The 72,089-nt window shown below is 38.8% G+C and overlaps 3 protein-coding genes across 3 annotated transcripts; 2 read left to right on the top strand and 1 right to left on the bottom strand.

Moving 5' to 3' along the window:
• Positions 1 to 31,160: 31,160 nt before the first annotated feature.
• Positions 31,161 to 33,191, bottom strand: LOC140857241 (uncharacterized). The gene is made up of 4 exons (XM_073256005.1): positions 32,323 to 33,191; positions 32,143 to 32,244; positions 31,762 to 31,849; positions 31,161 to 31,679 (listed from the first exon to the last, which is right to left on the bottom strand). Exons 1-4 carry the CDS (start codon positions 33,189 to 33,191, stop codon positions 31,161 to 31,163), a joined length of 1,578 nt encoding a protein of 525 aa, XP_073112106.1.
• Positions 33,192 to 38,632: 5,441 nt separating this feature from the next.
• LOC140850905 (trans-resveratrol di-O-methyltransferase-like) lies at positions 38,633 to 41,331 on the top strand. Its single transcript, XM_073256004.1, has 3 exons — positions 38,633 to 38,911; positions 39,007 to 39,842; positions 40,889 to 41,331. Exons 1-3 carry the CDS (start codon positions 38,633 to 38,635, stop codon positions 41,190 to 41,192), a joined length of 1,419 nt encoding a protein of 472 aa, XP_073112105.1. The 3' UTR covers positions 41,193 to 41,331.
• A 14,417-nt stretch (positions 41,332 to 55,748) lies between these two features.
• Positions 55,749 to 58,984, top strand: LOC105044117 (trans-resveratrol di-O-methyltransferase). Its single transcript, XM_019850039.3, is given in 2 exon segments — positions 55,749 to 56,549; positions 58,445 to 58,984. Coding segments are annotated over 2 exon segments (1,089 nt in total). The 5' UTR covers positions 55,749 to 55,763; the 3' UTR covers positions 58,748 to 58,984.
• The last annotated feature ends 13,105 nt before the right edge of the window (positions 58,985 to 72,089 follow it).

Raw genomic sequence — 72,089 nt, 5'->3', positions numbered from 1 at the left:
ATATTTATTTTATTATAAAGCGATATATTTTTTAGGTAAAAAAAGAGGCAATTCATTAGAATTTGTAAATTATTGATCTGATTTAGGAGAAAGAAGATTTTTTTCGATTCGTTTAATTCAAATCTCACCAAGAAGTAGGTAGAAGAAGAGGAGAATTTTCAAATCTCTAGATTACTCATCCTCCTCAATAGATCCAATTCTAATCTCCCAAAGCTAGAGATAGCTTCGCAATAAGAGTTGTTGGCATTTGCACTTATACTGAAGGTACTGCCAATCTGTAAATGATCTCGATGAGTTGGTAATCTTCTTCCCTAATTATATGAGATGTCCCTTTATCTCACCATATCGAAAAAGAGCTATTAGCTATACTCACTGTGGGCCTTTGATGTACTTGAAGTATGGATATTCTTCTTATTACTTGTATTGCTTGTATGTTTAGACTGTGTACAAAAAGCCCCCATAGATATAGAGGACCATTGCTCTGATACTAACTTGTCCAATCAGAGAGAATTCTCATAAAGAAAAAGACAGAAGAAGATAAGTTTCTAAAATAAGGATCAAGGCTCTTTTTTTTTATTATTATTTTTATTCACTAAAAAATAATGTACATATCCTCTGTTTATAATAAGGAGATCCGTCCTTATACAAATAGGATGAACTCTTCTTTTAGTTCTAATGAGATAACTTTAACTAAAATAGATGTATCTAGAAAAAATAATTTTTAGAAAAAAATTAAAACTCTTCAAGAGGTAGATCTCAACTTTTGTAATAATTATTTTTTATTATTTTACTAAATTCTTCTTAGATTGAAAGCTATGGTCAGTCAAAATTTAAACTGAAAAATTTTTTTTCAAGTTGACTAACCTGTTTTGTGGTCCAAATAAAAAAATTTCAGCTTGATCGGTGGGGCACTGTCCTTTCAGCGAAACGACACTACATCTTTTAGACAATATTATGTACTAAAAGTTGAAATTCTTTTAGATAATGTTAATTTGATCGAATTATGTGTAATAAAAAAAAATATTTTAACTATGAAATGATAGGTTGAAATCAATCACATACGTTTCAATATGAGAAACTAACATAGACCTACACTAAGAAAAATGCCAGTGACAATATCCAACATCTTTATTCTTTTCCCTATCAGAAAAATTCAAGCTTTTCCTGGAACCCTATAAATGATAAGTTGAAATACTATGTACTTCACATTAAAAAAAAAAAAAGAAATATACAAGCCTTTTATTGTCTAAAGTAAATTTATTATATTTAGTTAAATGAGTATTATAAGATATCATTTGATATTAATAATACAAATAACTAATTAATCAACGGGATCCTACTCAAATTACTACATATTTATTTTATTATAAGTAATATATATTTTATGTAAAAAAAGGATAATTCCTCAGAATTTGTGAATTATGGTGACATAGAGCTATGTGGTGATAGGGGCGGCTCATATTGGCTTAGCATGCAAAATGACAAATCAAGAAAAGTCTCTTTAGGTAAATCCGAGGTCACAGGTCGCTGGGATGTCGGCAAAGTGAAATTAACGTTTCATTGCATAATAATTAAAGTTTCATTGTACAGAAAAACATCTTGTCATGTGGACGGAGGAAATTGGTGAAAGTCATGGAATTATTGTACGTGATACATGAAAGTCATGCAGAAGGATGCCGTGGCCTCAACCGCTGACCTCAGCGGCATGAAGGAGCAGGCCAAATAGGCGTTCGGACTAGTGATTTAGATCGCTACATTTTGGCAGCTTTTGCGGGAGTAATTTCAATAAAAAAGATAAATCGTTACCACATGGAAAATAAAAATACGGTATAGTTCACGGCCAAGTATTTTTCAAGGTGATGCGAATAATAAAATATATAATTTTTAAAAAAATATTTGATTCGTAATTAATACCAGAATAATGATGAAGATCGAAATGTCTTTTGATATTGAAATCGAAATAATCAAATTTTTTAAAATATTTAATTTATAATTAAAATTAAAATAAAAATAAAAATAAAAAAAATAAATTTATAAAAAAAATAAAGATTGAATTCTATATAAATTGTTTCATTTTCATTTTACTTCGAAATTAAAATTAAAATAAAATTTCTTTCAACCAAATAATTGAAATGAAAGTCATCCATTCTGATTTTGATTCTAGATCTCTATTCCTCCCAATTAAACACCGTCTTAAGATTTTGACATTCTTCTTATCTTATCATCTAATTTGTAATAAGTGCCGCTAAAATTTAAAAACTTTTCTGAATAAAGACCTATTTATATTAGGAGCAAAATAGCAATTAGCATTCCATAAGAGACTCAGGTCCGGAAAATTAAATATGCTTGAGCACGGCCCATGATGGACTGCATCTGCGGAGGTGCTGCACACCTTGGGAGATCCATGCTCATCATCTACCACATCTCTCTCCTCCTGAAACCTCAAGCCCATGTATGGAGAGTGCGGGACCAAATGTTTCCGTAATGTTGGACCAAAGGTTCCTCAACCCATGGTATCACTTCAGTAGTTGGCTCAAGCAAGATCAGCTGCCGGCCACTCCCTTTGACGTAGCACATGGAAAGGGTATTTGAGAGGCGACCAGCCAAAGCTCGGGCTCCAACAGCTTGGTGAATGAGGGGATGGCAAGTGATGCTACGTCTGCTGCCAAACTGATTGTCGAGGCGTGCGGTAAGATCTTCTGAGGCCTAAGATTACTGGTGGAAGTTGATTTTCAAGGCTTAAGATTGCTGAGGCCTAAGATTGTTGGTGGAAGTTCAAAGTTCTATTTAAGGATAGCATTTTCCTCCGTCACCCCCATCATGCTCGGAGAATCTCAAATTTTTAGAGAGGATAATATTTGTCTTTTGAGAGGGATGTCTCTATACATTCAATCAAGTCTTCTCGAATAGAAATACAAGATGAAGATACAACTAAATCTTAGTTATTTAAAAATTTTTAATTTTTTTTAATTGATAATTTTTTTCGAAGAGATATAGCTCTTCGAAAGTGAATATTAGTTTTCGAGATATCATCTCTTTTTGAAATCATCTAGTCTCCTCGATCATCTCAACAAAGTCTATAAATAGGCTCTAGATCTAACTATATTAAAAATAATTTTGGAAGCATCATTCTCTTGTTTCTTCTCTCTTGTGCTTTGTTTGGGACTTTTCTTTTTGAGACAGACCTCGCTCTTCCTCCTTATTCCTTTTCCACTATTTTTTCTTATTTAGACATTTGAAGAAAGGAGGAGAAGGAAGAGGGTGTATAGTTCGTGATTAGAATCAGAATCAGAATCAGAATGGATTAGAATAGGAATCAAAATGATCAAATACTTTAAGAGACATGGTTTGTAATCAAAATGACCAATTTCTACTCTCCCATAAATTGGGTGTTAGGGATTGGTTTGTGATCGGAATCTGAATGGGACTTCTTCCAATCAAATTATTTGAGTTTTTAGGCTAAATGAATTCAGGTCATAAATAGGTCGATCTGTTTAAACTGTTTAATATTTAGATTGAATTTGAATTTCAGATGTCGGACCTATTGAACATGTTTAATATTCAGAAAGAATTGAGCCAGATAACTTGTTTAACTCGTTTAATCCATTTAACCCATTTAAGATCTATTTAACTTGTTTAAAAATTTAATTAATCTATTCCTAATCTATTAATTAATTTGATCTGTTGAATCTGTTTAATCCATTTAATTTATTAAAAATTTATTTAATATATTCAATATATTTAATTTAATTTAATTTATTTAATAAATAAATTAGATTAAAATTTAAAATTTTTATCTATTTAATATATAGATTAAATTTTAATTGATAATTTTTTTTTATCTGATCTATATCGATTCGATCCGTATCTAATTTAACCTGGTCTAATGCTATCTCAATCCCCGCAGGACTTCAAGCAGCAACGGAGGGAAACATTGGAGCCCCTTGGATTTATAATTTTCAACGGGACCTTGGATGTGGAAGGATCCCGTTGGAAGATCTCTCATGCTATTGCACCAGGGTGGATTGCAGGGTAGTACGATCCTCTCTCCCCAACACAACGAAGAAAAGAAAGCTCGGAGGTGAACAGTGACAAGTGAGAAAGCCGACAAAACGCGGTACTCGCGTGTTAATTGCCGGCCCAATATTTTGTTTTGGGACGGACGAGCACGTGATGAGGTACGAGTATGCGCGACAGGTGGAGCCCTGTACAATGATGGAATGAAATCAATGTTCCATGGTGGGCTGCGAAGTAGAGCTATTAACGTGTTTTCTCATTTGCGTGATGAGTGGGCAAAATCATTCCCAAAACTAAAACATATCATTACATTTAATTAAATACTAACAAAGTGATGCAAAGGTGACCCATCAATACATTGCACAGAAAAATATCATTAAATACTAACACGGGTGATGCTAAGGTGCCCAATCAATACATTGCACAAGAATTTGGCCAAAGTGATGGAATTGGTGTTACACCAGTCAGTCATGTAGAAGGATGCCGTGGCCTTAACCGCTGACGCAGCAGCGAAAAGGAGCAAGCAAAATACACGTGCAGCTGAAGCACTACGGGTAAGGTGGCGTGTTATCCACCGTAGGATTTAGCTTTAGTCCATTTGGACCTGATCCAAGTAATAATTATACGCTTTTGTGAGAGTTTCATGAATTAAATAAAATCACAGTCGCATGAAAAATCAGAATATCCGAGAGCAAGATGTGTTGCGGCTAATCCTCCCGTCGTCCGATCATCGATGCGCGCACCTGCAAAAAAAAGTTTTCACGGATCGGAGATGCCTCCGACGGAGACCCTCCGACGGTCAAGTCAGAGAGGAGACTAGGCAACAGTGAAAAATCAGGAGCTCAGCGAGAGAGAGAAAGAGAGCTCAAGAGCTTAGAGGCACTTCTGAGAGCTTGAGAAAGCTTGCTCGAAACTAAGAACTTACCAATACTGTTGCCTTACCCCATTTTATAGTAGAACACGGTATGGTCCCGCCATTAATGATGCAGACAACTGGAGAGTTGTCAAATCATCGAGGGCTGTCAAGTCACTGGGATTAATCCATGTCCTTGGCAGGATAATGCCCTAGGGCGGCCACACTGCATGTCCTTGACAGGACAACTGCCCATAGCGGTCGTACGGCATTTGGGTGGGCTGGCCGACTATATATCGGTATTCGGCTGCCGGGACGTCGGATGATGATCCGGAGATACCGTCGGCTGGTCTGGTACCTTGCGGAAGTCGGACATCGACTGCAACCCCCGGCAGTAAGTCGGTGATTTGGGCTCGGCCGCTTGGCCGATCGGGAACAGTATGGGTCTGTTCGGCCGACATACCTTCGGTCGGATATTATCGACAACCATTGTCAGCAGTCATCGTCGGAGTCATCGGTCGGTCTGGTTGGTAGAGTCGGGCGTCGGTCAGACTGGTCCGAGGGTAAGTCGGTGTACAGGGGTCGGTCGGTACAACTCAACAGTTGCCCCCCCCCACTCCTGAGTCGGATGTCGTGTTGGCCAGCGTTTTCACGTGGGCAACGGCTTCGGACGAAAGGAGTGATTATCCATCACGTCATGCTCCGACTCTGACGACCGTACCAATGAACGATCCGAGATCAGACGTCTCATTGGGAACGCGAACTGCTGTCTCCTTGGAAACATGAATCGCCGTCTCCTTGGGAATGCGAACTGCTGTCTCCTTGGGAACATAAACCGCCGTCGGTTAATAAATCCCGAGACGTGGTTTTTTCCGCCACATGTCAGGGGGCTATTGGGCCAGAACTGTTCATGCAGATGGAGGCGACGTGGCTCGATCTCGGGATAGGTGCGTCGAACCGTCGGACCGAGGAAGGACCCAAGTGCTACCACGTGTCGGCATCTGAGAAGCCCTCGTTCGGCATGCTTTCACCTCGACCGTTGAAGGGCCTTATATATATGCGGCCACTTACATCCAAAACTTCACTTTTTGCTGCAAATCCATTCTTGGCGCTGAGGCCTTGTCGAATTGTTCCCCAGTTTCAGGTAGTTGTCTCCGTGCTCTCCCTTTGAAAACTCTTCTCGAAGTTTTGCCTGTTCTTGTCTTCTTGCACCCTTTCTCCTCTGCCATTTTTTTTTTGTTCTCCTTTTTGGGGCTAGCGTTATGGCTAGAACCTCTCCTCGAGGAAATCAGTCGGAGAACCCGACCGACGATTCTCGGTCGACCCCGGAGGTGAAGATTTTTTCACTTTCGGGGGCAAACATCGAACGGCTCAGGGAGCAGTACAATATCTCGGAGCAGTTCGAGCTCTTCGCTTCTGGGGCTGAGGGTCGGGTTAACAACCCGCCTCCGGACTAGGTGGCCTTTTATGTCGAGGACCTTCGGGTAGGTCTTCATTTTTCGATTCTGGAGTTCGTCCGGAACGTCTTGGATTACTACGGGCTTTACCCGTCGCAACTGGCGTCGAACTCAGTCCGATTGATAATCAGTTTTGCTATGTTGTGTTGGTTTTTGTCGATCTTTCCTCGTATTTCTCTCTTCTGGGCATTTTTCGTCCTCCGACCCCACCCGAAAGTCGGAGGGTGGTGGTTCTTCAATCTCCGGAAGGGTCTTTCGTTCATCACCGATCTTTCATTGTCGATCCACGAGTGGAAGAACCAATTTTTCTTTGCTTCCTCTTCGCTACCTTGGGGGTTTCCTTCCCGCTGGGGCGACCCTCAGACTCAACCGAACGAAAACAGTCAGGTGGAGGCTGGAGACTGAGAGGACTTTCACTGACTGAAGGATGTGTCGGTGCTAAAGCAGAGAGAGCTCATCACCGAGCAGGCTCTGTACGATGCCGGCCTGAGTTCGGTTCCCTGTTTAGGTATAGTTCGGTCTGTCGATCATTCTTTTATCCTTTTTATTTATCTTTGGACTTGTGTTGATCCTTTATTGAAATTGCAGGCATGCCGCCCAGAGTGAGGCTGACAGATGCCGACATTCGGCAACATACGGCGAGGAAGAGACCGACGCCCGATGTCGGACCCTCGCGGCCTCCCAAGAGGCCTCAGATATCATCATCGACCGACATTGCGACGGTGGCAGCGTAGCCCGACACTGAACGTGTGTCGGGCTACGAGCGGGTCATCGCCCTGTCGGTGCCGGCGGTGCCACCCGAAGCGCTGTCCGAGGAAGGGGCTGCTGAGGGGGCAGCCGAAGGAGCGTCAGCTCCCCCACCCACGGAAGAGGTTCGGGCCGAAGCACGTAAGCCCGAACGATATGCAGCGGCTCCCGTCGCACCCTCGGGAGGGACTCAGTCGAGTTCTAGCTTCCCATCTCTCTCCGACTTCCGGGCCTGGGCGACCGAACGAGGGAAGGCCCCGATGGCACCAGCCGACGACACCAGGTCGGCGGGCCATGCCGCATCATCCGACGTTCAGCTTCTCGAAGGAGCGTCGGCCCTACCCAACCATAATTTGGCTAGGAGGTTGTGCCAGGCAACCATTCTCCCGACCGACCGGGAGATCATGAAGTGTCGGTCGATGACCGACATGCTTTCTTCCTTTTATCCGACTATGATCCAGGTGAGCTCCTCTTCTTCTTCTTTCCTCTTCATTATTATTTTCTATCAGTTTAGTTTTCTGACAACCGGCCTTCTACCTGCAGCTAATCTACAATATGTACGAGCTGGAGGCCGGGTATCGGAGGTTCGGCGATGTCCGGACGGTCTAGAGGAACAGGGCCGAGATCGCCGAGGCTGAGAAGGCGACGCTGGTCAACCAGCTGAAGTTGTTGGTCGATCGCGAGGCTAGGCTCGAGGAGGAGATCTTCCAACTGACCAACGGCCTAGTCGCCTCAGAGGCTGAACTTCAGTCGGCTCGCGAGCAGGTTCGGTGCAAGACCCGCTCCGTTCATCGACTGCGGTGCGAGCGGGACGGCTGCATCAGGGAGCTCGAGGTCGAGCACGAGCAACTTCGGTTCAGCCTGGAGAACCTGGCTAAGGCCGAGGAGAACTTGTCCTCCGCTCAAGCCGACGCCAACATAGTGAAGGCAAAGACAGAGTCAGCCAAGGAGGCGCTGAGCCGGACAGTGGAGGACTTCCGTAGCTCGGACGAGTATCGGGTGGAGCTCCTTGAGAGCGGCTTTGCCTCCTATCGGGTGGGGTACGAGGACGTCCGGAATGCGATTCAGAGTCTGCACCCGGAGCTCGATCTGAGCGGCATCGTCCCTTCAGGGTCGGAGGACCAGGCCGCAGAGGAGGAGGCCGACCCACAGCCGACGGGATGAGTTGCCGAAGGTGAGGCGGCTGCAACCCCCGGTCCCTCCCCGACCCGAGCGGGCATGCCGGTGGCTCCCGAACTCTATCCGGTGCAAGAAGTCGACTCTGATGAATAGTCAGAGTATCTGCTCCGTTATCTTTGTATTTTTTGTTTCTGCTTTGTCTTTGATATTTGTAATCGGGTTTCGTCCCAATTTTGTAGCCGGGCTTCGACCCAATTTTGTAAGTCATTTCAACTTAACAAAATCAAAGACTTTTCACATTTTTCTGACGCACGGTATAAAGTGTTTAATTTGCCGAGCCATCCCCGAGTGTATAGGTCGTAGCTCCGACACACCTCGTTAGGACGTTCGGTAGGGTCTAGCATAGCAGATCGAAGTAGTCAGTAGCATGCGCCGTGCCAAGGATAGTGCAAGCCCCGATCGCAGACGGGCATCCCGATCGTCATACAGATAGCGTGGGATCCGATGGTCGAGTGCCGCATCGATTGTAGGTCGAGTGTCTGCCGCCCGGACCTTGGTCGGGCATGTTCATTAGGTCGAGTGTCGGCCAATCACCGAACGTAGCTCATCGGCACGATCATTCTGTGGAGTCTGATAGTCGAGTGGTGTCCGACATATTCAGATAGGATAATGATGATAAGTCGAATATCCGTTATCCGACCTTTGGTCGGACGTGCACGTCGGGACGTATGATAAACGGTGGCAAGTCAAATATCCTCCGACCTGTCATGACCAAGTCGGTTCGTCGCAAGTCGAATATCCATTGCCCAGACCTTGGTCGGGCGGGTACGTCATGGCGTATGATAAATGATGGCAAGTTGAATATCCTTCGACCGGTCGTAACCAAGTCGGCATGTTGTAAGTTGAATATCCGTTGCCCGGACCTTGGTCGGGTGGGTATGTTATGGCATATGATAAATGGTGGTAAGTCGAATATCCTTCGACCAATCGTAACCAAGTCGGCATGTCACGAGCGCGACTGCGGTCGTCCTGGCATTTTGCCCTTCTTAGTCAAAGCTAAGTGGGCAAGTTAGCCAGCTGCATTGGTCAAAGCCCTTTTGCCTTTAGAGGCGAAGGCTGTTGGTTCGGCGATCGAGCCGTAGGCTCAGCGTAGATTCGGCGATCAAGACGTAGATTCGACGATCGAGTCATAGATTCAGCGTGGATTCGTAGATTCGATGATCGGGTCGTAGATTCGATGTGGATTCGTAGATTCGACGATCGGGTCATAGATTTGGTGTGGATTCGTAGATTCGACGATCGGATCATTGATTCGGTGTAGATTCGTAGATTCCCAACGAGACGTTGGGACCAAGTCGGGACATCGAGGCTCATACTTCTAGCAAGGGCCGACCCTCGATGGAGAGCCGAACTTTGTAGACTCCAGAGTTTTGAAATTGTATTGTATTCCGAGCAAGAAAGCCATACAAAATTCATTGGTAATACAATTTCAGGTTGTCAGCATTCCAAGTTCGGGGAATGGCTATCCCTTTCAGGGTTTCAAGTCGATAGGCGTCCGGCCTGCAGGTGTTGCAATCTTGTGGGGTCCTTCCCAGTTTGGGGATAGTTTTTCTTGATTCTGAGGCTTCGAGACTTTTGCCTTCCTCAAAACCAGGTCTCCGGGTCTGAAAGATTTTGGCCTAACTTTAACGTTGTAGTATCGGGCCACTCTTTGTCGGTAGGAAGCCATACGGAGTTGAGCCTCGCATCGGAGCTCGGGTAGGAGGTCCAAGTCAGTTCTCCGACACTCGGAGTTGTCTGATTCACAGTATTGCTCAACTCTAGTCGATGGTAATCCGATCTCTAGTGGGATCATTACCTCTGTCCCATAGGCTAGATTGAAAAGAGATTCTCCGGTCGGGACTCAGGATGCGTTCGGTATGCCCACAGGATCGAGTGTAACTCTTCGACCCAGAGGCCTCTAGCTTTATTCAGTCGAGTCTTCAACCCATGTAGAATGGTCCGGTTGGTTACTTCGACTTCTCTGTTGGACTGTGAATGCCCGACCGAGGTCAGCCTGTGCGTGATGTGAAATCTCGCACAGAACTCTTTGAAATCATTGTTGTCGAACTGTCGCCCGTTGTCGGTGATGATGGTGTGTGGTAGTCCGAACCTAAAGATGATGGACTTCTGGACAAAGTCTTCCATCTTACGCTCGATGATTTGCGCCAGAGGTTCGACCTCCACCCACTTGGTGAAGTAGTCGATTGCGATAACTATAAACTTTCTTTGGCCAGACACCAAAGGAAAAGGGCCGAGTATGTCGATCCCCCATTGGGCGAAGGGCCAGGGGGCGACAATGGCAGTCAGTTGGTTGGCGGGCCGGTGTTGTAAGTTAGCGTACTTCTGATATGGCTCGCACCTCCGAACCAAGTCAGCCGCATCTTTCTTCATGGTGGGCCAGTAGTAACCTTGCCGTAGGACTTTGTAGGCCAAGGATTTGCCCCCCAGATGACTCCCACAGATCCTTTCATGCACCTCCCTGAGTGCATAGTTCACATTCGTCGGTCCCAAGCACCGTAGCAAGGGAAGGGAGAACGACCTTTTGTAGAGTCGTCCGTCCATCATTACATATTGGGTGGCCATCCACCGAAGTCGCTTGGCTTCTGTGGGATTTTCAGTGCTGGTTCTATCAGTCAGATACTGAACGATCGGGTCCATCCAGCTTGGCTCGATCATCAGTTATAGTACCTCCTCAGTCATGTCGATGTTCGGTTGCTCGAGACTCTTCACAAGTGTCCGACCCAAAGTGCCGTAGACAGATGTCGCAAGCCTGGAGAGTGCGTCGGCCCGAGCATTCTCCGACCTGAGAATGTCGGAGATCTCAAAATACTTGAGGTGTGCCGCGAGATCTCTCACCTTCAAAAGATATTTCACCATGGTCGGGTCCCGCACTTCGAATTCGCCTTTGACTTGCCCCATAATCAGCTGGGAGTCGGAGAAGACTCTGAGGCTGTCGATCCCGAGCTCCTTCACCACTCTCAAGCCAGCGAGAAGCACTTCATACTCGGCTTGATTATTGAAAACTTTAAAGTTGAATCGGAGGGTGTACTCGGTAACCACTCCCTCCGAGTTGGTGAGCAGAAACCCGGCCCCGCTCCCTTGGGCATTGGAAGCTCCATCTATATGTAACACCCAGGTTGATCTGGGGTCAAATTCAGAAGTCGCAGCTTCTTTGGAGCTCCCACCTTCTGACATTTGGTCGGCTGTCGGGCATTCCGCAATAAAGTCGGTCAGAACTTGGGCTTTCAAAGCAGGTCGCGGTCGGCACTGGATGTCAAACTCGCTCAGCCTCACCACCCATTTCACCAGTCGTCCTGATGTGTCGGGGCGATGGAGGATCGCCCTTAGGGGTTGGTCGGTGAGGACCACGATGGCATGTGCTTGGAAATACGGATGGAGTCGTTGCACAGATATGAGCAGGGCAAATATCATCTTCTCCGCCCTTGAGTACCGAGTTTCGATCCCGTGGAGTACTTTGCTGGTATAGTATATGGGCTGGTGGGTTCGGCCCTCGTTCTCCCGGACGAGTACCGAACTAACAGTCTCTGGGGCAGTGGCCAAATAAAGGTACAATATTTCTCTGATCTCTGACTTTACAAGCAGGGGCGGAGAAGCCAGATACTTCTTCAAATCTTTAAAGGCTTGCCGGCATTCATTCGGCCAAGAGTTCTGTCTTTCGTTTGCCTTAGGGTTTTGAAGAATAGAGAGCAGATTTTGCTGGCATGCGCTGTGGCACACAGTCGAGCCGACTTGAGGTCTGACCGAGCCAACTCGATTTGGGAATAGAACGATGCATGGATTCTAGTTTCGGCCAGGATTGATTTTGATCTAAGGAGTCTTGAGGCCTTGTTTGGAAGGTCTTCTGGGGGTTAACTCAAGGGCTTAGGCTGGGATTATGTCCAAGGAACGAGAGTATGTGAGACATAGATTAGACATGGTTCGGTGAGTGCTTTCATATATTAAGTTTAGCCAAAGGAAGTTTTTAATTAGGCCTAATGGCTGTGTATAAATATACATAGATTGTATTAGGATTTCATAATGTGATTGAGTGAAAAGAAAAAGGATCTTTTCTCCTTAACTCTCTCTCCCTCTTTGGTTCCAATGCCAAATCCTAGCATCCTTCTCTCTTCTTTGTCGATTGCTGGAGTAACATCCAAGTTTCATGCGAGGTATTTATGATCAGATACGGAGGAGATTGTACCAGAGTTTTTGCTTTAAATTGGTATCAGAGTCCGATTACGTGGAGGAAAGAAGAAGACGTCGAAATCAGTTTTCAGTCTGGATTTCTGTAACACCCAGGTTTCCTTGATTTCTTCCTGTTAGATCTTTGATTGTGGTGATCTCTCAGTTAGGTGGATGGATTTAGACACAAGGAAGGATTGGATGAAGGTGGAAGAGATCTGTTTCAGATCTGATCCGATTTTCAGGCTGTGAGGCATTGTATTGTAGAAGGATTTAGGGTTGGTTGGTTGCTTGAAGGGTGTGATGGCTTCAAACGGATTTAAGATAGAGTTTGAAAAGTTTGATGGCAAGAGAAACTTCACATTATGGTAGCAGCGAGTGAAGAATTTGTTGGTGCAGCAGTAGATCTATAAGATCTTGGTACGAAAAAGATCGAAAAAGATCTCTACTGAGGATTGGAAGGAGTTGGAGGATATTGCCTTCAGCACGATCAGGATGTGCTTGGTAGATCAGGTGTTATCGGAGGTTAGCATGGAGACCACGATGAGAGGTCTTTGGGAGAAGCTAGAGAAGGTGTACATGAAAAAAAATATGACAAATAAACTCTGGCTGAAAAAATAATTATACAGCTTGCAAATGTCTGAAGGAGGCAATCTGATTGGTAAAAACATCCAGAGGTTCAATCAGGTATGTTCTGATTTATTGAATATGGATATGAAGATCGAGAAAGAAGATCGGGCATTGTTGCTGCCGTGCTCACTTCCATCAGTGTATGATAGTCTGATCACAACCTTGGTACACGGCAAGGAGTCCTTGGAGTATGAGGAGGTTGTGGATGCCCTGAGGTCGAACGTGCAATGGGAGAAGATTTGCAAGGGAGAATCTACTTTGGAGGCGTTCGTTGTTCATGAGAGGCGAAAAAGGCCTGGGATGAGAGAGAAATTGAAGGATAAATCAAAGAAGATTCTGAAGTATTCCAGGTGCCACAAGATTGGATATTTCAAGAAGGATTGTTCGTTGCAGAAGAAAGGAGGAGAAGAGAGGGACTCAATCGGGATAGTCACTGAAAGTGAAGGGACGGATGATCTCTTGGTAGTTTTGGAGGAGCCCGTGGGGTGCAGAGGATTCGAGATGGCTTCAGAGAGGTCCATAGAGTGCGGAGGGTCCGAAGGAGCAGCGACGAAGGTCGAGGCGTAGTTGGGACATAGGCAGCTGTAGGGCACGACAAAGACACGATCGGAGACAAGTGGTTATGGAGTCACGGCACGAATGCAGTCAGGAGTCTCGAGACATAGGCTACTGCATGTAGCGGCATAGAGGCAACTGGGAGACGGATAGTTGCGGACCGCAGGACAAATATCGCCGAGATACAGGCGGTGGCATGGGGCTGCAAAACAGGCATGATTGGAGAGAGGCGGCTATGGAGTTGCAGCATAGACACGACCGTGGAGATAGGCGGTCATGGACCACGGCACAGGGACAACTGGGGAGACAGATAGTTGCGGAGCCACAAGCCACTGTTGGAGGCACAGTCGGATATAGGCGGCTGTGGGACAGAGGCACATCTGGACTATAGGCAGTTGCAAGATTTTGGGATCCAAGTGGAGGCTGTGGAGTATCAGAATCGAGAAGGATACCTTGAAGGATGCAAGCTTCGACTTCCTTGATGGCGGAGGCATGCAGGGTGCAGGAACGATGCACAGGGCATGGTCCACAGGAGATCTACTATGGTGGCAGTGGATGTGAACGCGTCAGATGCATGAGCAAGGAGTATTGGAGGACAACAGGATACTGGAGGGTACCAAGAGACAAGGATTGTGCAGACTGACCATGTGGGGGTTTGCCAAGGCTTGAGGCACTAAGGTAGAGATTGTTATGAATGTGTGGTGCTTCCAAGCCTTAGGAGGCCATGAGAGGAGTCACGGCGATGGCTCCGAGAGGCTAGAATCAAGTACGGATCCTAGGGCTAGGACGAGAGAAGTCCTAAGAAGAAGGTCTGCTTCTACAGTGGAAGAGCCGACTCAGATCTAGGTCGAGTCGACTCGGATTGGGTCGAGTCAGCTCAGGATCTTGAAAAAATTGGCTCGGATATGGAATAGAGCGGGTTTCGTTGGCACATGCTGTGGCACACAGTCGAGTCGACTCGAGGTCTAATCGAGCTGACTCGAGCTAGGAACAGAATGGTTGATGTGTCTTAAATTTGCCGCAAGTACACGATGTGCAATGTATCACGTCTGACATGTATGGATCGATCTCATAAGGAATTGAGTTTTAAAGTGTGTTCAAATACTTGCTCAGACGAATTTAAAAAAAAAAAAGGAGAGATTGTTTATTGGATTACTAACTATCAAAACAGTAAATTAATTAATTATAAAGATAAATAATCTAAAAGATCTAGGATTTTTGAATCCATTAGATCAATGAATTAGAGAGCCTTCTTATAGTTTCTCTTATAATGTCCCTTGATTAATGTGTAAAACATGAACAAGCATGGATCATGAAGAGATTTAACTCAACTATAATCCATTAAGCATTTCTCTTTTACCCTAATTAAGAGATTTTTTCTTTCTCTTTTTTCTCTTGTGTTACCCAAGTATGGGCTATGAAGGGATTCTGACCCAACTATAATCCATCAAAGTTTCCACAAGAAAGGAGAAGAAAGGATTTAGAGATTTGTGAGACATCTACCAATCATCCCCTCTTACATCAAATCAAGCATGGACTATCAAGAGATTCTGATCCAATGATAGCCCATCAAGTCTCTTGGCAAGAGAGATGAAGAGAGAAAGATTCTAAAAGTTAAAAGCTCGAAAAGAGAAATTCAAAGGAGAAGACTTCTATTCATGGTCTAGCTTCATCACAAATCTCAGAGGGATTGCTTAGCCAGACATAGTTTGATTTGAAGTCTGAAATAAAACAAAATAAAATCTTATGCTACTTGCTGGAATTTAATTTACGAAAATTAAAAATTATAGAATTAAAAGATACAGAAATTTAAACTACTCTATTGCAGAAATTAAAATTATAAAAGTTGAATAGAATAAAAAAAAACTAGTTTATTACTGAATAAAAATTCTGATATAAAAATTTTTAACTCCTAGGCTATTAACGAGGTTTAGAGTTGAAATAAAAAATAAAATAAAATAAACTCTCTTACAGAACCTGGGTTTTTCCCTCTTCTTGGCTTGGCACCCATCTCTCCCTCCTCTCGTGTGTTGGAAGGGTGAAAGAAAGTGGATCGTGTATTGGAAGCGTGGAAGAAAATGAAAACAAAGTGACTAAAAATATTTAAAAAATGAGTATGCCTGTCTGTCACACAGACTCCTACGAGAATTATGGTGTGAAGAGAGAGATGTTTTAGAGTAAAGATATTGGCCTTTATTTATAGATGTAGGAGGGATGAGGATTTAATGTTTTGCTGATGTGAGACTAATGAAAGGATGCATGATAGACGGTTGAGATTAAATGATAAGGAGATTTGAATGGATGAGATGAAGGGTAACAAAGATAAGGCAAGAGAGAGAGTTGCTGTGCAATCCAACTTCTTCCCTGAAAATTAATTTTCTAAAATTAATTGATTTTTTTGTGTTTTCTCCGCATCTGTTTCCTTCTCCTGCGGCGCTGATATTTCTCTGCGTGCCAGTTCGCATGTGGCGCGTCTCGTGAGCCCGCACCACACCAGCCTTCCCGTAAGCCACCATGATTTACGAACCGATGATCTCTTTCCGCTTGGACCCATCGCGTTTAAATTTTGGAGCCATGTGAATTGTTTCCACTGTTCTGCTTGCTTCCCTCGTAACCTTTCCAAAACAAAACCGCTTGGACCCACGTGACAGCTCTCCAAAATCCAGCTCACACGCACCAGCCCTCTTCCTTTTTAATTGCTTTGAATGCACATGGGCTCCATATACAACATGCTGGTTCTTTTCTCCACGTGAAGCGTCCAAAACAAAAATTCTTTCCCTTGTCATCCACATGAAGACCAAATGGTCCATGATAGTTAATGGATTGATCTGATAAATTTTCAATTTTAATTTTAAATTTATTTTAAATTTATTTTTTATTTCATTTGATTCGTTTAAGCTTATGGGTTGGGTTTTTCATACTGATGTACTTTTTTTTTATAAAATATATAAAAAAATATCAATTTAAAAAAAAATATAATTTGATCTATAAATTAATATTTTTATGGATAAATTTTCACACTTATCACACTTTCCAATTTATTTATTGCTAGTCCCTTAACAATATTATATATATATATATATATATATATATATATATATATATATATATATTTCATTAAGGTCATCATTTACAAAAGTAGATCGAGAATTAAAAGTCAAAGAGTTTAGCAAGTATTACTAACTAAATATTAAGTTTTAGAAGTAAATTTTGTAGTTAGTACAATCAAAAATTTTTTTAGAATACATCTAAAAATCTACAGCACTTATGTTTGTAATAACTAACTTAGCATTTGAGTGCTAGTTTGTAAAGGACAAATGTATCTTCTCTTATCACATTGCTTTAGTTAATTTTCTATACACACTATCAAATAAAGTTCATGAACTAAAGGTAGCATTCATACTACCTTTTTTTCTCTCTCTCTTTTATTTTTTTTATTTTTAGTGCTGAGCATTCTGACCTTTCCTTCACCGTTTGATGTAAATCTCCATACTTGACTTAGGTGCAGAGATTCGGTTACTAAGCTTAGGGCAATCCGCATATGCTCTGTATTTTATATTTTTATTTTAGACAGGTAGCTCTTTCCTCAAATTTAAATTTTTGATTGAAGTATTTGTCAATCATCAATTTTAAGTGATAATTGAATCCTTAGTTGGCTTCACAATCTGCACCTATTTTGCCTTATCAGTATGCATGTGTAATTAGAAGTGCTAATAGCCTTTAGATGATCTAAGTAAGTTGCTAAAAATTTATCCAACTAATTTACTTTTTAACTCACTATGGTCATTAGCAAATACTTTCTAACTCTTATTTTTTTTTTTCTAATCTGTTTCGCTCAAGATTCTATTTTTTGATGCACAGTTTATTCAAAATTTTTATTTATTTTTTTTTAATTTTAAAGATTTTTATGGGGTATATTTTTCAAAAATTTTTCAAAAATATTTTTAGAAGATTTTTTCTCTCCCAACTTAAATATCATTATCTCTAATGAAGGAGAAAAAAAATGCAATACAAGAAAGAAAAAGAAAGATGTCACTTGGTGAATATGTGTTCTATTTTGAAGGTGATTTAGTATGATGTTGGCTTGAAAGTCCAAAGTCTGAAGATGGGTACTTCTGTTTATTCAATAGAAAAGATATTAGTTTTAAGAAATTGGATTGCCTTCCAGAAGCGCTAAGTCTAATGTCTTCAGTCAGACGCTAAAAGAGTATTTATCTTATTTTTGCCTAAATTTTAATATGGGTCGATAATTCTCTACATGATTGGGGCTCTTGCTCAAAGTATTTCCTACGTAGGACCATTATATGACTCATTCCCTTGATAGCTAACAACTCTTCCTCTATAATTAGATCTAGGTATAACTTAACTACTAGTCAGGATTCTAAGGGACCTAGATCTATGTACTCGATGTGCTGAGGAAATATTTCTGGATCTCCTATTATTGCCTCTTCCTTTTTAGGTAAAGGTTCAACCAGTATCATGAGGGGTTCAACTAGTAATTTTGATCTTGGCTGAGTGTAATAGTCACTAAGTTTGGATATCTCATTATTATTATCAGCTTCAGGTATCTCTTCCAGTTTCTCAGACCTGAATGTTCTCAACTGATTGAATTAGTCTTTAAGTTCTAGACCATTTTGGGCTCTAGGGTTAACCTCGAGTTGGCTTGATAATCTATCCTCTTCTAGTTCACTAACCGCTGTAGTTGATTGGCCCAATTGTTTTAATAACTGATCAGCGGTTTGTATGAAATTATTAAGAGTATTTTTAATGTCTAAGGTTGATTGTGTCAAGACTTCTAAATTCTTTTCTAATATGTTGACTCCTTCTTTAGGATCTAAATCTAGTTGATTGTTCAGTGCTTCATTGGGCCTTAGGTAGGGCTGATAAAAAATATGGACTCCTAATGTTGCATCTTGTGACCATGTAAGGTTCATTCATAAATCCTTTATTGAATATACTTTTCTGTGTAAACCCATTTTAAGTTGGATTCACTAAGTAAGGACACTCCTCCACAATATGATCTGGTGCATCGTATCTAGTGCATATGGGTGCTAGCACATGGTTAAATTGGATATATCTTCGAATTCTAAGGCTTCAATTCTACTGATCAAAGTTGTAATTCTAGTGTCTTCAAACTCCCTTATATAAATGTATACATCTTCAATTCTAGTGAATGCAAGATGCATGCCAATCGTTTGAGGGCCAATTATAAAATTGTTAGCTAAGGATCTAATTCTAGACGGTTGGATAGAATCGAATAACACAGGTCATGTAGAATTTTAGATTTTTTAATAGAATTAATTTTTTTCTTAGTGACCTTATAGGCTTGTAGGTTTTAGATTGTGTCTGACAATTATCATTTTGTCCTAGAAGAATTTTTTTAAAATTTATTTTTTTTTTATTTTATATATATGGGAGAAAGAGAGAAGAAGCAAAAGAGTTCTAAAAATAGGATTCCTAAGGGGTCCTAGACCTATGACGATAGATGAGAGTGTTTTAGTTAGGTATAATTTTTTTTTAAAAAAATAAACAAGTTATCAAACAATTTATGACTCTTTGTGGGGTTATCCTAATTCTAGACAGCTTCTAACTGTCAAAGTTGCTTTCAAGCATTCCAAGTTCGAACTTGACTAACCGAATTAATCAAATAAGTGTAAGATTGGTGGGAGGCTCTCCGTGCTTTCGCAACGGACCTAATTAGAGAACCATCTTTCTTTGAAACATGATTTCTGAACCACTTTTCTAGACACCAACAGACTAACCAACTTAAATCTGATCCAACTCTTGGATTTTCTTGTTCTAATGAGCTCAGATGTCCCTAAGACTAGCATCTAATCAATTTTATTTAAGAGTTAGATTATGTAGATGTAAGGAAGTGATTTGTAGGCTAAGAAAAAGTGATCAAATCCCCACCTTATATTATTAATGAGTTTTGCCCTTAAAGTGTTTTATGGATATGCAATGCAACAAAGCAATAAAAAGAACCAAGTTTTTATTAAAAAAATTAATAGCAAATAAATCTAATAAATATGCAAAAGAAAAAAGTTAGAATACGTACCTGACTTTCAGCACTCATCAACTTAATATAAAGCGAGATAAAGGAGACAGATAATAAAAAACTATAGCTAAACTAAAAGCACAAAGAATAAGAATTTAAAACATAATTTAATGATGCCAACTCTTCAGTAATAGTGCCAAAAACTTGATGTGTCTTAAATTTACCGTAAGTGCATGGTGTGCAATGTAGCACGTCCGATGAGTACGGATTGATCCCACGAGGAATTGAATTTTAAAGTGTATTCAAATACTTGCTCTGACGAACTTTAAAGAAAAAGAAGAGAGATTGTTCGTTGGATTACTAACTATCAAAGCAGTAAATTAATTAATTATAAAGATAAATAATCTAAAAGATCTAAGATTTTTGAATCCACTAGACTAATGAATTAGAGAGCCTTCTTATGGTTTCTCTTATAATATCCCTTGATTGAGGTGTAAAATATGATCAAGTATAGATCATGAAGAGATTTAACTTAACTAAGATCCATCAAATATTTTATTTTCATTCTAATTAAGAAACTTTTTTTTTCTCTTTTTTCTCTTGTGTTACCTAAGTATGCGCTATGAAGGAATTCTGATCCAACTATAAGCCATCAAAGTTTTCACAAGAAAAGAGAAGAAAGGATTTAGAGATTTGTAAGCCATCTACCAATCATCCTCTCTTGCATCGAATCAAGTATGGATTACGAAGGGATTCTGTCCCAATGATAGCCTATCAAGTCTCTTGACAAGAGAGATAAAGGGAAAATAACTCTAAAAATTAAAAGCTCGGAAAGAGAAATTCAAAGGAAAGGACTTCTATTCGTAGTCTAGCTTCATCATAAACCCCATAGGGATTGCTTAGCTAGACATAGTTTGGTTTGAAATCCAAAAAAAATAAAATAAAATCTTATGCTACTTGTTAAAATTTAATTTGTAAAAATTAAAAATTACAGAATTAAAAGATGTAAAAATTTAAACTACTCTATTGCAAAAATAAAATTATAGAAATTAAATTGAATAAGAAAAACTAATTTATTGTTGAATAAAAATTTCGATGCAAAAATTTTTTAATCCTAAGTCATTAATGAGGCTTAAAGTTAGAACAGAAAATAAAATAAAATAAACTCTCTTATAGAACCTGGCTTTTTTTCCTCTCTTGACTTGGGGCCAACCTCCTACTGGTTGACTTTCCTTCTCGTGTGTTGAAGAATAGAAGAAAGTGAAAATAAGATGGCTAAAAAGATTTAAAAGGGATATGTCTGTCTATCACATAGATCTCTACAAAAATTATGGTGTAGAAAGAGATATCTTAAAGTGAAGGTATTGGCAGGGAAGAGGATTTATTGTTTTGTTGATGTAGGACTAAAAAGATGCATAATGGATGATTGAGATTAAATGATAAGGAGACCTGGATGGATGAGATGAAGGATAAAAAAAAAAAAAAGATAAGACAAGAGTGAGAGTTGCTGTGCAATCCGACATCTTTTCTAAAAATTAATTTTTTAAAATTAACTGATTTTTTCGCGTTTGCTCTGCCTCCGTTTCCTTCTTCTGCGGCATTGATATTTCTCTGCGTGCGTGCCAGTTCGCATGTAGCGCGTCTCCCGAGCCCGCACCACACCAGGCTTCCTGTGAGCCACCATGATTCATGAACCGATGATCTCTTTTCACTTGGACCCACCGCGTTTAAATTTTGGAGCCACGTGAATTGTTTCCGCTGTGAGCTCCCGTGCCCTCTGCTTGCTTCCCTCTGAACCGCTCCAAAACAAAGCCGCTTGGACCCACGTGACAGCTCTCCAAAACCCAGCTCACACGCACCAGCTCCCTTCCTCTTTAATTGCTTTGAATGTACATGGGCTCGACGCACAACATGCTGGTTCCCTCCTTTAAAATTAAATTTATTTTTTATCTCATTTTTTTTTTTAATCTATGAATTGAGTTCTTCATATTGGTGTATTTTTTTCTATAAAATATATAAAAAAAAATTAATTTTAAAAAAATAAAGATAATTTAATCTATAAATTAACGCTTCTATAGGTAAATTTATACACTTATCAATGATGCATGAGTTTTAATTTCGGCTTAGATTGATTTTGATCCTAAGGATCTTGAGGCCTTGTTTGGAAGATCTTGAGGGGGCTAACTCAAGAGCTTGAGCTAGGATTAAGTCCAAAGAATTAGAGCATATGAGATATGAATTAGACATGGTTCGGTGAGTGTTTTCATGTATTGAGTTTAACCAAAGAAAATTTTTGATTAGGTCTAATAGCTACATATAAATATACATAGGTTGTATTAGGGTTTCATAACATCTTTGAGTGAAAAGAAAAAAGATCTTTTCTCCCTAACTTTTTCTTCCTCTCTGGTTCTAATGCCAAACCCTAGCATCCTTCTCTCTTCTTTATCGATTGCTGGAGTAATATTTAGGTTCCATGCGAGACGTTTATGATCAGGTATGGAGAAGGTCGTGTTGGAGTTTTCGCTTCAATTGGGCTATCGATCTTGGATTTACAGGCCCAGGATTCAGCTGGTGTAACAACCAACATGGGTTTGCTCGAATCTGGGAGAGGATTGATCGAGCACTGGCTTCGGCTGATTGGATCCAGCGCTATCCGGGGTATTCTGTTTAGCACCTATCGAGGATTGCCTCGGATCACTGCCCCATTCTTATCTCGACGGATGGCCTGGATCAACCTAGGGTCCCCTTCCGATTCGAGAAGTTCAGGATCTGTTATCTGAGGTCTTGGGATTTGGTTCGGGAGATATGGAGGATGCCAATTTATGGGGATGCGAGGTACAGAGTGACTTATAGGTTAGAGTTGGCCAGACGCAGACTCCTTTGGTGGAACCATTGGGATGTGGGTGACATATTCTGATGGATTGAGTGGGTCGAGATTGATATTGAGGAGTTGCAGTTAAGCGAGGATTGGGTGGTGGATTATCCGAGCCTGAGTTGGGAGAGTTGCGCAGTAAGTTTGCTGAGCACCACTCTCTTCTGAGGCAGTAGGAGATCTTATGGAGGCAGAAGTCCAAGGTGCAATGGATTCAGGAGGGAGATTGGAACACCAGGTTCTTCTATTAGTCTACCATGATTCGAAGATCCACCAACCACATCAGGCCGCTGCAGAGGAGTGATGGTAGTGTTGTAGATGATAGTAGAGGGATTCGTGTGGAGATCCTTCATTTTTTCAGAGATCGGTGGATGAGGTCGCTGGGTGAGGACTGTCCCATTCTGAGTGCTCAGTCGATAGTCTGCATCTCCACACAGGAGAATGGGATTTTGACCAGATCAGTATCTTCTAAGGAGATGGGTGGGGCCTTTTGGTCTTTTGGAGAAGATAAAGCTCCAGGACCTGATGGCTTTCCTCCTCTCTTCTTCCGTCAGTATTGGATGATCATCCAGGAGGAGGTGGTGGAGGCAATGCAATTGGCCTTCGAATCTAGAGGCATTCCGATGGCATGGAAGCGGATCCTTATTACTCTCATTCTGAAGTGGCCGCATGCTTCGATTTTTGAGTACTTCGAACCCATCAACCTCTGTGCAACTCTCTACAAAGTGTGTGTGAGGGTTCTGGTTGGACGGCTGAAGCCATTGATGCTCATTTAATTAGTCCGGAGGAAGATACTTTTGTTGGGGGTTGGTCCATCACCGACAATATTTTGCTTGTCTAGGAGTTCATGCATGACCTCCAGAGGCTCCATGTCATTGTAGTCTTATGGCCATCAAGCTGGATATGGAGCGGACGTATAATCGGATGAGTTGGACTTTCCTCTAACGGATGCTTTAGGAGCTCAATTTTATGGAGGGGTGGATTTATTGGATCATAGACTGCATCGAGCATCCCAGCTTCACCATCCTTGTTAATGGCACCCCGACGGAGTTCTTTATTTCTTTTGTGGACCTGCGCCAAGGTTGTCCTCTCTCTTCCTACTTATTCATTTTATGTGCTGATGCCTTATCCAGGATGTTGAGAGATATAGTTCAAGATCAGGCCCTTGAGTCATACTGGCCTGCTCCTGGTGTCCATCCGCTATCACACCTTCTTTTTATAGACGACTGCCTCCTCATTGGGTATGCCTCCATCTGAAAAGCGGAGCATTTTGCCTCCATTGTCAGGGCTTACTATCAGATATCGGGGCAGTGGGTCAATATTTAGAAGTCTGCTATCATCTTCAACCTGAGGATGAAGGCCTAGGACAGATCGATGATCAGGCAGATCCTAGGGATTCAGGAGCAGTCAAGGATGCTGACCTATCTTGGGGTTCCGATCATAGGCTGTCATTTACGGCAGGCTGAGTGTAGACCCTTGGAGTAAAGGATTCAGGAGCATCTTCAGGGATGATAGGTCAATGCCCTCTCTTTCATGGATAGGACCACTCTGGTGAGATCAGTGTTAAGCTCTATTTTGATTTATCTCCTGTCCCATACGGTTGTCCTTGTCGCTTGCATTAGAGGGATAGAGCAGTAGTTTCGTAACTTCCTGTGATGCTCTGGCTGTGATTGTCATCGGATCCATTTGCTCTCCTAGGAAGTGGTGTGTCAGCTTATGTCGGACGGTGGCCTGAGGATCCATTCCTTATTGATGAGGAGGTAGGCTTTGATTGCCAGGCATGCAGCCAGATTTCTGATCCAGTTGGATTGCTTGTGGAGTATGGTGATGAGAGTTCACTATGGTGCATAGAGTCATGGGAGTACTATCTAGGCTGCCTGAGGCTGCTCTTTCATCTGGAGAAAAATTTGTGCTCGGGGGCCTGATGTCATGGATTAGATCACGTGCTTGGTTGGTGATGGTCGTTCGATGGAGGTGATCCACGATGTTTGGGTTTTGAGTATTCTTTTATCTTACTGGCTGACACTTATTAGCAACGAGGTGGAGGATCATATGCAGGTGTCTAACCTCATCACTATTGTACTTCCAACTGGAGACCACAGGAGATCACCTGACTTTTAGGAAGCCACTCGTGGAGTGGATCTTTGCCATCCCAATTCCTGTGCACCCTACTCAGGATGCGAGGGTCTGGGGATGCTCCTGCTGCTTGAGGGTTCTCTTGTGAGACTTCTTCCATTGGTACAGATCGACGCCTTTTAAATGGATTGAGGCCACATAGATTTGAAGAGTTGCTGCTCATCCTCGGGTTTGGATTTTTCTCTGGAAGCTTGCCTGGAACTACCTTCCTATTCGGACACTTCTCAAGGAGAGGGGCATGGAGGTTCCGATCGTGTGTCCGAGCTATGGCTTGGAGGATGAGTCCGCGAAGCATGCGGTCCTGCGGTGCTCAAGGATGAGAATCATTTGGAGACAGGTGGGCAGTTACCCATGGGAGATGAGCATTGATCCATGGCTGGTATCTTTCCTTGGTTGATTCATCAGAGTGTACTTAACAAGATGACTATGGTTGGCAGACAGATAGCTTATATTGCTTACAAGATTTATTTGTCTAGAAACAACCTTGTCTTCGATGATAAGGTGATTTCTGCTCGTTGGGTACTGGAGAGAGCAGTCTGCTTAGCACAGGAGTACTACCAGTTTGACATTGTCATTTTGTCCCTTGACATCCCCGATTTTTGGAGCTCCTTGACTGCCTCGACAGCGATCCGTAAGGTTCTATCTATTTCTTGAGAGCCCCCACGCCCCAGGTTTGTTAAGGTTAACTTTTATGGTAGTGTCAGGGATCGAAGAGACGAAGCGGGCTTTGTCATCTGCGGCCCGGACGAGAGACTTTTGGTGGCTGATGGATGTCACCTTTTTGAGGCTTCAATTTCGACGGCAGAGCTTCATGCCACTTGGGCAGGTGTCATCTTTGCTAGGCAGTAGCTTCACGTGGAGAGGATTTTTCTGTTGGGTGACTCTGCTATTGTTATTTCTTGGATTCAGGGAGAAGCCAGATAGTCTGAGGGTCATCTGCTTATCTGAAATATCTGGACCTCTTTTCGCCAAGCTGCTGCAGTGCGAGTCCGGCATGTCTATCAGAAAGCAAACATTGTAGTAGATTGGATGACGGCTTTTGTTGCTGAGCACTCCGATGATTAACTGTGAAGATTGAGTGATGACTGCTCACAGACTTTATAGGATTTTGTGCATCTTAACTTTTTAGGCTGCTTTCGCATCAGTGTGATCGCTCGTTTGTACCAAAAAAAAATTACAACACGTGTAGGAGAAAGCCACATAACTATAATTCTATATTTGGTTAGGATAATGAGATGATGAATTGATGAAGTTAAAAAAATGAATGATTTTTATTTATTATTTGATTTAAAAAATTATAAAAAAGATAGATAAAAAATGAGAGATTATCCATCGATCCTGGATCACTAATTTGTATCTTCGCAAATTTAGAGAATGCAAAGAAAGATGGATAGGCATTGATGGTTGAATTTTTGTATTGACAAAATTATATCTCATTAATTTTTTTTGATAGAACAAATATTTCTTCATTTTTTTATTTATATTATTTATATATATATTTATCTATATATTATTGATAATATATTATTAAATTTAATTATAAATTATTTTTAAATTAATATATAATTTTGATAATTAAAATTAAATAATTAAAATTTTCTTCTATTTTTTTTATTTTTATTTACTATTTTTAATTAACTATTTAAATTAAATTATTAATTAATTAGTTATTTATATAATTAATTAAATAATATTTAATTTATAAAATTATTTATTAAATTAAATTAAATATTTATATAAATATTTATATTATTATATATTATAATGATTATAAATTTATGTAGGGATTCTGTGGTGCCCCATAGCTTTGGAGGTGATCATAGGTGGAACCGATTTGATAGGCACTAGATTCACTATGACGGACACAGTCATAGGCTAGGATAGGAGTGGTTCTAGGGTGGAGATGATTCATAGCTCCACGAGATCGAGGTTCAGATGATGAGGACTTCGAAGAGCTTGGTTGGAGCTCTAGATATCTGAGGATATAAGGTGAAGGAAGGAACCAGAGCCAGAGTTGAACCTACGGAGGAATAGCAGATTCAGAAATTTGGATCGACTCAGACTGAGACTGGATTAACTAAGTTATATATGGGTCGACTCAGTCCCAGTCTGAATCGACTATGTCTCAGAAAAATAGAAGATAGGCTTCTCAAAAAAATTGGTACAGTACACAGGTTAGTCGACTCAGTCCAGTCTGAATTGACTAAGTCCCAGATTAGCCGATGCAGTCTGAGATTGGGTCGATTCAGTGTCGTGGATAGAGCAGCATGAATTTTCTATTTGGATTTTGGATTGAATTTGATTTTAAGGGTCTTAAGGCTTGATTTGAGAGGTCTTAAGGGGCTAATTCATGTATGGGCTAGGATTTAGTCCAAGGGGTTGGGAGCATGCAAGATATAAATGTACATCGGCTTGGGTGAGTACTTTTATGTGGGTTAGCCAGGGAAGTTTTTGTGCCATGGTTTATTAGGGTTTGAGAAACCCTAGGGTATATAAACCTATTATTGTAATAGTTAATGTTGGTGGAATACAATATGGCATTTCTAGCTCCCAAAACCCTCATCTCTCTCCTTTACTTTGGTTGCACGCCATCCTAGGAGGGAAAAACAAATCCTAGCTGCCACCTCCAATGAAGGAAAGAAGGGAACCCTTGGAGCCGTCCCTTTGGTGCTATTTGCCGGTGATTTTCAGATCTTCACATTTTAGAGAAAGTGCACAATAATTTATATATTATTTATTTATTAAATATAAATAAGTATTATAAATTGATAATAAAAATATTTTTATTAAAAAATAGTCTAATAAAAATATTATATAAATATCATTTATTTTTTCTTTCATTCTTCTTATATCAAACAAAAAAAAAATCATTTTTATCACTATAAGAAATTTAGTTTTTTGTGACAAGCAATGTTGTCACTGAAACTTGGAATATTGTTACTGATGAATTTCTCTGACAACAAACTATTGTCACTAGCCGGTCGTAATTGCTTCATCGCTAAAACCATTTATGACAACTTAAATTTTTTGTCACTGAATCATTTCTTTTCTGTGACAATAGAGCTTGTCACTTAATGTACTTTTTGCTGTCACCAATACAATGAAATGGGCATGCCTTGAAGGATCTTGTGACAATAGTAAATCTATTTAGAGTCGAGTTCTCTTATTGCAGAAAAGTCTTACAGAGACAAGAGTTTCACTTGTCACTGAAAATAAAATTTGTGACAACTTAACTTGTCACAGAAACAAATCATTCTTGTCACAATGCAATAACGTAAATTAGTTTTGGGACAATAATGACTCTGTTTAGTGATAAAGTTTCTTGTCACTGAAATAGCTTAAAGTGACAAGAACTTTTGTTGTCATGGAAAATCTCATATGTGACAACTTGTTATTGTCACTAAAATTTAGTGTACCATTCTTTTATGACAATTTATGGCTACAGAAATTCATCTCATTCACAAGCAAACTAAGAATCCAAATACATTTTTCTCAATATTTGCATTTCAGTAGATATCCAAAATAAAAATTACAAGATAGTTCCAGTAGTTCATAAGCACTCCATATGCTATTTAATTGATCAAAACCAACAGTACATGATCCAAGACATCCAAGGAATTTTCAATTTCACTGTTTGGAATTCGACAGGACATCCAAAATTAATTAAAAAAAAACACTGACTAGTACCTATAGTTCATAAGCACCCTACATTCTACTTAACTGATCAAAACTAACAGCCTATGACATCCATATTTTCAAATTGAAGCTAGTTGATGTACTCCCATAATGCCAACAGAAGTAGCTGCCTATATTATTCCTGCATATAAACAAGGTTTGGATTAGTAAATGATTGGCTAGAATAAAGTTTTGAGTAATTAAAGTCTAGCAACCTCTAGATAAGCAACAGATTATCCACTAAAAATTTAAAAAAAAAAATAAGGCAACTTTTTTTGCATATAATTTGTAAATTTATACCTCATATTGAAAAGTTGAGACAACAAGAAAGGTTTTCAATCCATGTTTTCAATGGACTACACAAGAAATGAGCTCAGGCATGTTAGCAATTAAACTTCTAAAATAAAAAATTAAAAAAAAAGAATTGACTATATATTAAGAATCTCAATTCAAAGTTGCCATTCCTAGAATTATAAAAAATTATGGATCTCACGCTCTTAGAATGCAGCACTGTACCTAAGTATACTATAGCTGATTGGTTGTTGTTTATATTCCTCTCTTATAGATCATTGAAAACAAGAAAAAAAAATATCATATTTAACTTTTCTACTTTTTTAAAAGTAAAAAATTCTTACTTGGTCAAAGTTCATGCATTGAGGAAGATGAAGCTCTTGATTGGGAGAAAGTTTCAAAAAAGACAGCAAAGCGAGCTTGGATCATAGCATTAACTTTTTCATTAACTTGTTCCTCCATTTGAGCTTGAATCTCAGCTCTAACCTCATCTTGCAATTGAGCTCGAACATCTTCTCTAATGCTATCCACCAACGATTCCTTAGCTTGTTCGACAGCTCTTTGTACCTCTTCTTGCACATTTTCATTATACCTAACTCTCTTAGATGGTGCCTTCTTTCCAGCACCTTTGCCACGAAAATAACCAGACTTTTGGCCAAGTACTTGCAGTAATATGTCATCACGAGTCATTTGGGATTCATTCTCTTGTGTTTGTTGAACAACCTCCTCAAGTTGTTCCTGTAATAGATTATCAAAGATTAGATGCCAAAATAATGCATAATGAATTTTAAGAACAATAAGAAAAGTTTTTTAACTAACATGGATCTCCTTGGATTTAGGGTCAGACCATACTAATTCTCCTTTATTTTTCTTAGTGTGCTGAATCAACCAAACCTGATCTGGTGGTGCTTTTTCACCTGTTTCTGGGTCCCTCTGAAATGAATCACAAAAAAATAAGTGTTTTATTTAGAAGTTCCTAAAACTATGTTAAATCTTCAATTTATTCTAAAAACTTACAGTTGATTCTTCAACTTCAGCATAAGATCGGGTGCCACATGTATGCTTAGTAACTAGCTTTGCCCTATTTGCTGCATTTCGCTTGCTTACTTTCTACAAACAATTGATATATGCAACTAACATCATCTATAAATCCAAAATGATGATGTATATATTTTAAATATAAATTAAATTTTAATTTGCAAAAACCTGAAAAGCATCAGAGCTGAAGTATGCCATCATATATTTCCAATCTTCTGGAGTAACATCTTCAGAAATATTAGCCAACCTCTCCTCATCAGTTTTAAATTTCTTATATAAATCATGCAAGCGATTTCTCCAACCTCTATAAAGTCGTTGCATGGTGGCCAAGACAAAAGCACATAAACGATATTCATTCCTATCATCTTCCATCTTAAACTTCTCCTAGAAGACACAAACAATGTAAATTGTATGTTAATATATATAAATAGAAATAAACAAGATACTAAAATCAATCATAAATATTTAATTTACCTTTACTTGTAGCCACATTCGCTCACCTACTCTATTTGCCACATCTGGCCAATTTTTTGTAATTAATGGAGCTTGTGTCCTGACAACATAACCACAAAAATTGACAATATCTCTAGCATTTTCTCCTACTGCTCTCAGTATATCATGAGGGATGCTAACTTTCAATGGTCTATTCTTTGTTCTCATATCAACCTTAATACATTTGTAACGCCCACGTACATTCTTACTTGAAACAGTTGCTATAGAAAATAAATTACAATTAGTATAACTAAATTTAAGTAGAATAAATTAAAAGTTTCAGCTATAAATAAAATATTATTATACCAGCAATACTACAATGACTAGAAACTCTTGGTTGAGTTTGAAGTTGCTGTCCATGGGATTGACTTTGTTGCAATTCAAGCAACTGGTCTTGGTGTTCATTTGTCTGCTGGTTTTGTTGGTCCCAAAGTTGTGCCTCTTCTTGTGATTGATTTCGCCGCAGCCTTTCTCGATGAGGTGATGTAACTTCATTTGTTTGAAATCTTATATCAATAACAGGGCGTTGTCCTCGTCCACCAATTCGTGCACCTCTTCCTCTACATCTAACCATTTCTTAATAAAAATAATAAGCAAGCTTTTTAGTAAAAGTTCAACTAATTATCAGCAACATCTACTAAATGCACAAAAAAATATGAATATGCCATCAGAAGATACAAAAATAATATGAACACAATAAAATGATTTAAATTAAAATACCTGTTGGTCATCACATAATGTTTCTTCTTCCAACATGATAAAAAATAAAATTCTAATTACAAATAGGCTAATCATCAGGACTATATTCATCAGAACTGTATTCATCATGGTTGTTTTGATCATCATCTGTTTCGCTTTTAGCTTCTTCTTCTATCTCATCATCATTAATAAAATCATCTAATGTCAGATTCTCTCTATTTGTGTCATTGTTGGGTGAAAAGCTTTGTGGTTGAAGATCATCTCGATGTAGCACTCCTATCAACTCATCATTGTTCATGACTTGGCCATATTAAAAATTTTGTTCTTGTTCCTCTTGTTGGTAGACATCATCTTCGATCAAACTATCATCATCATCATCATCTGCATCATATCTACAGATGGCACATCATAAGCATCATGTGGATAAGTTTTTACCATAACAAGCCAATTGCTATCAACTAAATCTTCTACATAGAACACTTGTTGAGTTTGAGAAGCCAACACAAAAGGCTCATTAGTGTTCAAAGATCCATGGATATTTACGCTTATATATCCATAGTTGTCAACCCTATATCCTCGTCCCAATCGGCCAACATCCCACCAGTAATATTTGAAAAGAACTACTTTTTTATTTCCCACATACAACAATTCAAAAATATCTTCCAACACTCCATAGTATTCTTTATCAGCAGATGTATCATCTCCTTTTACAAGCACTCCACTATTCTGACTTTTTCGCCCAATTGCACGATCTCTTGCATGAAATCTGAATCTATTGACAATGTAAGTTCCATATCTATGAACTATTTTGAACGGTCCAACAGCCAAGCTTAGAAGATCTTCACTTGCTTTGCCTTTAGCTTTAAGCTTTGAAACCTATTTAAGATTAATAAATTAAGCCATTATTAGCATAAATAAAAGTAACTTAAAGTATTTACCTATATTATATGATACCTACACGTTCATAAAACCAATCTGGAAATTCTTTGTGATGTCTAGCCAGGATATTTCTTGAGCTCGCCTCTTCCAATTCTTTTTTATGCTCCCTATGAATGACATAATTAATCAATAATAAAGATGATTGAAGTAGAAATAAAGTTCTTTGAAGATTTTCATAATAACAAGATTTTGTTCTTACTCAATATATGGCTAAACTTCCTCACAGTTTCGAAGAACATATGCTTGAGCTTGTGTAAACTCCTGAGCATTAAGCTCATAAGACTTAAAAGCTCCTTTTGCACAGCCATCTTTGGCAAAGATTGATAGTCCTTGGTATGAAGTAGCTCCATCATCATTTCGTGGGACTCGATTAAATTTTATTTCAACACTATTCAAATACCTAGAACAGAATGTAAGGCATTCATTTGCAAGAAAACCTCTTGCAATTGACCCCTCTGGACGAGCTTTGTTTCGGACATAAGACTTTAATGTTCGCAAATATCTAGATTCAAAAGATATTAATTAAGTCAAAAATAATACAAAAAAAATTATATTTAAGTTTCAAAAAGTTAAGGATTACCTTTCAACTGGATACATCCATCTATATTGGACCGGTCCACCAATTTTAGCCTCGCTTACCAAGTGAATTGGTAAATAAATCATAATATCAAAGAAAGCTGGTGGGAATATTGTTTCAAGTTTACACAGAGTCATAACAATGTCATCCTCCAACTGTTTTAGATCTTGAACTTTTAACGACTTTGAGCATAAGTTTCTAAAGAAGTTACTTAGCTCAATCAATGGCTCACAAACAAACTTAGGCAATAATCCCCGAATGGCAACTGAAAGTATTTGCTGCAAAAGGATATGATGGTCATGGCACTTTAAGCCAGAAATCTTCTTCTCATTTATATTTACACATCTTGATATGTTAGAAGAGAATCCATCAGGGACCCTTAGATTAGATAAAAAATTGCAAAAGGCTATCTTCTCTTGTGGGGATAATGTATAAGTTGCAACTGGCATCTTCAATTTATCATTTTCAATATAAGGATGAAGATTGTGCCTAATGTTCATATCTACAAGGTCAAAACGGCCCTTCAATGTATCTTTTGTCTTTCCTTTTATATCCAGCACAATTCCTAAAATGTTAGAAGAAACGTTTCTCGCAATATGCATCACATCAAGATTATTGCATAATTTCAGATCCTTCCAATAAGGCAATTGAAAGAATATACTCTTCTTCCTCCAATTGTAAATATCGTTAAAATCATCACGCTTACGCTTTTGACCCTTCCCAAAAGTAACTTTTTTTAACTTACGCAGCTGATCCAACACATCATCACCAGTTAGTACCTTAGGTGCATCTCTATATTCACATTTTCCATCAAAAGATCTTTTATTACGTCGCCATGAATGATTTTTGGGTAAGAACCGACGATGCCTCATGTAACAAATCTTACTTCGTATTGAAAGAGAGCAAGTGTCTTTGTGGCAACAACGACAAGCTAGTTTTCCTTTAGTCATCCATCCAGACAAATTACCATATGTGGAAAAATCATTAATAGTCCAAAGGACAATAGCATGTAAGTTGAAATTTTATCGTGTATGAGCATCATATGTCTCTACTCCTATATCCCATAACTCCTTCAACTCTTCAATTAAAGGCTGTAGATACACATCAATGTCATTTTCGGGGCACTTAGGACCTGGAATAAGAAGTGTCATCATAAAATAAAGATCTTTCATACACTGCCATGGAGGTAAATTATATGGAATCAACACAACTGGCCATATACTATGAGGGGTAGACATATTTCCAAATGGTTGGAAGCCATCACTTGCAAGACCAAGCCTAACACTCCGAGGATCTGCAGAAAAGGACTTGTACTTATCATCAAAGGATTTCCAAGCGAATGAGTCAGCTGGATGTCTTAATATGCCATCATTTATCCTTTTCTCCTCATGCCATCTCATGTCCTTTGCAGTGATTTTAGACATATACAACCTCTGGAGTCTTGGTTTCAAAGAAAAATAATGTAAAATCTTGTGAGGGATATTGCATGTTCTACCTTGATATTTCCAGCGGGATAAGTTACATACAGGACATACGATTGCATTGGCATGCTCTCCCCAATATATAACACAATCATTCAAGCATGCATCTATTTTTATATGTTCAAGTTCCAAATCCTGAATAAGCTTCTTAGCTTCATAAAATGAGTTTGGAACTAAGGCACCATTTGGAAGAACTTCCTTAAAAATCTTCAGCAACTTATCCATTGATGTATCACTCCAATTATTTGAATATTTTAAATGGAGTAACTTCACAGCAAAGGATAATTTGGAGACCTTGTCACATCCAGGATATAAATTTTTATCGGCATCTTTAAGCAACCTGTAAAAGGCTGCTGCTTCTGGATTTGGTTCTTATGGTTCATATCCTTCATTCACATCATCTCTTTCAACATCAGTATTTATGAAAGCACATGCATCATGAACCATTCCAATTAAGTCATCATAATCTGTATTTTCTTCCTCATCTAAATTGTCTCTACTATTAGCATTGCATTCCTCTAAATTTTCCTCAATTGTCTCACCATGATAAACCCAATGTTTATAACTTTTCACAATTCCATTTCGGATCAAGTGAGCCCTCACTTCATGTCGGCCCTTAAAGACTGTATTTCTACACTTAGTACAAGGACATCGTATTCTATCACTAACAGTTGGCTGACCAAAAGCAAAGTTAAGAAACGAATGGACTCCATTTATATATTCCATACTTGCTCTGTCATTAAGTTTCATCCAGTTCTTATCTGACATTATGTCCTGCACATTATAATAGATAATAAAATAATATCAACTATAATAAAATGAGTTGTTATGGTAAAACTACAATCAGCAGGTAGCGTAAGAATTAGAAAGATAATTGAACATAGAAAATTGAGGTTCGTAAGATGCTTATTTTAACAATAAATATATAATTTAAAGCCCTATATACAGTAGTTCATATTCATATCATCAATAGAACAGAGCTCCATAAATTGAATTGAAAAATCTCAAAAAAATTATTCTGGCCCCATATGAGAGTTCAGAAAGGTGGAAATTAGCCTACTGCAAGTCTCACACCATGGATTCAGTATCATATTCATATGGATAATATCCATAAGCCAATTCATGAAGGAAATGAAGAGGTATAAATCAAAAGTTTGAGTAGGCCAAAGAGTTCAAACCAAGGGGGAAACGGGATCTAGACAAAAATACACAACCATCCTTGCCATGCTCGATTTTAAACTAGCTAAACGAATTAGCACCCAGTCCTTTCTGTCACTAGCTTGATCTGTTATTTATATTTCTCTTTTCAAAATAAAGGTATCATGAAGAAGTGTTGTGGGTGATGTATGATGGTGAGCGAAAGCTATAAGGGAGAAAGAAGGTCTACAAATAATTTCCTCCATTGATTTTGCTTTGCTTGTAAGCTAAGGGAGCAAGAAAAGTTTACTTCAAAAAAAAACAAAAGGGAACAAGGAGAGTGTGCCAAATCATCATTTGCTTCACTTGTATACAATCATACCTGCAAACATATTATAAATACAGAGGACAACCAAATAAGATTTGTAATCAAGGTTTATGTAACCATTTTTTATGAGGTGTCCATGCTAATAAATCACTTCCCAAAGTAGGTTAGGGAAGGATTTGGGCCCAAATATCTCATAAAACAACCAAGAACCTTTACCAAATAGATAAGTTGGTACCTTTAACTAAATGAAAAAGAAAAAAAAAAGGTACCTCCAATTTGTCCTCACTTTAAAGGACCAGGGGAGGGTTGGCTGTTGAAATTTGCATCACCCGAGTGGTGCCCCATCTTACTTCTAGAGCAATCACAAGGAGAGCAGTACCCATTCTCTCAGATTAATCAAGCAGAAAATTATTAATACAGTTGAACTATTCAATCAATCTAAGCTTTTGTATGGTGACATTCCTCCATCCAATATATATTCTCCTGTATTTATTCAACCCATATCACACGTTGGAAGTCCTCATGCATAAACTTAAAAATAAACAAAAGCAAAGCCTTCAACATATGAAGACACTTTCCCCTCTCCCCTCTTCTTTCTCCCTCATCAGAAAGGCTCGTCTCTCTCCTTACCTCTTCACCATCTCAAAGGCCGGTGAGTTCGGCTGAAGTGCTTCATCCTCCTCTAACCTCTCTAAATATTATATGGGAGGAATTATTATTATTGTGTGTTCTTTTTCTGGGTTAGTTAAGAAGAGGGAGAGATTGCCAAGCACGAGAGAAAACATTAATAGAGGAACCGTTCCCAACATACCTTCTGTAGTTCTACTGAATTTTGGTTCCAAAGCCACATAGTTTGTTCTAGATAGCAGAGCTTCTAAGGGGACTAACCCATCCTGAAAACTGATACTTAGTAGGTGTTACTCTAGCCCATAAGTTATCAGGATGAAGAATCATATCGTCAGCCAATTTATATAAAGAAGCTTGTCTTATAAAAGTGAGAGGTTTAATGCCCAAGACCCAGATTCCTTAGGTAGACCATCTCCCAAACAATATAATGAAGACCCCTTTTATCTGAAGAATGACCCCAAAAGCAACTTTTGAAATCCTTCTCTAACTTAGTAGCAATAGAAACTGGCACCGGGACACAGGTCATTGCATACAAAGAAATAGATGGTAAGACTTATTGAGAGGTAGGAGCGTCCAAAACTAAGGCAGGGGAGTGAGTCAGAACGTTCCGGATGCAAGGCTTGGATGTTCGGACGTTGTGTCCGGGACTCACTGATGCATAGGCGTGAACACGTTCTGGACGTCTGGATCTTACATCTAAGACTCACTGCCTGATGAACAGATTGGTATCATATTCATATTATCATGAGAACACAACTCCATAAACTGATAGTTAGGAGCCAAAAAAAAAAAAAATGGAGCTTGGAAGTCTGACACCATGGATTTAGTATCATATTCGTATTATCATTTGAATAGAACTCTATAAATTGAAAATAAAGAAACCAAAGAAAAATCTTTTCAATCAAAAATCCCCTAACCCTACAAAATATCATGCTTCTACCCAGATTAGCTCTCCAAAACCTTAAGCTCACATCGCTGCAACTCACATAAAATCTCATATCATCAGAACCTCAAAACCCCTCTAATATCCTTAGATGCTCTCCTTCTCCATAGATCTCCAAAAACAGATAACGAAATGAAAAGAAAAAGATGCAAAAACCAAAGGAAAATGATCAATCTATGAGGAAAAAGGGCATACCTTTGATTTTTTCTATCCGTCCTCTGTTTCGTCTATTTTTTTGATGTTTTCCCTGGATTTTTCTCTATTTTTTATGAGGCTTAATCAGGTGGGGAGGCTTGGAGCGGCCAAATGAGGAAGACGAGGGGTTTTGGGCCTCTTTCCCATGAAACCAAGAACAACGCGCGAAGATTGGTTTCTCAGCGGCAGAAAATTTTTCATTAAATGAGCATTAAAAGCACTTGAAACGGGTTAAAAATACGGAACAATCCCGTCACAGGAGTCGACTCATGGGTCGACTCATGTCTGGGGGTTGACTCATGGGTCGATCTCTGTGGAAAAACATCAGAAAATGAGAAGGGAAGCACGGTTCTGTAAAATTGGCCTAAAACCCGCAGAGGTCGACTCATGGATCGACTCATGCCTTGGGGGTCGACTCATGGATCGACTCACAGGGTGTGCCAAGTTTGTGCCATCCAAAAATTCAGCGTGCCAATCATCTCATATGCCATGAGTCGACTCATGGGTCGACTCATATTTTTCAAATATGAATATCTTTCAAAATACAAGTCCAAAAATAATAAAATTTTCACCAATGGATCACAAATCTTTTGTTCTATCATTTGATGCTTTCAAATTAGGGTTTGGTAAAATTATGATTTTGCCCCTGAAGAGTAATAAGTCTTTTTCAAGCGAAAATCAATAGTACCCCTTCAAATGCTTTGTAATCATCAAAATCAATCCAAGGAGCAACAAGAATGGGCATATCTATACAAAAAGACTTTTGGTATTAGAGCCGGGGTTTTGAGTTTTAATTTTTAATATAGTATGACGGCCTCCTCCAAATCCAATCCAATGTGCACCAGAATATTTTCTTCAATGGAGTTATCAATTGGAAGGGTGCCAATTGTGAGTTCTCTCACATCACTACTAATAGGTGTGGGGGTTTCTGGGATTGAGTACTTGTGAAGAAGTGGTAAACATGAAGGAGATGAAACATTTCGTTTCTTCTTCTTCTTCTTCCTCTTCTTTTTTTTTTTTTAGAGGGCAAAGAAAGGGCTTCCAATCAGGGATTTGGTGCTTAATATTTTTTTGTTTCAGTGACGAGTAAATATTGTCATTGAATTTTTTTCTGTGACAAAAAAATATTTTCTGTGATAAATAATTATTGTCACCGATGCCTTTTAGTGACAGAATTTTAATTCTTGTCACGAATAATATTTTATTTTTCTAACTAATATTTTAGTTTTTTGCACTTTTATTTAGTGACAAGTTCTAGTGACAAGAAAAATTTTTTTGTCACCAATAATTAATAATCTATGATAAAAATATTTGTTTGTCACTAAAATAAATCAATTGATGCTAATCAGTGACGAGCATGATTTCTTGTCATAGAATATTTATTTTCAGTGGCAAAAATTTTTTTTACCACAAAATACTTGCCACTATAGATAAGATTTCTTGTAGTGTATCTATCCTTTCATTTTTCATCAAATATATAAAAAAATAGATAAAAAATCCACTTATTTTCTTCATCGTCCATTCTTTCTTCTCTATCTACGCTTCTTTCCATCTGTGCTTCCCATCGTTACATTGGGGTAGATTTTGTGGAAAAATCATCGCATGGATCAGGTCCCAGTGGACTTGGGCGAATCCCGGAGCATATGCGCGGTGGATAACGCGCAGTCAGGAATTGGTGAAACACAAGGGGCAGCGTGGCGTGTTATCCACCATGGGATTTGGCGTAGGCCCCAGGTACTAATTAGACGCCTTTGTGGGAGTTTCACGTTTAAAATAAAATCACAGTTGCATGGAAAACGGAAATACCCGACTACAGGGTGCATCACCAGTTATATATTAAAAGATGATATAGATAATCCAATAGGTGATTTTCAGGTTTCCGTATTCTTCGTTTTTTAATGATCTCACGTGTCCGAAGTGCGCCTAAAATTGCGAAGCTGCCCTCTAAAGACCTATTTATGGTAGCATCAAAATAGCAATTAGCAATCCATAAGAGACTCAGGGCCTGGAAAAAGAGTGCAAGTGTGATGGAATCCTTGGATGGAGAATGTCAATCTTTGGAGCTCCTGAAAGCTCAAGCCCATGCATGGAACCACAAATTTAGCTTCATAAACTCCATGTCCCTCAAGTGTGCCGTGGAGCTCGGCATAGCTGACATCATCCACGCCCATGGCAAGCCAACCTCCCTCCTTGAACTAGCAACCAAACTATCCATACCCCCCACCAGAAACAACGACCTGCGCCGCCTCATGCGCCTCTTGGTGTTCTCGGGATTCTTCGCTCGGGAGCGAGATGGAAACAGTCACGACCACGACGAAGAGCTGTACATCCCCACCACCATGTCTGCTCTCCTTGTCAATCAGAAAGATGTGAACGTCTCGTCCTTCGCTCTCGCAATGCTGGACCAAATGTTCCTACACCCATGGTATCACCTCAGTAGTTGGCTCAAGCAAGATAATCTGCCGGCCACTCCCCTTGAGGCAGCACATGGGAAGGGTGTTTGGGAGGCCACCAGCCAAAGCCCGGCCTTCAACAGCTTGCTGAACGAGGGGATGGCAAGCGACGCTCGGTTCGTGGCCAAAGTGGTTGTGGAGGAGTGCGGCGAGATCTTCCGGGGCCTGAGCTCGCTGGTGGATGTTGGTGGAGGGACGGGCACGATGGCACGTGCCATCGCCGATGACTATCCACACGTGAAGTGCACCGTACTTGACCTCCCTCAGGTGGTAGCGAGCTCGGAAGCGGGCGAGACGGTCCAGCTTGTCGCGGGAGACATGTTTCAGTATGTTCCTCCTGCTGATGCGGTGCTGCTCAAGGTATGCTCCTGCTCTAGTACTTTGTGGTGACTTGATGTACATATAGTAGCTCTGTTTCATGCCACAGTATTTGTTATAAACTAAATTATATATATGCAGTAGTTCATTGAAGATTCAGATCGAGGATTAAAGGACCATTACTTTGATATAGTAGCCACATCATCTGTTATAAAAGAAAAATCTAAAACAATTTATTAAAAGCAGATATTTTTATTAAAGATCTGAATTTTGATATTATCTGCTTGCAAACGTGAATCCCCTCAATTTATCACGTTTGGATTTGATCCTTCATGTTTTCGGGAAAAATTCAATATACAATTTACACTCCTATAAGGGCGTCAGCTCTCTAATCTAAAAATATTTCGGGCATCAGTTTGCATGTTCAAAAAATTTGTAGCTAAGAGAAATTTAAGTTTCCTAAGAAAAATGTAATATTCTTTTAATGGATCTGCTGAAGGTGATTAAAAGAACCGATTGCATGCTAAATCAAGAGTGGCATCATTACCCCACCAAGTGAGTGCTCTTGATTTATGCCAAATAAGACGCACTAATTAGCTTGATTACCCAGAGCAAGCTGGCAGAACTTTTTTTGGCTTGCCGATTAACTATCCCCACTTGCTCCACACTGAAATAAAATACTGGGAAGGTCCTACTACCCATTGCATCCAAAAAAAAAAAAAAAAAAGAAAAAAGAACTATTTTCCACTTGCATCCAAGAGATGTGATGCGGCCGATCCATCGATCGTTAGATTTGTGCACTATTGTGGATGTTGGGCAGGTGAAATGTGTCCTGGTAATAACATAATTATTTGACGCTCAACTACACACGTAGCTTGTTCAGCGCTGAAAGGAAAAAAGGTCGTTTGTTCTCGGCAAACAAGGTCATGGTTTTCTTACGTGGTTACCTAACCCTCAAATTTGAAGCTGACATTGATAGATTGGCACAAAAACAAGAAAAGCATAACAAAAAGTAATCCCATGTGTTTGATAACTTCCAGCCTTACCATATGTACGTCTTACTTCTGATGGTCGATCATTTTTTATTGTGGGTGCTGCATGACTGGAGCGACGAGGACTGCGTGAAGATACTGAAACGATGCAAGGAGGCTGTTCCATCTGAAGAAAAGGGAGGGAAGGTGATTATTATTGAAATGGTAGTCGACTTCGACATTAGATCTCCTGAGTTGGCCGAAACACAGCTGCTCTTTGATATGCACATAATGGTCCAAACCACAGGAAAGCAAAGGAATAAATATGAATGGAGAAACATTTTTATTGATGCAGGTTTTACCAACTACAAAATCACATCAGCATTGGGATTACGATCGATTATCGAGGTTTATCATTGACCGGTGAATAGATAAGGGAAGCCATCTAATGGTGGCCATAAATTGATCAATTTGCTGCTCTCTTCTGGTTTAATCTTAGATCTTCATTATGTAACGTATTAGAAGTCTTATGATGCTCTTATTGGTGGCTTTCCCTAGAATTCCAGCGATGTTTATGTTCGTCTTTATTTAGTTTGGGATATATACGTCATATTAATTAGTTGATTGGCTTTCTAAGAGCAGACATAATAGAAGGTACTTCTTGATTTTCCTTTCTAGAGAGTTAGTTGTGCCTTACGAGCTGGAATCCTTCTGGCCGATATTAGTATGGTCTCATCATATGCCATGGAAAGAAAAAAGAAAATATCTTAACTATGAAATGACAAGCTGAAATCAATCAAGTGCTTTTTTTTTTTTTTTGGTAGAAATCATGCGCATTCATCACTGGAAACTTATTGAGGTCCGTACTAAGAAAAAAAGGCATTGACATATCAGACATTTTTATTCTATTAATCTCTGCCCAGCTATTCTTGTTATCCTAGAGAATCACAAGAGAGAAATCTGTAAGCTGACTACTAATCTTACTGACCTAAACTAATGGCCTAATCACCAAATCCAAAGTGGAATTCTTACTCGCATATACTATTCTCACTTTCTCAGAGTGCTACGGTGTACTCGTTTCCATTCACTCACTACTGCTAAAGACAACAGAAAATGGTGTCTATCAGCAAAGCTCATCTACTGATTAGAGGCTCAAGTTACTTGGGTTTTATTATCATGCATAGAAAAGGGGAAAAAAATTGCCATAGGAATATCTCCATTGAAGAATTAAGCTGTTGAAGATCTGGAGAGAAGACGAAAAGGACAACCGAGAAATATTATACATATTATACATAGGACAAAGCTTTGGCATTTGGCCAAGAAATATTATACATATTTAATTATGTGAAGTGGTCTAGGCCTATTTAAGACTTGGCTATCTCTGGATGGACCCCAAAATTTTTTTTTGAAAAAAAAAAAAAACGAAGCTGGGATTGGGTTGGGGTGGTGCAAGCCGGCCTAGCCCACTCTAAGCTTCCACTAAGGTGCCTATAGTACGGGCTAAGCAATAGATCAAAACATTTCCTGATTCCCCAGATACTAATAGTTAACTTCTATTGTACGTTAATTTTGTAGCTGATCAAGGAGTCTAGTTTGTACAGGAACTAGAACACCATTATACAATACTGTTTGGGTTTTTTTCATTTTTCTCTTAAATAAGAATACGGTTTGATTTGGGCTGTGTTATGGCACAACTGACGTATATGTTCCGGTTTTGATTAGGTGGGATCACCTCATTTCCTATTACGTTAGAGTTTGCAACCCATAGGAGATGTAAGGTAGATATTGCACCAAGCAAGCCGAAGGGTTCAGGTTGCTGAGTTCTATTGTTCTTTTAGGAAGAGAAGAGGGAGGGCTGGACCGCTATCCGCACCAAAATTATCTAGGTTCAAATATTTAAGACATCCTATTCGAGATTTAAATTTAGAACTTCCGGTTACCAAGCATGTGAATGTGACCACTAGGATAAACCCCAATTCACTAATTTCTGTTGATGTGAGAAGCAAACTTGCTCAATGCAACTTGAACCTGGTTGGTTATAATCCATGCCTCTTGTCGACGAGCAATGATACCATGACTCATCTCATGTAGACTGACATGCAGAAGTGAATATACAGAGATGGCATATTGAATGATTTACAGCCAGGTTTAGGAAGCAAGCAGACTTGGTTTAATTCAAAATAAAATAAAAAAAATTCATGTCAATATTTCATATTGTGAGGGCCGACAATAGAAATTTTTCTTGTGAGAAGGTGGTAACTCGAGAAGAGACCCATATTTTTTTTTTTTGTAAAAAAAAAAATTAATGGAGGAAGCAAAATGCTTCCCCCTATTATATCAATATGAACACAATTTACAGAATTGCTGAATTACAATTGTTGGGGTAAATCCTCATCGCCCAACCAACTAACATGCTTCTTCATCTCTCTGTTGACTAAGGGAGCTGCACCGACTAAACTGCTATGACTTAATCTGACTTAGACTAGTGAGCGTCATCTAATCGGCTGTCCATCGCCTACTATCAACGACATCTAGCCGTTTAAGGGCAGCAGACATAATAGAGTCAGCCCCAAGCCGATTAGGTTCGATATGCTGCATACGACGAATGACAAATGGCATGGGCCGGCAATTTACTCAATGTTCAGCCGACTATGCCAATTGATGATGGAGTGCCACCCCTCGACAAGTCCATTCTACCTACTTCAATGGCAAGGGTCTCAGCCTACTAGCTGAGCACCAAAAGTGGCCGCCATGTTATTCTGACAAGCCATGTCGGGCCATATCACTTAGATGCCATACCCAGGCCGGCTGGCTGCGCGCAATGATGTGATGCTATGGATTTATTAATTGCGCCTACGGGATCATTTATTATGTCCCATGCATGGTAGCGTCCGCTGTCACAATCACGTACGCATCAAGAAGAAGGCACGCCCACCTTCATAACCATTTAAGGATGCCCACATGGCATCGCATAGCTAACAGGAGATGATTGACATGATCACCTATCCTCTCATCATCCACATTGCTTTCTCTATAAATAGAGGTAAGTGGGTACCCATCCAGGTATGCAACATAGGCTCCATGCTGAGACTCTGTTCCTCTTTCCATTGAGTTCTATTTCTGACTTGAGTGTTGGAGGATCCTCACTGGAGAAACCTCTGACAGGATTTGTCTTGCAGGTCTCGCTCCCTCCGATAGCCCAGCACTTCACCAAGATCCAGCCGCCCCGATGTCTGTGGAAATCATCGCTAGTGCACACCTCCAGCTCTCGCTCTTGCCATTGACCATTTCTGCTGTGTCCTCTGACAGGTGAGTCCCCTCCTCAGTTTTCTACTGCACAGTAACCAGGCGCATCTACTTGGCTCCAGGCCGACTATCCCATCGGAGATAGGCTGCAACAGATTGGCACGCCAGGTAGGGTAAGAAAAAGTAAACAAAGATTATTCCTCTCAAGAACCTCTATGGCTAAGACGAGGACGCAAAATGCCTCTGCAGGCTCCGCTCGCTTGATGTGCCTCGATGACTCTTGTAGAGCCGAGTGCCTCATGGCCAGTGGTGACAGCAGATCTCCAATAATTTGTTGCCCTTGTGCAGCTAGTGAAGAAGCTGACGGAGGCCATCCATGGTCTCCAGCAGTAGCAGTGGCTGGAGGAGATGGTGCCATACGGCGTGCATTCCCAACATAGTCGTTGGGCCCAATCCCCAACCCGCTGTTCGACTCGACACTCCCGTCAGGTGAGTTCTTGACCCATCTGATGATCACCGCATCTCGACTCTCGATGCGCTCCACGTTCTGACTTTGGTGATCGCCAGTCTCCTTCCCCTTGACGAGCTCCACACCAAGGGAAGAGACTGCGGTCTCCGCCAAAATCTTCTTCTTCTAAAGAAGACTCTATCCTAGGCTATTCGCGAATCCAGATTAGTCTCAGCGATGGTTGGATGAGTACGATCGAAAGATGAGAGAGCTAGATCACCGCATGAATCAGCTCTAGACAAACCATCGGGACCCCATCAATGAGTTCGGCATTAGCAGCAGTCCGTCTTTCTCTCGACGGATCCTTGACGAGTCGATTCTTAGTCGGTTCAAGATATTGTAAATAGAGCCATACGATGGCTCCACTGATCCAGTACTCGACCACCTCGAGAGCTACAAAGCTCTCATGCTCCTCTAAGGAGCATCCGACGTCCTCCTTTACATTGCCTTTTCGATTATCCTCTAGAAGACTGCCCAAACATGGTACTTCGGGCTTAAACCTGGAAGCATCCACTTGTTCGAGCAGTTCAAGCAGCTCTTCGTGGTACATTTCGACACCAACCGGAGGGTGCCATGCACCTCCGACAGCCTCTTCTCCATCCGACAGCAGGATGGAGTCTTTATGTGATTTTATGGCGTGCTTCAATACCGCCACTCTGGAGGTCAAAGATCTCAATGAGTCGATGGCAATTGCCACTATGAAGCGGGGATTGCATAGCTTCAGGTTTACCTACTCTTTGGACAAGATGTTTCTCTAGACTTATGCCAAATTTCTCGAGTACGAATAGAAGTGCATCCACACCGAGGAAGGTGCGATTGACCGGCACCAGTCCGAGGGCAAAGGTTAGAAAAAGAAAATGAAAAAAAAAGGAATCTCTGTGGGAGCCAGTCGAGTCTACACTGAGAAGGAGGCTCCATCTTCTTGACGAAATCTGAAGCCCAAAAGTTTCGGCAACAGGTATGACTCCTACACCTCTCTGACTACTTCTCTTGCGCATGAAGATAGAGGAGAAGAGCTACCTCCAATGATCTCAGCCCATGAAGTCCAGGTCAGTGCTCTGTAATCAAAGACACTACTGTCGGTTCCATCGCGACTATGGCCACTACACCAAACAGTGCATTAAGCTAAAGAATGAGTATGTTGCTGGTCCACCGTTTCATTCCATCGTGAGGCACTCGGCTCCCCGAAGGTCATCGGAAGTGCGTCACGCTACGATGAGCATCGAGCGAAACTAAGGAAAGCATTTTTCGCTCTCATCTTGACCATTATAACTCTTGGAATGATGTTTCTCCCCCCTTCTTGGCCACTATAACTCCTGAAAAGATGTTTCTCCCTCCTTTTATCTTGCTCTGGCTAGTGGTCAATCTGGATATCGACATCGGCCAAACAGCTAACAGTCAAGTCTGGCCATCATGCAGTCTCATCGGATCACATCAAGTCGCATCATCATGAGATTATATGCTAAGCGGTCTCTCGGGCACCGTGATAGGACACTACAAAATTATTAATTAGGCCATATAAGCACGTGAGACCCACCACCACGACCATCGGCATGTCGGACAAAAGCATACCAGCTGACAGGACCATTTAAAGATACCCCCATGCGGCTCCATATGATTGAACGTTGTCGGAATGCTCTCCTGTCTTTTCATCCTTCATCCTGCTCTCTCTATAAATACGGGTAAGAAATGACCCCCAGGAGGTACACACACTCAAATACTCAGAGTTCAAAACTCTGTCTACTCGTTCCTCCATCTGTTGAGCTAAAAACTGACTTGAGCGTCGGAGAGTTCTTGCCGGAGCCATCTCCAGCGAAGGCTTTTCTTGTAGATTTTTTGGCTGCCATCGGACGCCACCGGCCGACCTTTCCATCCAACCCAAGTTGACCTTGCCTCCATTTAATGCACCGTGAGCCCTCGTTCTCATTTTCGTCTCTCTCGACTGTGTCTTCTCTCCGACGAGCAGTCCTTCTCCACTAGCTTCCTGTCGTTCGACACTCAGATGCAACGATCCAACTATCCCATCGAAGACGAGCTGCAACAAAAAATATTTATTTATATTTCAACTATTCATAGGCAAATCAGTTAACATTAATTAATGGTGTCCAAGCCATGCTCAAGAATGTGTAAGAGAAGATGTTTCATTTTTTTCTATCAATTTCTCTAAATCTAATAAATTCATCTATATCCTCGTTAAAAATTACAAAATATTCTTTTCTTAATCAATTGTGAGAAATTGGATATTATTTTTTCTCTAAAAACATCAATTGTTCACAAGATAAAGGCCATGCCCTATATGTTTTTCTTATTTGTTTACTTAACTTCAAAATTTGAGGAACGCATTGATACATGGGGAAAAAAAACAACAAAAAACCGGTCCCATATGTTTGATAATGTTCAATCATCCTCCATGTCTTAGTTCTTATGATTATTATTTGTAGTGGGTGCTACATGATTGGAGTGATGAGGGTTGTGTAAAGATGCTAAAATGATGCAAGAAGACTGTTTCATCTAAAAAAGAATGGGGGAAGGCGATCATTATTGAAATGGTGGTCGATTTGGATATTGGTTTTCCAGAGTTGATTGAAACACGGCTGCTTTTTGACATGTACATTGTTGTGGCCAATCCCCTCGTCGCCTGGTCGCCGGGAACGAACGCCTGCAAAAGAAAGTCCATACTGACCGGAGGTGGCTCCGTCGGGGATCCTCCGATGGTCAAGTCAGAGAGGAGACTAGACAACAGTAAAAAGGAAACAAGGAGCTCAGCGAGAGAGAGAGAGAGGGAGAGAAAGAGGGCTTGAGAGTTTTCGAAGGGACTTCTTTAGCACTGTTGCCTTTTTCGATTTATAGTGGGAGGTGGTATGGCCTCGTGGTATGGCCTCGCCGTTGGTGATATAGACAACTGGAGAGTTGTCAAATCATCGGAGGTTGTCACGTCGTTGACGAGTTGACAGGTCCTAGGAATTAATTTGCGTCCTTGGCAGGACAGCGCCCCAGGTTTTCCGATAGAGGAATGCCTTCTGGCATTCGTACGGCGTTTGCTTGATAGGACTGCAGCCCATGCCGCTCATTCGGCGTCTAGAAGGACCTGTAGAGGTGGGACGTCAGGTATCCAAACCGATGGTTAGTCGGCGGTATCCCACCCGATAGGAAGTCGGTCACGGAGGATCGGCTCTCAGGTAATCAGAGGCGATGTTGACCCGTTAGGCCGATCCACTCTGATCGGGCACGATCGGTAGTCACTGTCGGTGTTGCCCACCGTCGGTCGGACGAAGTCGGTCGGGCCCGTAGTAGAGTCGGAGTTGAGGATGGGTCGACGCTGGTGAGTCGGCAGTAGGGTCGGTCGGTATATCCCAACATACATGATGATCCAAACCATGGAGAAGCAACAGAATGAATGTGAATGGAAAGAAATTTTCACTGATGCAGATTTTACCGGCTACAAAATCATACCAGCATTAGGCCTGCGATCGGTTACCGGGGTTTACTATTGACCAGTAAATAGATAAGAAAAGTCATCTACTGATGGCCATGAATTGATCAGTTTGCTGCTTCCTTCTAGTTTAATTTTGATCTTCCGTATATAACGCATTAGATGTCTTACGGTTGCACGGATCTGACTGTTTGCTTTTGGTTGAATTACCATGATGTTTGTGTTAGTCTTTTTTGAGTTTGTGATTTGTCTGTCGTGTCAAGTTGATTGGTTTTCTCAAAGCTGAAATAATAGAAGGTACTTCTTCACTTGCTGCTCTAGAGATGTTTGCTATGCATTAATGGTTGAAATCCATTAGGACGATACTAATTGGCCTTGTGATGTGCAATTAAAAGGAAAAAAGAAAAAGACATCTATCTTAATAGTGGATTGACAAAATAATTGAAATCAATCATGTGTATTTTATCATGGGAAACTTACAGAGGCCCACACTATGAAAAATACCACCAACATCCAACACCGTTATTCTATTCTCTAGCAGAAAATTTAGGTTTTTTTCTAGAATCTTAGAGATGGTGAGTTGAAATATTATGTATACTTCACATAAAAAAAAATAGACCTTATATTATCTAAAATGAATTTAATATATTTGTTCGAATGAATATTATAAAATATCATTTAATATCTATAATACAATAATTTCTATTATAAAGTAATATTTTTTTTAATGTAAAAAAGGTAATTCATTAGAATTTGTAAATTATAATATCATAGAGCGATGTGGTCATGGATATGACAATTTATGTTGACGTAGTATGCAAAATGACAAATCAAGCAGTCTCTTTGGCTGATTTCGAGGCCTGAGGTCGCTGGGTTTTTTTTTTTTAATTATTTTTTATTTCTAAAAGTACCCCCACCTCCATCTTATTTGCGAAATTACAAACCACGTCGAAATCGCCAGTTCGCGGCCACCTTGGCGCCGATATGATTTTTCTTTTTTTTTTTTCGGCTCAACGGAGGGGAGGGGAGGGGAGCGTGGCCGGAGGGCCAGGGGGTGGCGTCGGGAGAGAAATGCGGTCAGGGGGCTGGGGCGATGTCGGAGGTACGATGGGCAGGGGCCGCAGGAGGGAAGGCATGGATGGACGGTGATGGTGCTGCATGGGTTGGCCGTCAGTAGAGAAAAGACGATCGGAGGGATGGGAGGAAGAGAATGAAGAAATAAAAAAAAAAAAAAATATATATATATATATATATATATAAATATAAATTATAAATAATTTTAAAATTAATAAAAAATAAATATAAATTATATTTTTTAAAAAATATTTTTAAAATTAATAATTTATTATTAATTGAAATCATCACTTGAATATGCGGTTTTATTGAAATCGCTAGTTGGACCGGCGATTTCACTGGAATCGCCATTTGGACCAGTAATTTCAGTAATAATATTTTTAAAATAAAATATTATTTTTAAAAAATAATTTAAAAAATAAATTATTTTTTAAATTATTTTTTAAATTTTTAAAAAAATTATTTATTAAAATTAATAATTTATTATTATTTTAAAAATCTATTTTAAACTCATACAGTTTTGTGCTGAACACCCATAATCCCCCCTCCGATGCCACCCATGTCTCCTCTATGCTCATCTGTATTTTTTAAAATTATTTTTTAAAAAATAATATTTTATTATTATTTAAAAATAATAATATTTTTTTAAAATAATTTATTATTTTTTAAATAATAAATAATAATAAATAAATTATTATTTTAAATAATAATTTTTAAAATAATAATAAAATATTTTATTACTGTGTCAAGATACAGCGGTAATCATGGTTCCGGGTTAACTTTCTTTGTACTTAGTATTTTTGTAACATTTATTGTACTATTTTTTATACACTTGATATTTTTATTCTATTTAATATTATTAAATATTAATTTTATTTTATATTATTTAATTTTAAATGATCAGATATTATGCTTTATGGATATGGATACACATACTCGAATGTGTCTCAGAACATTAGGAGGAAAAAAGTTATGCTAAAAGGACTATAGAAATTATAACATAAAGTTATGCTAAAGTTATTTCAAGTGAGGGACATTTTCTCATTTTCTTTTTATTTTTTACTTCTTTGTTTGGAATATTTTTTTAAAAAAATAATTTGGAATGAGGAAAGTAATTTGAAATGATATTTTTTATTTCAAATAAATTTAAAAATTTTATTTTTTTAAATTAAAAATTATAATTTTTATTTTTTTTATTTTTTAAAATATTTTATTTTTTTATACTATTTTTTTTATTTTTTATTTTTTTTATATATTTTTTAAAAAAAATTAATTTGAAATGAAAAAAGTAATTTGTGATTGATTATTGAGGCTTATCATTGACTAGTGGATAGATAAGGAAAATCATCTATTAGTGGCCATGAATTGATCAGTTTGCTGCTTCCTTCAAGTTTAATCTAAGATTTTCATTATATAACGGACTAGAAGTCTTATGGTGTCCTTATTGATTGCTTTTTGTAGAATTACCATGATGGTTGTATGAGTCTTCGTCGAGTTTGTAAACTATTAGCCGTGTTAAGTTGATTGGTTTTCTCAAAGCTCAAATAATAAAAAGGAACTTCTTTCGCTTGCCTCTCTAAAGATAGTTTGCTGAGCATTAAGAGTTGGAATCCTTTTGGACAATCTTAATTTGCTTTCATTATGTGTAATGAAAAGAAAATAAGAAAAAATATCCTAACTATGAAATAATAAATTAAAATAACTTCGGTGCCTTTCATCACGTGATACTTACAAAAGCTCGCACTAAGAAAAATACCACTGACATCCAACATCTTTGTTCTATTCTCTACTGAGAGAATCCAAGCTTTCCGTAGAACCCTAGAGATGACAAGTTGAAATATTATACACTTCACATTAATAAAAACTTATATAGTCTAAATAAATTTATTATATTTAGTTAAATGATTATTATAAAATGTCATTTAATATTTATAATAGAAATAACTAATTGATCAACATGACCCTACTCAAATTACTACATATTTATTTTATTATGAGGCAATCTTTTTTTATATAAAAATAAAAGGGCGATCCATCCGAATTTGTAAATTATAATTTCATAGAGCTATGTGGTCATGGATGACAACTCATGTTGGCATAGCATGCAGCGGGTACAAGTTAAAAAAACAAATCAAGAAGAGTCTCTTTGGCTAAATCACAAGGTTTCTATACAACTTTTATATAATTATTTATTATTATCTATTTGCATCCTCGCTTACAATGTTGGATTAAAATAATATTATTTTATTCTCATGATCACTTTGATGTCGTTAATATAATAGACTGGCTGTATGATTGCTAACAAGTGTGATATATTTTATTTAATGTGACATGCCTTGAAACATTAAAGCATTCATTAAGCGACACAGCTAGATCCACGGGGTTCGCGAAAATATGTTTGTTAATGTTTAGAGGCTCCAGCAAGAGCTACTGCATTATGTCCTTTAACATAGCACTTTTTGTTTGTTTTTTGTCATCGGTCCATCCGTGACTTTTCTTTTTTTAATTTGAGGGAATCAAGAAGGGAGTAAGATGCTTCCCCAAAAGTATCAATTTTTTTAAAAAAAAAAAAATATAGAAAAAGAAGAAAAGAAGGAGATAGCCGTTCATAGCGGTGTACTCAAGTGGCCGAGTAGCGAAGGAAGAAAACAAAGGTCACAGAAAGATCAAAGAAGAGATGCAGCTCCAAACTTTGCGATGGCTTTCAGTCACCTACTTTGAGCTCTCTCACAGGGCAGGAATGAAGAGCCTTATGGAGGACAGTGATAGATCGAACCATGGTGATGGAGGAAAAGTGATCATCCATTTTAATTTTTTCAAGCCAAATGTATCAAAACGTTGTCAACAAAAGTTGATCCACTCTTTTGAACGATGATCGAACATTCTTCTCCATGTGGTCGACAAAAATGCAGGTTAGTTGGCCAACCATAAATAGTAATCCAAATACCATTTCTCCATCTGCGAGTTGGGTGGCTTAGCATGAGAAGCTTTGCCGTCTCCGGTGCCGCACGCGAAAAATATCGTGCATCACGCGGGGCTATATCATGTTAGAGGAAAAGCCTATACCTATCTAAGCTGCTTTTTTTTTTTTTTTTAAAAAAAAAAAGGAAAGTCAGAGCTTTATTGTATGCAATAGCAAAAGTTAGAACATTCCAATACAAGCAAAAAGAACAGCACAACTCTTACCCAAAAAAAAAAAACACAACACAACGTGATCACCAGTGCCTCGGTATGACCCATGTGAATTCCGTGCACAAGAAGACAGAACACTGCGACATGACGGCTAGATCTCCAAGCATCCGAACTTCTCACTCACCCTACTGCACAGATATTGCTTTTACGTCGCATAAGATGGTGAATCAATCTTAATTTGGCGCGAAAGATATAAACCGAGCGCACGACGCATGGCAACCACCATTTTTACAATTCCATCGGGCCACGAGTAGCAATGGGCTGGCTAGAGCAGCAAATGGACGTCATAGTAGCAGCAACTTAACAATTAGCAATCCATTAAAAGAGAAATTATTAGATAGGATCATTCTAGAGCACATATCTGACATTATAAAATGCGATGCATCTATTGATACTGTCCGTCACATGATGGACGACCATCCAACAACACGTGCAATACATATCGCATAGCTTATGCTTGAGCACCGCTGTCCATCACAAGATAGACGGCATCTACGCCTGCACTGCACACCTTAGGAGATCCATGCTCACCATTTACCACATATTTCTCCTCCTGGAAGCTCAAGCCCATGTATGGAGAGTGTGGGACCAAAAGTTCTCGTAATGCTGGACCAAATGTTCCTCAACCCATGGTATCACTTCGGTGGTTGGCTCAAACAAGATAAGCTGCGGGCCACTCCCTTTGACATAGCACATGGAAAGGGTATCTGAGAGGCTACCAGCCAAAATCAAGGCTCCAACAGCTTGGTGAACGAGGGGATGGCAAGTGATGCTCCGTTTGTTGCCAAACTGATTGTCAAGGAGTGCGGCAAAATCTTCTAAGGCCTAAGGTTGCTGGTGGAAATTGATTAGTTGAGCTGATATGAGCCGTTCAAGGTTTTATTTAAGGGTAGCATTTTCCTCCATCGTCCCCATCATGCTCAGAGAATCTCAAATTTTTAGAGAGAGGATAATATTTATCTTTTGAAATGGATGTCTCCATACATTCAATCAAAGCTTCTTGAATAGAAATGCAGGATGGAGATAGAACTAAGTTTTAGTTAGTTAAAAAATTTTATTATTATTTTTAAATTGACAAACTTTTTTCAAAGAAATATGACTCTTCAAAAGAGAACATTAGTTTCTGAGACATTATCTCTTTTTGAAACTATGGAGTCTCCTTGATCATGCCAACAAAGTCTATAAATAGACTCTATATCTAACTGTTTTAAAAAACAATTCTAAAAACATCATTCTCTTATTTCTTCTCCCTTATGCTTTGTTTGGGACTTTTCCTTTTGAGAATGAGAACCCACCTTGTCTCCTTATTCCTTTTCCACTCCTTTTTCTTATTTAGACACCTGAAGGAAGGGGGTGTTTAGTTCATGATCGGAATCAAAATCGAAATATATTAGAATGGGAATCAAAATGACAATATCTCCTAAAATGTTTGGTTCGTGATTGAAATCGAACTCAGAATAGAGATTTGTTCCTTATTGGGAGAGTAGGGATTGGTTCGTAATCAGAATCGATATGAGACTCCTTTTAATCAAATTGTTTAGGTTTAGATTAAATAGATTAGGATCATAAACAAATCAATCTATTTAAACCATTTAATATTTGGATTGGATTTGGAATTCAGATGTCTGATACATCTAATCCATTTAATATTTAGATCGAATGTGTTAGATAATTTATTTAACCAATTTAAGTCCTGTTAAACTTATTTAAAAATCTCCTTAACCTATTTCTGATTCGTGTAATCCGATCTATTTAATATGTTTAATTTATTTAATCCATTAAAAATTTATTTAATCTATTTGACTCGTTTAGCCTAATTTGATCTATTTAATAAACAGATTGGATTGAAGTCTGAATTCTTGATCTAGATCGAATTTCGATTGATGATTTTTTGATTTGATCTGATTCAATTGCTGCACTTATTTTTGCAAGACTTCAAATAGTAACAAAGGAAAACAGTGGAGCTAGGGCTGAGCAAATAACCGAAATCCGAAGAAACACATCCAATCCGACCCAATAAACATCGGTTTTGATTGGTTGAAAGGTATAAATCAGATGGAATCGGATTGGGATTTGTAAAAACTTGGTTGTTAATGGTCGGATTCAGTTCTTACACTTTTAATCCATATAAAATCAAACCCAACTGATTCAGTATTTTATAAACTCACTTTCATTCTGAGATGGCATCATTTAGACTTCAATATTTTAATACTTTATTTAGACTTTATTCTAAAGGTTTCAATTTTTTTATATTAAATTGATAAAAATAAATAAATAAAATTAAGTGGATCAATATTATATTTTAAATCAATATTGAGTCAATATATATTGAAGTCTAAATCGATACAACTCATTCGAACTCACTACAAATTGTTCACTTCGATTTCAAATAATTTATACATGATAAATAATCAATAATAAATTAATTTTTTTTTAATTTAATTAAATTTATTATTTTTTTTTTTTTTCAATTCGAATGTATTTGATTTGTGTTCAACCCTAAGCGGGGCTCCTTGAATTTATAATTTTCAACGGTACCTTGGATGTGGAAGGATCCCGTTGGAAGATCCCTCGTGCTATTGCACCTGGGTGCATGGATTTCAGGGTAGTACGATCCTCTCTCCCCAACGCAACGAAGAAAAGGAAGCTCGGAGGTGAACAGTGACAAGTGAGAGAGCCGACAAAACGCGGTACTCGCGTGTTAATTGCCGGCCCAATATTTTGTTTTGGGACGGACGAGCACGTGATGAGGTACGAGTATGCGCGGCAGGTGGAGCCCTGTTCAATGATGGAATGAAATCACTGTTCCATGGTGGGCTGCGAAGAAGAGCTATTAAAGTGTTCTCTCATTTGCGTGATGAGTGGGCAAAATCATTCCCAAATCTAAAACATATCATTACATTTAATTAAATACTAACACAGTGATGCTAAGGTGCCCAATCAATCCATTGCACAGGAAAATATCATTAAATACTAACACGGTGATGCTAAGGTGCCCAATCAATACATTGCACAAGAATTTGGCCAAAGTCATGGAATTGGTGTTACACCAGCCAGTCATGTAGAAGGATGCCATGGCCTTAACCGCTGACGCAGCAGCGAAAAGGAGCAAGCAAAATACACGTGCAGCTGAAGCACTACGGGTAAGGTGGCGTGTTATCCACCGTAGGATTTAGCTTTAGTCCATTTGGACCTGATCCAAGTAATAATTATACGCTTTTGTGGGAGTTTCATGAAGAAAATAAAATCGCAGTCGCGTGGAAAACGGGAATACCCGAGAGCAGGGTGCATCACCAATTATATTAAAAGATGATGTAGATAATCCAATAGGTGATTTTTCACGTTTCCGTATTCTTCGGCTTTTTTTTTTGGGTAAGAGTATTCTTCGTTTTTTTAATGATCTCACGTGTAAGAGGTGGTGCTAAAATTCGGAAGCTGCCCCCTCTAAAGACCTACTTATAGTAGTAGTACCAAAATAGCAATTAGCAAACAATCCATAAGAGACTCAGGGCCTGGAAAATTAAAGAGTGCGAGTGTGATGGAATCCTTAGATGGAGAATGCCAATCTTTGGAGCTCCTTAGAGCTCAAGCCCATGCATGGAACCACACATTTAGCTTCATAAAGTCCATGTCCCTCAAGTGTGCCGTGGAGCTCGGCATAGCAGACATCATCCATACCCATGGGAAGCCAATCTCCCTCATTGAACTAGCCGCTAAACTATCCATTCCCCCCACCAAAAACAACGACCTGCGCCGCCTCATGCGCCTCTTGGTGTTCTCGGGATTCTTCGCTCGGAAGCGTGATGGAAACAGTCACGACCACGACGAAGAGTTGTACATCCCCACCACCATGTCTGCTCTCCTTGTCAAGGAGAACGATGCGAACGTCTCCTCCTTCGTTCTCGCAATGCTCGACCAAACGTTGTTCAACCCATGGTATCACCTCAGTAGTTGGTTCAAGCAAGATAAGGTGCCCGCCACTCCCTTTTAGGTAGCACATGGAAGGGATGTTTGGGAGGCCATCAGCCGAAGCCCGGCCTTCAACAGCTTGTGCTACGAGGCGATGGCAAGCGACTCTCGGTTCGTGGCCAAACTGGTTGTCGAGGAGTGCGGCGAGGTCTTCCGAGGCCTGAGGTCGCTGGTGGATGTCGGTGGGGGAAAAGGCACGATGGCCCGCGCCATCGCGGTGGCCTATCCACAGGTGAAGTGCACCGTCCTTGACCTGCCTCACGTGGTAGCAAGCTCGGAAGCGAGCGAGGCGGTCCAGCTTGTCGCGGGAGACATGTTTCAGTATGTCCCTCCTGCGGATGCAGTGCTGCTCAAGGTATACTCCTGGTCTACCATGTATGGTAGCTTAGGTGAAGATTCAGATGGAGGATTGAATTAAGGGCCATAACTTTGATACAGCTGCCACATCGTATGTTTAAAATAAAAATAAAAAAAGCAACCTAAAACAATTTTAAACCACGTATTTTTATTAAAGATCTGAATTTTGATATAATCTGCTTTCAAGCGTGAATATTCCCTCTATTTATCACATTTGGATTTGATCCTTAGATGGCCTTTAGAGACTCAAATGGAATTCACCACAATGATACCACATTATCAATGATCCAAATCTCAGGGTGATTTGATTCCTACTAATTTAAAATCGCAATATTTGGTGGGCCATGTTTAGTGATTAAGGATCTTCATGTATCTATAAGTAACCTATTTGCGATTCTATAAAAAATTCAAGCTCACTGATCATTTAATATCAAAATTATTCTTGATATATTCCATAAAAATTATATTTATAAATAATATACAATTTATTATAATAAATATTAATATTAATTATTAATATATTTCATAAAAATATATTTATTAACCCTATAAATTATTAATCCTACAAAGATATATCAATTTTTATTTAGAATTAATATTTTTATTGATGCTCATAATTATATTATTTTTAATACTGATATTTATTTTTATTTGAAAAATAATGCAAATAGAAATAATATGTCATATAATTTTGTTAAATAAATATAAAGTACAATAATATTTTTCTACCATAATTTAAAATTATCATTAATAATATGATTAACAATATATTACAATAATTACAATCACGTAGGATCATAATGGTGTATCCAAAAATAGTGATCTAATCATCTCTACCCTTATCATCCTTGATCTTGTGATGATCATCCCATACCAAAGCTCCCTTAATGGTTTCCGACAAAATTTAATACAATCAACAACCTTATAATGAGGGCCTTGGATCTCTAATATAAAATTATTTCTAGCATCAGTTTTTGTGTTCAAGAAATTTGGACCTTAGATAAGCTAATTAAGTTTTTTCAGAAAATTTCAAGTCTAATAATCAATCTGCTAATAGTGATTAAAAAACAATAGAGAACCAATTGCATGCTAAATCATGACTTGTATCATTACCCCAACAAGCGAGTGCTCTAGATTTATGCCAGATAAGACACCAAAGCTTAATTACCCAAAGATGGCAGATTTTTTTTTTGGCTTGTCGATTGCCATCCCTGCTAGTATATAAGACGTGAAGCTGATCCGTTGATCAGATCTGTGCACCGACTTGGATGTTGGGCAGCTAGGCTGTGTCTTTGTAATAGCATAAATATTTCCCTTGACACCACCAAACCACTTTCCCACTTGATGCTCAATTACAAACCGAAGTTATTCAGCGCTGAAAGAAAAAATTTTCCTAGTAATTTATGTATAAGTTTAAACAAAAGGAAATCCAGTCAACCAATTTCTTCTGTGCAGTCAACATAAGCTATCAAAATTAAAGGAATCAAATTATTAATTTATGTTACAACTATTCAAAAACACAACATTTAACATTAATTAATGGCATCCAAGCTATGGTTAAGAATGTGTAAGAGAAGATTTTTCTTTTTTTTAATCAATTTCTCTGAAGCTAATAAATTCATAAATAATATAATCCCTCTTACAATAAGTCAAATATCTTATCCCCATTAAAAGTAGCAAAATATCCTTCTTTTAATTAATTACGACAAACTGAATTTTATTTTTTTTCTCAAAATTCATCATTTGTTCTCCCAAAAAAGGTAATCCCTACATGTTTTTCTTATTTGTTTACTTAACTTCCAAATTTGAAATACACATTGAAACTTAAAAAAAAAGAACAAAACAAAAATTAGCCCCGTATATTTGATAACTTCTTATGGTCATTATTTGTAGTGGGTGCTACATGATTGGAGTGATGATGACTGTGTAAAGATACTGAAATGCTGCAAGAAGGCTATTCCATCCAAAGAAGAAGGGGGGAAGGTGATTATTATTGACATGGTAGTCGACTTGGATATTGGCTTTCCTGAGTTGGGCGAAACACAGCTACTCTTTGACCTAGAGATGATGGTCCAAACCACAGGTGAGGAAAGGAATGAATGTGAATGGAAAAAAATTTTCATGGATGCAGGTTTTACCGATTACAAAATCATACCAGCATTAGGCTTGCGATCGATTATCGAGGTTTATCATTGACTACTGAATAGATAAGGAAAACCATCTATACTAGTGGCCATGAATTGATCAGTTTGCTGCTTCCTTCCAATTTAATTTTAGATCTTCATTATGTATATTGCATTGGATGTCTTATGGTGTTCTTATTGTTTGTAGTAGAATTACTATGATGTTTGTATTGGTCTTCGTTGAGTTTGTGATTTGTCTGCCGCATTTAAGTTGATTGAGCTAAAATAATAGAAGGTACTTCTTTAGTTATCTCTTTACAGATGTTTGCCATGCGTTAATGGTTGAAATCTTTTTAGATAATACTAATCTGGACTCATTATGTCTAATGAAAAGAAAAAAAGACAGAGTAAATTACAAAACCCCCGAGGTTTGTGTTTATTACAGTTCGACCTGCTTGGTTTCAAAACCGACACTTACCCCCCTTGAAATATAATGGTATTATTCAAACTATTTCAGAAATATAAAATGTCTAATTTATCATTCATTATAAAAAAGTATCCATCCAAACCCCTGTACTTGCCTTGAACTACTATGGCTTCATATAAGAGCAAAGAGAGGAGGGAGATAGAGAAAAAGCCGAGAGAGAGAGAGATGATCTCTTATCTTTAATTCAGAGCTACAGAAAGTTCTTCTGAAAAGAAAAGCTCGTAGAGACACACCAGGCCACAAGAAAGAGAGAGCTTTGAAGGGCGGGTACACTCTCCTTCCCCCTCTTCTCCACTACAATAAGCTTGGGCTGTAAGGATATAGGTTTGAAGGAGCAAAGAGGAAAATGCGCGAAAAAGTTAGAAAGAGAGAAAGACTTTCAAGTGGATTATGAGATCCCAAAGACCCAACAATCTATTTTTCTATTTTTTTTTTCACTTTTGATACATCTTCCTCCCTTTCAAAATAACCCACCTAACTACAATGCCTGCTGCACCGAGAACCAGATTGGCTCCACCCTATCCACCGGCCATGCCACCATCACCATCACCTCTTCCAGCGCTCACTTTTACATCTATGGCATCAGTGGCCACTGCTCCGTCGGTCAGAAGCTGGCCATCACCGTTGCCTTAAGAAAGTTATCGCCATCGCTGATGATAGCAAGGGGGGAAGGTGGCAGAGGAGGGCGCCCATGATGCAGACAGAGAAGAGGCTGATGGTGGGGAATGGTGAGGTCGCCCATAATGGCAGTGATGGCGAGTGATGGCGAGGTGGTGGAGGAGGGCACCCATGACACAGATGGAGAAGAGGCCGATAGCATGGAAGGAGAGGTGGAGAACTGTGAGGTTGCGTTTGATGGTGGTGGTCCAGGATAAGTGGGTGTCGACAATGACAGCATCGGAATGGTGGAGGCTGAGGAGGTAGTAGTGGTCGGGGCTAGTGAGAAGAGAAGTGACATCGATTATGTTGCATTCGGAGGAGAAAGGGCGCTAATGTTCTTGATGCTGGGGGGGAGGCCGGAGGCAGCGGGAGAGAAGGGGTAGAGGAGGCTGAGGAGAGGGAGACCGATAGCAATGACACGATCGACGATGAGCTGTATGAAGGTGGCATTGGTTGGGGTGAGGAGGACGGTGGAGTCGACGCTGCTGGTGGTGAAAAGTTGGGCAATGTTGATCAAGAGGATCATGTGGCCCATCGCAAAGAAGGGGATCATGTCGGCATAGATGGCACTGGGCCCGCAGAAGAAATCATAGAGGTGGATGTGGTTGGTGGCATGCTCGTTCCTCATCTTGAGCAGGCTGGGCCGAGCGTAAAGGAAAAAGGAAGGGCTGGCGACGGTGCTAAGGGCGGAAAAGATGGAAAGTGCCGAGGAGGTGAAGAAAGTTGGGAGAATTTTTTTTTAATATTTTGTTCGATGATATTTTGATCTTTTTAAAAATCTATAATGATTTGGTAATGAGATTCCCATTAACACTAATGAACTGTCTAACAGCATGAGCTAGATTGTAGGGTTGACTAAAATATTAAGGGTATAACTATAGGTTTTGAAAACTACTGGGTATACCTGCATTTTCGACCTATTCTCAGGGGGTTTTTGTAATTTATTCAAAGACAAAAGACATCTTAACTATGAATTGACAAGTTGAAATCAATTAAATGCATTTAATCATGGGAAACTTATAAAGGCCCATGTTAAGATAAATGCCACCAACATCCAACATCATTATTGTATTCTATACCAGAAAATTCAAGCTTTTCCTAGAATCCTAGAGATGAGAAGTTGAAATATTATGCACTTCACATCAAGAGAGAAAATACATGCCTTAGATTGCTTAAAATAAATTTAATATATTTGGTTAAAAGAACATTATGAAATAACATTTAATATTTATAGTATAAATAACTAATTAATCAATGGGATGGTACTCAAATTACTATATATTTATTTTATTATAAAGAAATATATATTAAAAAAAGAGGCAATTCAGTAGAATTTATAAAATATTGATTCGATCCAGAAGAAAAAAGATTTTTCTCAATCCGTTCAGCTCGAATCTCACTAAGAAAAAGATAGAAGAAGAGAATTTTTGAATCTCTAGATTGCTCATCCTCCTCACCAGATGGAGGTTCATGATCTTAAAATATTGAAGATAGCTTCGCAATAAGAGTTGGCACTGCTTTTGCTGAAGGAACCGTCAATCTGAAAATAATCTTGATGATTTGGTAATCTTCATCTCTAGTTGTGTAAGATGTCTCTTTATCTCACCATCTATCGAGGAAGAGCTAACAGCCATACTCATTTTGATCTTTCAATATACTTGAAGTACGGATTGCTCTTGTCTTGATTGCTTATACTGCTCATGCATTCGGACCATGCACTAAAAGCCGTCAACAGATATAGAGGACCAATGCTCTCATACCAACTTGATTAAATCAAGAAGAAGAAAGATTTTCTTCAATTCACTCAACTTAATCTCACAAAAAAAAAAGATAGAGGAAAAGAATCTTCCAAAGTAGGGCTTAACTCTATTTTCTTTCTTATTTATTATTTTTATTGATTAAAAATGAGGTACATATCTCATATTTAAAAAATGAGATCCGTCCTTATACAAATAGGTCATATTCTTTTGCTAGTTCTAATGAGATTTTTTTACCTAAAATATACATGTTTGGTAGAAATAATTTAAAAAAATTTAAAACTTTTTAAAAGATAAATCTCGACTTTTATATTAATGCTACATTCTGTCATTTCATCGAATTTTTTTTGGATTTGAAGCTACACTCAATCAAAATCTTAACCAAAAGAAAATTTTTTAGGTTGACTAGCTAGTTTCATCACCCAAATGAAGGAATTTCAGTCTAATCATTGAGACGTCACTTTTCTGGTGGGATGGCACTACATCATAGATCTAAAAAAACTATCTAATTAAAAAAAGAATCATTGAAATTGCATGTCGTATGTCCAAATTAAGATTTTTGAAAGTGTGAGTTATAAATTAATTTTTTAATATGATAGATTTTATTTCTAGATTATTTAGTTCTATTTATAATAATTAAAATAATTTATATCAAATTTAATGGTTCTCCCAAATTAATTATAATATTATTGGGCTATATGGACATGGGTGACAGCTGATGTCGGAGTAGCATGCCAAATGACCACTCTTCTTTGGCAAATTCCGAGGCCTGACACGAAGCTTAATTACCCAAACCTGGCAAAACCTTTCTTGGCTTGTCAATCATCTATTCTCACTCGTATCCAAGAGAGGAATGCGAAGCTACTCCATTGTTCAGATCAGCTCACTGAATTTGATGTTTGGCAGCTGAACTGTGATGCTTGTAATAACATAACTATGGTTTTTTTTTTAAAATTTTATTTTTTATTTTTTAAAATATTCTTTTTTCGATCTTATTTTTTAAATTATCATTAAATCGTCGGTTCAAACGGTGATTGTACGGATATATATATATATATATATATATATATATATATATATATATATATATTTTGGCAAACAGAGGGTAGAGGATGGGGGTGTTTTTATGTTCATACCGACGGCCGTCGGGATCTGGGGAGAGGGGAGCGGAGGTGGTGGTCACATAGAAATAGAAGTAGATGATGGGTACGGCACGGACAAAGACGAGGTGGGGCTGCGGTGGATACCTCATGAGGAGAGAGAGAGGTTGTGGGATGGGACCGTGGCAGAATAGGTATGGATCCTACGGTAGTCGGTGCAAAGGACAGTGGCAGGGTGGGACCACGAGTGGCGCACTAGAGAGGGGTAGGTGTGGGTCGGCTGCCGGCAGTGGAAGGTCAGTCGGGAGAGATAAGAGGAAGGAAAAGAAGAAATGAGGAAAAAAAAGAAATAAAAATAAATAAAAATAAAAATAAACTTCAAAAAAATAAAAATAGAAATAATAATAATAATAATAATATATTAATTTTAGAAAATAAATTAAAAAAATTATTATAGTTGATTATTGAGAAAATTAATCTTTAGAAAATAATAGAAATTAATATTTTGTTATTATTTTCTTAAAATTATTTTTTAAAAATAATATTTTGTTATTATTTTAAAAATAATAATTAATATAAATAATTAAATAATTAAAAATATTTAAAATAATTTTTTTGTAATGAAAAATAAAATTTTAAAATAATGATAAAAATAAATTTTTAAAATAATTTAAAATTTAGTAATAAAAATTTAAAATATATATATTTTTTAAAAATAATTTGAAAAAAAATGAGTAGGTGGGTGCGAAGGAGCGACAGTCGGACGGAAGAGTGGTGGGTGGCACCGGAGGAGGGTGGGTGTTCGGCACGAAGCTGCGAGAGGAGAAGAAAGAAATAAAAAAATAAATTTTTAAAATAATAATAAAATAGCACCACTGCCCCTTTCGGCACCACCACAGCTCCATGCCGCCACCACTCCTCAGTGCCCCCCACATATTTTTTAAAATTATTATTTTAAAATAATATTTTATCATTATTTTCAAAATCTAATTATTTTCATTACAAAAAATAATTTATTTTTAAATAATTTATTTTATTTTATTTATCATTTTATTTATTTTTTTATTTGTTCTAGTTTTTCTTATTTTTAAGCATTTTTTCAATATTATTTTTTAAAAATAATATTTTATCATTATTTTAAAAATCTATTTTTAATTACGAAAAACCTTCTAATTTTAAATATTTTTTAATAATTTATTATTATTATTATTTAATATATTATTTTTATAATTATTTTTTATTAATAAATTATTAATTTTAAAAAATAATTCTTTTATTTTTATGCCCTTCCTATCCTTTCCCTCCGCACGCCACAACCCCCCAATCCTCGGACCCTAGTCGTCCGCGCCACCCTCTGCACCAACCTTTGGCCCTCCAGTGAACCCGCACCCTGCGCCCTCTGCAGCATCCTCCATCGCCACCCTCACCCACCCTATCGTGAACATGCATCCCACCCCCCGTGGCCCCCGATGCTACCCTTTGGCCACCCACACCACCGCCAGCCGCCCGCTATCCCCGGCCACCCGCACTGCCTCCCGACCCCTCAATGTGTACCCAATGCGGAGGAGAAAGGAAATTGCTGCTTGGGCTAACGATTTCATGAAATCATAGGTCCAATTGGCAATTTCACTGAAGTCACCAGTCCGTTCGGCGATTTCAATGAAATCATCGTTCGGCGATTTCAGTGAAATTGCTGGCCCAAGTGACGATTTTTCTTAAATCGCTGGCCCAAGTGACGATTTTTCTTAAATCATCGGTCCAAGTGGCAATTTCATTGATATCGCATGTTCAATTGGCGATTTCAAAATTTGTCCATCTCATCTGGCCAGTTGGGCTCGAGATGGGCTGAGTTGGTCATAAATTTCACGAATGGATTGTAGTTTTGAAAATAAATCAGAAGAGGTGGTATTTTTGGAAATAAATAATTAAAAAAAATTAAAAAAAAATCCCATAACTACTGCTGTTGACACTTCCAACCCATTTTCCCAGTTGACACTCAATTACACCCGTGACTTGTTTGCTGAACGAAAAACCTTCTCTTGGTAAGTCGTGGATAAGTTTAAACAAAAGAAAATATAATCACCAAAATTCTTTTGCACAGTAAACTAAAGATAACAAAATTAAAGGAATCAAATTATCTATTTATATTAAAAATATATATGAGCATGCCATTTAACGTTAATGGTGTTCGAACAATGCTTAAGAATGTATAAGAGAAAATATTCTATTTTTTATCAATTTCTCTTAAGCTAATAAATTCGTATCTACAATTCCTCTTACTATAAATCAAATATTCTATCCTCATTCAAAATAGCAAAATATCATTTATTAGTATAATTTTAGGTGATGACGCGATTTTAACAGTTGCGCTCGATATCTCTGTCAGTCCAATCAAGATAAATTTATTTGATCATGAGTAGACTACGATAAAAATAGTTCAATAACGATCGAAGGTGATCAAATTAGTAATATTCAACAAAAATCAAGATGAAAGTCAGTATACTATTCGATGATCAGAGGCCAATTCATTAAAATAACTTTATTTAATTATGAGTACGTAGATATAAAAATTTAATAAGAAGTAATAAAGATTAGATTTTATGATGCTTGATAAAAACTCGAATAGTGTGGATATATTGCCTGACTAATAGAGTGATTTAATAAAAATTATGGATAATTAAAACAAATAATATCTGATCTAATCAGGATGGGTACCAGCATGCTATCCAACGACCAAAGATCAGGATTTCTTAACCAGGGTCGATAAAATGCATTGAGTGAAGATGAAAATTCTATGTGAGAGAAATAATTTAGAGTAAAAAAATTATAGAATGAGAAATTAGAGAGAGAAAGAAAAAAAAAAAAAAAAAAAAGAGGGAGAAACTCTCTCCTCTTTTCTTTTCCCTTTCGCTTTTTTTTTCTCTCTTTTTTTTCTTTCTTTTCTTCCCTTTCTTCTTCCCCTTTTCTCGGCAAAACAGGGGACTACCTCTCCCTCCTTCTCGAATCAAGGGAACCTCTGCCCACGGCGATGGCTATGGCCGGAGGACTGGCAATAGAAGGCCACCAAACGGTGGCCGCCTGCTAGAAGCAAGGTGGCCGAAAAAAGGAAATCAACAAAAACAAAACCGGCTATCCTAGGAACAGGGGGAAGCAACAAAACATTGTAGTTTTCGCTCAACCGAGCGATTATATGGCGATATATCGATTGATAATGGGAGCCAAAGAGCCGAGGGGGGTGGGGAAGCAAGATAATCAAGAATCTCTTATCTTGGCTCCGGCAAGATTTTAAGATGAGATTGTGAATCGGCATGGCAGCACTTGGAAGGAAGAAGAGTAAGAAACTCCGGCTGATCAACGATGATCTTCCAAAGGGCCTTGAGGAAGAAGCCCAAGCCCTAAATAGATGGCTGATTGGAGGAGAAAAGAGGCCAAAAAAAGGCCGACTCCCATCATAATTTGGAGTCGGAGTCGAAGGAGAAAGGAAGACTCCGATGTTGCTCTTTTGGGCCATCTCCTAGTGGCTGATTCTGCTACCTGGGCCGGTCAAAGTAACAAGCCCAAACTTCATTTGATCCACTGGGATGGGTCATTACAACTTGGCACAAAAACTTACAGTAGTTTGTTGAAGGAAAATTTCTTTGTGGCCGTGGGCCCATATAGAGTGGTAACCGACATGAATCTTGCTCGTTGGTGATGTGGCCTTGGGATACATAAGGAATTCATACATAGATTTTATCTACCATATGTAATATAGATAAAATTAATAAAATAATATCATATCAATATTTTGAATTAAAAAATTTTATAATTATCTCAATATGTAGGTAAAATCAATAAAATAATATCACATCAATATTTTAAATTAAAAAATACTGCAATCATCTCAATAGCAATATATATGTTGCAAGGCAGTTAAGCAGCCATATATTTGGTTGTAATTTTTTTTTATTTAAAATATTAATAGGATATTTTTTATTAATTTTATCTATAGTATATACAGTACATTAAATTTATATAAAAATTTCGTATGATATACGATGTAATTACTCCATCACCTTAAACGTTAATTTCATTGCATGATTGCATTGGGCTCCACCTGTCTGGATGCTATCAGCACGTCACGTATGACATGGTGCTGAAAGGGACTCGTGCGCCATCCAAGGCGCGCACGTCCAAGAACAAAATATTTGGATGCCCCACCTCCTCGCAACACCAGCACGGGCAGCAAGAGTCCGCACGCTTTCTCCGCCCTCGCGAGTCACCACTCGCCACCTATTTTTCTAATTTTTTTCTTTTCTTCGTTGTGTTTTGTGAGGGAGAGAACGGTAGCACTCGACCATTCACCCAGTTGCGGAAGCCCTAGCTGGGGGTCTTCCAATCAGAGTCGATCCTAACATGTTTTAGACCTGAAATAAATGAAAAAAAAATGAGATCTTCTCTATTAAAAATTAACATACTTTAAATATTAATTATCATTAAAAAATTAATCTACATGCAATAATTTACTATAGATATATTCGTTAAGCAGCATGTAAAACTCATCATTAATCTATATAATTATTGTTCTTGTTATAATATTGTAGAAAACCATCCTTACACCCAATTGGAACATCAATGCAAGGCCTGGGGCCTGGGGCGGTCTCTCAGTTCGACCTACCCCAAGGCCAGCCCTGCTTCCAGTAGGGTCCGTCCAATCAAAGGTCTTGTCGGAAACTATGATCCATAGTAATAGTAAATTAGTAGAGAAGAAAACAACACTTAGAACAAAATATTTGGTTGGCCCGCTTCCACACAACACCAGCACGAGTAGCACGAGTCCACACCCTTTCCCAGCCCTCGCGAGACACCGTTCACCACCTACTTTGCTATTTTTTTTTTCTTTTCTTGGTTGTGTTTTGGGAGGGAGAGAACTGTAGCACTTGACCATTCACCCAGTTGCGGTAGCCCGAGGGGGCTTCCAACGGGGTCCGTCCAATCCAAGGTCCTGTAGGCAACTATAAATCCATAGCAAATTAGTAGAGAAGAAAACTACAGTGATGACACAGGTGGGTCCCGAATACGTACGATCCCCATCTGCACATGCCATGCGTGACGTACGTGCTGAAAGCACTTGCAGGTAGGTGGAGCCCTGTACAGTTATGCAATAATAAAACTAATGTTAGAAGATGGTCTGAGAAGAAGTTTTCGTCCCATTTCCATAATAAGTAGGCAAAATCATTTCCAACTCTTAAAAATTGCATCCAATTTAATTAAATACTAACAAACTGATGTTAAGATGCCCGTACAATATGTTCTAGGGAACAACATCATACCGTATGGATGAAATAAATTGGTGAGATCCATCGAATTAGTGTTATACATAAAAGTTATCAGGCAAAGATGCAGATTTTATCCGCTTCAAAATCATACCGGCATTAGGTTTGCGATGAGTTATCGAGGCTTATCATTGACCAGTGGATAAATAAGTGAAATCATCTACTAGCTAGTGGCCATGAATTGGTCACTTTCCTGCTTCTTAATTTCAAATTTAATCTTAGCCCTTTATTATGTAACACATCAGATGTCCTAATATTCTCATCGATTGTTTGTAGTGAAATTATTATGATGTCTGTAGCGATCTTTGTTGAGTTTGTAATTTATTTACCACGTTAGGTTGGTTGGTTTTCTCAAAATAAAAATAATAATAAAATATTTTTTTATAAAAATAAAAAAAATTATTTCTTCACTTGTCTCGAGAGATAGTTTGGTACACTATGCATCGGGAGTTGAAACGTATTAGTTTGATCGAAATATGTGTAATAAAAAAAATATTTTAACTATAAAATTATTTGTTAAAATCAATCATACGTGTTCAATACAAAAAAATTTATAGAGATCCGCATCAAAAAAAAGATGCCACTGACATCCAACATGTTCAGTCTATTCTCTATCAGAAAAATTCAATTTTTTTCTAAAATCTTATGAATGATAAGTTATGGTGATAGGACAGCTAATATTGACATAGCATGCAAAACGATAAATTGTTGCGAAAGTCATAAAATTATTGTACGTGATACATGAAAGTGATGCAGAAAGATGCCGAAGCCTCAACCGCTGACGTCAGCAGCAAGAAGGAGCAATCCAAGCGGACGTTCGGACTAGTGACTTAGACAGCTACATTTTGGTAGCTTTTGCGGGAGTAATTTTCATAAAAAAAATAAATCAGTGTCACATGGAAAATAAGAGTACGGTTTGCCAGCAACATGGTTCATGGCCAAGTATTTTTTAAGATTATATGGATAATAAAATGGGTGATTTTAGAATTTTCATGTTTTGACCTTTTGTCTTACTTCTTTTCTTAATATAATGATTTATTTTTAAAAAAAAAGAAAAAAATTTAATATTCTTCTTCTTTTATCATCTAACTTGAACAAAAATACTAAAATGATTCAAGGAGGCTGTCCCTTCCAACCAAAAGGGAGAACAGATGATTATTATTAATATGGTAGTCAACGTTAATATTGGCTGTTCCGAGTTTGCCAAAACACAGTTTTTCTTGGATACGTACATGATGGTCTGTACCATAGGGAAGTGAATGAATGAATGCGAATGAAGAAAAATTTTCACTCATGCAGGTTTCAGCAGCAATAAAATCATACCAACATTAGACTTGCAATTAGTTATTGTGGCTTATTGTTGACTAGTGGATAGAGAACAATAAGTCCACACCACAAGAAAGCAAAGGTATGCGAATGGAGAATAATTTTCACTAATGCAAGTTTTACCAACTACAAAATTATACCGGCATTAGGCTTGCGATTGGTTATCGAGGCTTATCATTGACCAGTGGATAGATAAGGGAAGCCATCTACTAGTACCATGAATTGATTTTTTTACTTCTTCCTTCAAGTTTAATCTTAGATCTTCATTACGCAACACATCAGATGTCCTATAGTGTTCTTATTGGTTGCTTTTAGTAGAATTACTGTGATGTTTGTATTGGTCTTTGTTGCGGCCAATCGCCTCGTCATCCGATCACCGGAAAACGTGCACCTGCAAAAACGAGAAGTCCACACTGACCGGAGGCGGCTCCGGTGGGGACTCTCCGACGGTCAAGTTAGAGAGGTGACTGGGCAACAGTGAAATAAAGACAGAGAGCTCGATTGAAGGAGAGAGAGGGAGAGAGGAGCGAGCATGTGATTTTGGAGTCGAGAAGTGGGGGGAGCGGATCGGATCCCTTGCACTGTTGCCTTCCCCGATTTATATAGTGGAGCACGGTATGGCGCCGTCATTAATGACGCAGATAAGTGAGGAATTGTCAACTCACTGTAGATTGTCAGAGTCGCCGTGAAAGTGTCATGTCGCCGTGGGGCTGTCAAATCAATAGGGTTGACAATGTCCTCGGCGGGACAATACCCCTAGGTGGCCGTGCCGCATGTTGCTGTCAGGACTGACAGGGTCTGACGGCTGTACGGTGATCAGAGGAGTCGACCGACCCTAGGTCGGTAACCAGCTGAGTGACATCGGGCTCCTCCGTTGGTCGGCGAGTTTTATGTGAGTAGGCCATCAGACCTTCCGGTTCAGTCGGTCGAAAAAGGTACGCCCGATATATCCTCAGTCGGTCGTGAGCCGATGATTGGCCGGCGATGGCGTCAGTCGGCCGGTCCGACTGTCAATCGGTCGGTCGGTCCCTCCGGCTGTAAGTCGGTCGGTCGGTTCCTCCGGCCATCGGTCGGTCGGTCGGTGGGTATTCCCCAACAGTCTTCATTGAGTTTGTGATGTGTTTGTCATGTTAAGTTAGTTGGCTTTCTCAAAACTAAAAGAATAAAAAGACTACTTCACTTGCCTCTTTAGAGATAATTTGCAATGTACCAAGAGTTTGAATCCTTTTAGACAATGTTAATCTGGTCGAATTATGTGTAACAAAAAAAATATATATATATTTTAACTGTGAAATGATAGATTGAAATCAATAACACGTGTTTCAATATGAGAAACTTACAGAGACCTACGGTGAGAATAATGCCAATGACGTCCAACCTCTTTATTCTATTCCCTATCAGAAAAATTCAAACTTTTCCTAGAACCCTATAAATGATAAGTTGAAATACTATGTACTTCACATTAAAAAAAAAAAATACAAGCCTTTTATTATCTAAAGTAAATTCATTAATATATTTAGTTAAATAAGTATTATAAGATATCATTTGATATTAATAATACAATTAAATAACTAATTAATCAACGGGATCCTACTCAAATTACTACATATTTATTTTATTATAAGTAATATATATTTTATGTAAAAGAAAAGAATAATTCATCAGAATTTGTAAATTATATTTTCATAGAGCTCTGTGGTGATAGGGACGGCTTATGTTGACTTAGGATGCAAAATGACAAATCTAGAAAAGTCTCTTTAGCTAAATCCGAGAACGCAGGTCGCTGGGATGTCGGCAAAATGAAATTAACGTTTCATTGCATAATAAGTGGGTAAAATCGTTGGCGACAAAGTGATTACTAAGGTGCCCAATCAATACATTGCATAGAAATACATCTTGTCATGGGTGTCCACTTCGTGATGCCCACGGGTGAAATGCTGGACCACCTTTTCCTTCAATGGGACTTCTCAAAAGCATTCTGGACAAATAGTCTATTCAATTTCAATGTCCCAACATTTCTTACCTCATTCTCTGGATTATGGGATTTTTAGAGACATCTTCAACCCATTGAAAACTGTCAACCGGCATTTGAATTCTTAATTACCTCAGCTGTCTGGTGCCTCTGGAAAAAACGAAACGGCAAGATCTTACGTTTTGAAGCAACCATGCCCCCCGGAATGGCAAGACAAACAATCCTCAATTTCCAAAATTGGGTTCCGGCCGATTGTCTCCCACCCAAACAGCTAGCAATTGGTTGCCTAACTTCCCTAAGAAAGGCAGCTGCTAGACTCGCAATCTTATTGTGTTTGAAGGTTGTCTTCGAAACCTCATCCTGCAGCTGCTAGACTCCACCTTTAGTGTTTTGTACCACTCCCCGCTCACGGGCCCGCTCTTTCTCTGATTTGACACCCCCATACAAAGCCGGGTTTCTAATACCCGTAACTCATTTCTTCCTCGCATGTGACTGGATGCTACATCCGGTCTGTCACATCATGTACTAAGTAAAAAGAACATAGCACAATAAAATAAATCCTTGAGGGAAGTCCCTTGCTTCCTCCTGAATTCTCAAAAAAAAAAAAAAAAAAAAAACATCTTGTCATGGAGACCGGAGGAATTGGTGAAAGTCATGGAATTATTATACGTGATACATGAAAGTCATGCAGAAGAATACTGTAGCTTTAACCGCTGACCTCAGCAGCAAGAAGGAGCAACCCAAATGGCCGTTCGGCCTCTAATTCCACCACCATGGATGTGCAATCTTGGGGTATCG

Source organism: Elaeis guineensis, chromosome 4, assembly GCF_000442705.2.
Source record: "Elaeis guineensis isolate ETL-2024a chromosome 4, EG11, whole genome shotgun sequence".
NCBI classification, from domain to species: Eukaryota; Viridiplantae; Streptophyta; class Magnoliopsida; order Arecales; family Arecaceae; genus Elaeis; species Elaeis guineensis.
Note: the sequence above shows the minus strand (reverse complement) of the source record. Positions and strands in the feature narration are given on the sequence as shown.

Excerpts from the sequence above, each read along its gene's own strand:
- LOC140857241 (XM_073256005.1), bottom strand. The coding sequence starts at position 33,191 with ATGAGGCATCGTCGGTTCTTACCCAAAAATCATTCATGGCGACGTAAT. Across the intron at positions 31,850-32,142 it reads TGCCTTACATTCTGTTCTAG|GGAGCATAAAAAAGAATTGG; the intron begins GTATTTGAATAG and ends TGTCATTCATAG. Across the intron at positions 31,680-31,761 it reads CAGATTGGTTTTATGAACGT|GTTTCAAAGCTTAAAGCTAA; the intron begins GTAGGTATCATA and ends AATCTTAAATAG.
- LOC140850905 (XM_073256004.1), top strand. The coding sequence starts at position 38,633 with ATGGATCAGGTCCCAGTGGACTTGGGCGAATCCCGGAGCATATGCGCG. Across the intron at positions 38,912-39,006 it reads TAGGTGATTTTCAGGTTTCC|CAATTAGCAATCCATAAGAG; the intron begins GTATTCTTCGTT and ends GCATCAAAATAG. Across the intron at positions 39,843-40,888 it reads GCTGATGCGGTGCTGCTCAA|GTGGGTGCTGCATGACTGGA; the intron begins GGTATGCTCCTG and ends TCATTTTTTATT.